The 72,089-nt window shown below is 38.8% G+C and overlaps 2 protein-coding genes across 4 annotated transcripts in view; one reads left to right on the forward strand and one right to left on the reverse strand.

Moving 5' to 3' along the window:
* Positions 1-2,274: 2,274 nt before the first annotated feature.
* On the reverse strand, positions 2,275-47,868 carry MTTP (microsomal triglyceride transfer protein). Its single transcript, XM_054723111.1, has 18 exons — positions 47,808-47,868; positions 40,773-40,960; positions 39,375-39,518; positions 33,555-33,662; positions 31,967-32,083; positions 31,534-31,673; positions 29,704-29,854; positions 27,430-27,587; positions 23,704-23,872; positions 22,795-22,902; positions 19,407-19,624; positions 17,269-17,475; positions 15,053-15,150; positions 14,826-14,947; positions 12,810-13,037; positions 7,737-7,861; positions 3,905-4,075; positions 2,275-2,452 (listed from the first exon to the last, which is right to left on the reverse strand). Exons 1-18 carry the CDS (start codon positions 47,866-47,868, stop codon positions 2,275-2,277), a joined length of 2,691 nt encoding a protein of 896 aa, XP_054579086.1.
* Positions 47,869-61,565: 13,697 nt separating this feature from the next.
* The window catches only part of TRMT10A (tRNA methyltransferase 10A), a 22,025-nt gene continuing 11,501 nt past the window's right edge, over positions 61,566-72,089 (forward strand). For 2 of the 3 annotated variants that reach the window (XM_008156665.3, XM_054727178.1), the window contains exons 1-2: positions 61,566-61,686; positions 68,899-69,095. In XM_008156665.3, the coding sequence (XP_008154887.3) occupies positions 61,612-61,686; positions 68,899-69,095 (272 nt within the window). In that variant the 5' untranslated portion in view covers positions 61,566-61,611. Of the gene's footprint in view, positions 61,687-61,927; positions 62,043-68,898; positions 69,096-72,089 lie in introns of those variants that run through there. The other variant, XM_054727170.1, reaches the window with a different exon arrangement.

The raw sequence follows: 72,089 nt of genomic DNA on the forward strand, positions 1-72,089 counted from the left end.
TGAATAAAAGAATATAAACATTCTTAAAACTTTTGACACATGAGATTTTGAGATATCTCCCTACCTCCCATATTCCAACTCTGCCACCCCCAAAAAACATGCAAACACACTATTTAGAAACTTCATATTTTAGCACTTCACTTGTTTAAAATTACCCTGAAGATGGAGGAATAGGAGGCTCCTATTGGTTTTCTAGAATACATATTTTACTGCAGAAAGTATGAACAACCCACATACACACAAAGAAAGAGAGTGTGCTTGTGTTTACAAACATCACACCAATGATCTTCTTATGATTTTAAGTATCTTCCTTTTTCTCTAGAGCAAAACTCTCAAAGTGTGGTCCCCTTACTGGGCTTCACCTGGGAGACTTCACCTCTTTATCATTGCAAATCCTCAGCCCGACTCAGGCCAGTTGAATCCAGAATGGAGCTTCAGTGATCTGTTTTAAGAAGCACTCAGGTGGTCCTCATGGACACAGTTTGAGAACCACTGCTGTGGACCACAGGGCACTGGCAACCATACGTTTTTGGAGGAAACCAGAGGCCGCTGCTCCTGAGTAGAGAACTGAGTCTTGACCCGTCATGTTAGCGTACCAGTCCACAATGAGATAGTCCCTTTTTGATCCTCATTTTCTTCAATGATTTTTTTAGTGGACACTACAAATGCTTTTTTCAGGGTGTTTGCAAACATTTTTAAAAGATCATGCTTAAGAAATATTGCCTTCCTTCCTTTTCTGACAAAGTTAATCTAGCCTTTATTTATTTATTTTTTTTCCTTTGAAAGGAGTGTAAGAGCACTGGTCCCTGAAGAGAGAGTAAACTGCTTTGCTATGGATGCGTCCTCCAAGGCCAATGTCACCACCAAGGACATATCACATCCCCTTAAGGTTTCGATTTCTTTCTTTCTTCTTTGGAACGTAACAGTAAGGGTGCTGGTCCAGGGCTTTATGAAAACTTGGCTTAAAGCTTGTGTTCAGCTTCACAGGTCCTTACACGGTTCTGGCTGCTATTATTTTCAGTGGCCCATTTTCCCAAAGGGCTCTGACCTCCTTTTGGAATCTCTGGCCTCTTCTATAGGGTTGCAAAGGCTACTTGTGTACATGTCTGGACTCAGAAATTGGCAAGAGCAGAGAGATATGGTGTTTAAAGTAACAGAAGACAAAAAGAATTCAATAGGATTTCCACATATTTATTTCATCACACATCGTTTTAAATGTACAGCCAATAATAGGCTAGATAAACTTCTGTGTGTGCATGTGTGTGCATGCGTGTTTGTGTGTACTTAATAAACAAATGAACATCTGTTATCTGTTTTGGGTTTATTACTATAAACACACTTTTCATGAATAAATATTTAAAAATGTTTAACATGCCTCTTTTAATTTGAACAAATAAAAATCTTTCCTTGATTTCATATTTTAGAAGTCCAAATCCATCAGTACTAAATTCTCTCAGCCAACTCTGGCTTGTGTACAGATTGTAGTCACACAGACTAGAACTTTCACGACCAAACAGCTGAACAAAAGATAAAATGATGACTACATCAAGATGTCCCTTATAAAGGACAGTGCACCACATTATGGTCTCCAAGAGACACAGCACACAAAAAATCAAATGGAGTTTCTGAAATTAACATCTCTAATTCTTATGTGCGAAGTCCAATGTTTTTGGAGGGTGGAATGCAGAGGACTGACTATGCGGTCAGCAGAAAGATGAGATGGTATGTGAATGTTGTATGCCTTCTCCCTCAATGCTCAATAAAACTAACAACAGAAGAGATACTAGTAAATATCAATTCATGAATCTGGCTGAGAAAGTATTTAAAAAGTCTTGTTCCCTACTCCCTCCTCACACCTCCCACGAAAAAGGTCTGGTTTTTTTTTTCCTGCATGAATATGTTTGGTAGAAACAATACATGTTTAAGATTCTATCAAGGGCTACATACACACTTAAAATTATTGAAACAAAATTGGGTTTTGAGTGCGTGTATGTATTTTTAAAATAAACAATAGTTTCTTTATAGGAAAGAACAATTCTCGCTATATCAAATAGAATTTGCTAAAAGTATCACATTATTTTGGCCCCCAAAAATTGACAGTTAGTATTCTGAATAGGCCCAAATTTGGTCATTTGAGGTTTTTCATAACTTTTTACAAAAATCTTAAATACAGGTAAATATGTAAACACTGTGCTCTCAGAGAGCAAGCACTTAGGCATGTCACGTGGTTTCCCTCCTGGGAGATGAATTCAAGTGAAACATTACCCATCAGTTTCAAAACCAACCCCCACCGTTGGAAGCACTCTCCGGCTGAGGGGGAAACACCACCTTGCACATGTTAGCATTCTCTTGGTGGAGAGGGAATTCAGATCCTGCCACCAGCCTTTCTTTTCTTTTCCGTAAGACGTATCCTCTGCCTGTGGACAGCCTTTCATACTTGGTCTCAAATTGCCTGCATAACAACAACAATAGCAAAATCACACACATAGTTAAGTCACCTCATGCCCGTCAGAGCCATGCTCTGAGTGTACACTTGAAGCTTCTGTGTCAAAGCGATTTGACAAAGGATCTGAGTGCCAAGGACGACCAGCTTCCATTCCCATGAATGGGGTGATGTTTTTCTTCCCCTTTCTTTTTATACAAACAAATACACTTCAAATGCTTGGACTATAGGAGTCTGCCAGACATTGTTCTGGAATGGAGGACTACATTCCTCTCAGCTCTTTGTTAAGCTTTGCAAGCCTTGCTATGCCCCCCTCTCCTCATTCCAGGAGCCCCACTTTGGGCTCAGTCCCCTTGTGAGGAAGGAGCAAGTTTCACTGGATTTAAGATGAGAATGCTGCCAGGGAAACATTCCCAAAGCTGTAGCCAAACGGAAATGTGGAACCAAACCAGTTAGCCCGGTGCCTGGATCGGTGGTTATTGCATTTTGACCATTGGAAGGGTGATTTTTAAAAATGCATTAAATGGTGGTTTATTCTGTACATATGTTAGTATTAACTAGCAACAGTTTAATATTCTGACTATAATCCACTATATTCTGTAAAAATATAACCAACTCATAATTATACTTATATCATTTATGCATATTTATATGGATTATGAAATGTCAAGAATATAAAGAAGGTGCTCAACTCTGGCTTACTTGTCAAAGAAGATGAGGAAGATATGGCTTGCTGTTTTAAGCAGACAAATTGCTTTCATGGTTAACAGTGTGTCAAGGAAACCTCTACAACTCACAGTATCACCTAGACCAAAGGCATTTTACTTGCACATGATAGTATTGTTATAAATATGGTCACATGATTCAAAGGACACAGTGTAAAAGCTCTAGAGTGGGAGAGGTGTTGGGAAATTTACATGGACAATTATATATTCAGTTTTTGAGACACTAAGAATTCTACTGAAAAATTTACAAACTCAAGCTTTAGCCAAAACTTAAACAAGGTCGAGTTGCTGTTGTATGGATTACCTAAAAACTGTGAATTCATTTGGGCTCTTTAACCATGGTAAATGATTTCATGTTTTGTTTTGAGCTCTCTTGTCCAGGAGACAACTGTGAAGATATAGCTGATAGTAAATATGCATCTGGTATTTTTGCTGAAACTACATGGCAATTCTTGTGGTAAATCAGATCCCTTTGTTTCCTTGATAAATTGTTTCTGGATAAAATATGATACCTCCTGAATCAAAAGAACTGGTCATTACAGTTCCTTGGTATCCTAGAGATGGACTCAATTTTTAGCCTTATCAAGAATTCTGTTACTAATTTAAAGATAATTTGTTTCATGAATTTCTTTTTACCATTTTCTTTTAATTTCTGAAAGTGAATGTTAAAAACTGGGTGTGAGTTCCTGGTGAAGTGGGGCTGGCCCTGGAACATTCCCCAAGCACTGCTTCTTACCTGTATGGAGCCTCAGCCCTGTCCATCTGCAGGCAGACTAGGAACGGGTACTGAGAAAACTGCACCGTGGAGATAAACTCCATGCTGGCCTCCGTTTCTGCACTGATTTCCAGGCCAGCTTTCACAAAAGAGGAGTCCACAGTGATGTCACCAGCTATTACCACAGCCAACCTAAAGATTTGGGGCAGAAAAAACTATTAACATTACATTTAACTGAGCTGGACTAACAGCTATAATTTCCCAGGATCTAAACTCATGATGCCAATGACCATAAGGAAAGGGGCTAATATGTGACCTAAATGTGCTCAGAATTCTATTGGTAACCGGGGCCTGATTAGTCCCGGGGATTGCGCAGTGAAGATTTGCTCTTCCCCTAAACCAGTGATGGCGAACCTATGACACATGTGTCAGCACTGACACGCGTAGCCATTTCTGATGACACGCGGTCGCTGAGGTGGCCGCATGCCGAGGATAAAACATTTGCTGCTCCTGAGGATGAAACATTTGCAAAATAATGTTTTTTCCTCAAAGTGACACACTACCCGAGTTATGCTCAGTTTTTTGGCGAAGTTTGACACACCAAGCTCAAAAGGTTGCCCACCACTGCCCTAAACCCTCCCTCAGCCTTCAATTCTAGATGTGGGAATGAAATGTCTATCAGGTACTACTGTTTGGTATGGGCCTACCAAGGGCCAAGATGAAAATATTCCTGGAACCTGGTCTTCTCAGAAAGTCAGAAATACCTGAGTTATCTAAATTCAGCAAGAAGACAGCTAATCCTACCTAATAAAATAGTAATATGCAAATTGATCGCACCTTCGCTACACCCAAGCCATGCCCACCAGCCAAAGCCACACCCACCAGCCAATCAGGGTGAGTAGGCAAATTACCCAACAAAGATGGCGGTTAATTTGCATACGCTGAGAGAGGGAGGAGTGAAGACTGAAGACAACTTAGAAGGAAGAGGGAGGAAAAGCGGAAAGCAAGGTGGCTGCCAGAGGGAAAGCCCGGGCGGGGCGGAGCGGGGCAGAGTGGGGCGGGCGGCAGTGGCAAGCGGGTGCAGGCATGCGGCCGCAACAGCCGCTTGCAGGATTTTCCTGCAAATGGGCTACTAGTGTTTATAATAATTTTCTTGCTCCCTTGGTTTCTCTGTTGGCGTCTAGGTAGCTATTTCAATTCCATTTTATTACTTTCCCCAAAGGGTCTCTAGAGAGCTAAGTCTATTTGAAAAAATATTGTGTCACAAAAAACCACTCCTATAGTGGGGCACAGTGGGTGGCCCAGGAATGACAGATATTGTGGGTTCTCCAACAATTGCTCAGAGGACTAGATAGACAGATTGAATTGTCTAGGGAGAGTGGCTTGGATGAAAATGAAGAAGATAAACAACTCAGTAGAAGTCTTACCTCTAGGAACACTCTAATTTAATTGTAGACTTTCAGTAATATTGTGGGAAGTTACTCCTACAATTAAATCAGGGTTGTATGTCCAAGCTTTTTTGATAGAGGTACTCATTTTTGCTGTGCAACTTAAAGCTTATCACCTATTGTTGTCAGCGTAAAAGTAGGTCAGAGATGTACCGTTAAATCCCTGAATACCTCACTGTACCTTCTAATATCTTAACACTCAACAAAGGCTTAAGAGGTATTTTTAAGTGAACAAATTAAAAATTGAGGATAGATTGGCTACAATGTGGATAGTGATAGATTCTTAGGGATACAGTGTCCTTAAAAAATCCATATTTTTTGTTGTTGTTCCTATTGTTGATTTCTTTCTACAAAAAAAAAATTAAATTCAGTGTAATTTGGGGAAACTTCTACCTGGAAATACTTCAGAAAGAGGAAACAGATGACTGATTCAATGGGAAGCCCTGAATTATATTGCTGATCACTGTGATGATCACTCCATTTCTCATTCATTGGTTCGTTTTAGTAACACCGGGGGCCACAAATGTGCCAGTTTTTAATAGCTCTCAATTCCTTCATCCATAGTTCAAAATAAACCAAAATATTTAATTTTATCACTCTATCTCACTTATCCCACACCATAGTTTAAATATCCAAAAAGATAAAAATCGATTGCATTTCAATTTCCTTTTCTTTGATTTATAATAAACAGAATAATAATTTTTTTATTACAATGGTTCAGAAACATTGTTTTGTGTTCAAAATGAAACATTTCACTTAATCTGACAGGTAGATTAGGAAAACTAAAGGAACCGAGAACATTTTGTTTAGAAAAATGAATGCTAACAAAAAACTTAAGGACTGAATATTTAATATTTAGATTCTGCATAAAAGTGACCATTTTAAAATTTTTATCCACTGAAGACAGTAAAAGAGTAAAAACTTGAGATCCCAAATAGAGGGATAAGCTGAAAAAAAAAAAGTTTGCTTCAGAGAAAAGTTTCCTAACAGCACTGTCAACTAGTGAGGTGGAATACCAAGAGAAGATGAACCTCTCATCCACTGGGCATGCTGTCTATGGATGTCTTTAAAAGTCAAAAGTCAAGATTCTTGGCTGAGTTGTATTAGGTGCTGACCTGCTCATAAGAAGCTATGGAAAGAATGACTTCCCATGGTTATTTCCTACTCTATGATTTAATTATTACAAATAGAAAGTATAGATTCTAATAAACAAATGGGACTACATCAAACTAAAAAGTTTTTGCACAGCAAAGGAAACCATCAACAAAATGAAAAGACAACCCATTGAATGAAAAAACACATCAATGACACATCTGATAAGGGGTTAATATCCAAAATTTATAAAGAACTTCTACAACTCAACACCAGAAAAACAAACAACCCAGTTAAAAAATGGGCAAAGGACCTGAATAGATATTCCTCCAAAGAAGACATACAGGTGGCCAACAGGCATATGAAAAGATGGACTTGTATATGCATATAAGCATAACCAATGGACGCAAGACACTGGGGGGTGAGGGCATGTATGGGAATGGGGTGGGGGGGGACAATGGGAAGATATGGACACATGTAATACCTTAATCAATAAAAAAATTTGAAAAAAATAACATTAAAAAAAAAGAAAAGATGTTCAACATCACTAATCATCAGAGAGATGCAAATTAAAACCACAATGAGATATCACCTCACACCTGCCAGAATGGCTACCATCAATAAATCAACAAACAACAAGTGCTGGTGAGGATGTGGAGGAAAGGAAACCTTAGTGCCAAGATTTGGAAGCAGCCCAAATGTCCATCAGTAGATGAAAAGCTGTGGTACATTTACAAAAGTGGAATATACGTGGCCATAAAAAAAGATCTTACAACATGGATGGACCTGGAGAGCATTATGCTAAGTGAAATAAGCCAGTCAGAGAAGGACCAGTACCATACAACTTCACTCATATGTGGAAACTAACAAACAAAATAGAAACAGACTCAGCTAGAGAACAGACTGACAGCTGTCAGAGGGGTTGCGGGGCTGGGTGAAAACGGTGAAGGGATTAAGCAAAAACGACAACAACAACAACAACAACTCATAGACACATATTATAGTGTGGTTATTATTAGAGGGAAAGGGGTGAGGGGGAAGGTAGAAGAGGTTATAGGGGGACAAGTGGAGATGGAAGGAGACTTGAATTGAGATGGTGAACATACAATACAATATACAGATGATGTATTATAGAACTGTACTCCTGAAACCTACATAATTTTATTAACCAATGTTACCCCAATAAATTCAATAATTAATGAATAAATAAATAAATAAATAAATAGGCAGAAAAAAGAGTATAGATTTTGAAAAATCAGAAGGTTAAACATTCCAAAACCTAATTTCTGAAGTTCTTTGCATAGAGTACTTACAGATTTTTCACTCGGGTTTTTGACTCACGATACCACAGACTAAACTCCATTGCACCTGAAATATCAATGGCTAGAGCACCCTGGATGTCTATATTGGCCTTCAGTCCAGATTGCAACTGAATCTCCTAGAAGCAAAAATATATAATAATAGTAGTAATAATCACCATTTAGCCAACCCCTTTGAAAAAGCACATTCAACCTCCTCTTGTAGATAATACCATTTGAGCTGCGTTAATGTTGGAATCTTTCTCTAGGCTTGGAAACACATTTTAGTTCTGCGTTGGGAGGGGAAATGGTTTTCAAAGTGTGGTCCCCTGACAAATAATATTAGCATCCTGGAAACTTGTTAGAAACACAAATCCCATACCTACTGAATTAGAAACTCTGAGGGTGGGGTCCAGCAATCTATATTGTAACAAGTCCTCAGGTGATTCTGATGCATTCAAATTTGAGAACCACCAGATTAGGGAAAATGAAGGCATCTCTATCAGGAATCCAGCTGTGGCTTTGGAGTGGGGATGAGGGACTGGCTAGATGACCGCTAATGGTCCTTTACCACTTTTCTAGTTATATGCTGCGTCAAATATAGACAACTGCATCCTGCTGGCAAATGAAAATTATGATGAAAACTGCCAGTACAATGTAGATGTTCCAGGAATTGCCTAGTCCAGCTGGGAAAAGAAGGCGAGGCAATTGAACTAAGCCTTAATACCCTGCTCTTTGACATTTGAAATGACATCAAATTAATAGGTTGTGTCCAACATGAACTCAACAGCATATTCCAGAGGGACAATACTCGCTGACAAACATAGTCCCTTCTAAGCAATTTTATAGCTGTCTGAAATTCATTGTTTGTGCTGTTTGTGCCAGCATTTAGCTTTTAAGTCTTGCAGTTTCAATGTATATTAGCCCTGGTGATGTTGGCTGAAAACGTCTTCAGTTGGATTGGAATCAAATTGCCTGGGGACAGTGTTGGAAGTGATAATGGTTTGGGGGAAAGGGGTCAGTATCCTTAATTTTGATATTCCTTCAAAAATCTTAGGTTTATGGTAACTGGCAGCATGACCAACTTTATGTAATTGCCCTACTCAGATCAAACTGTGTTTTCACCAACTATAAATGACACAACGTTGCTTTCTAGATAGGATTCTGTTGATCTCCTGGAATTATCTTCACTTTCCAAAAAATGTGGCAGGGAATGTCAGTCAAAGGACTTGGCTTACAACAAGGTATACTAAAAAAGTCTGATTGTGGCGTGAAGCTACCTTTAACTGAAAGACACTTGGACAAAAGAATGAGATTCTCAACATAGAGCTAAAGACACTAGTATAAAGGAACACAAATTACCCTGATAAAACCACAATAATTATGTCCAAAGTTGAACCTATGCCTATGAACTGCAGAACCATAATATCAGAATTCTGCATTTGCACTGTAATTGTGATTGTTCTTAAATGAGCCCTACTGTGTGCCCTGCCCCAGAAGTATTTCTTTCTTTGTATTTTCTTCTTTGTTCTCAATTTGAAAAATTACAGTCTGTGATGTGGACTTTGGCTTTCCTACTGACCATACATTAGGTGGATGTCAAAACAAACCAAGTGTTTTGACACTCTTTACTTCACGAGAGGGATTAAGCCACATAGTGCAGTGGTTATACTTTTCCAGGGGTATAAAATGAATGGAACGAACAGTTTTTAAGCACCATCTGTGTCCTAAGAGCTCTACATTTGACATCTCATGCAATTCCCATACTAATCTTCCACGGTGACATTACATCTAAAGATTGAAAAGAAAAATCAGGCTTGGAGGCTACATGTGGAGCCAGAATGAGCACCCAGACTGCCTCTAGTTGGGGAGACTATTCCACTCCCACCCATGGCTATAACAAAATCATAACTGTCTTTTGTCTCCTGGTGTTCAGGGAAGCGTGTTCTGAGAAACACTGCAAAAGTGTGAGAGCATAGGCTTATGCCCGTGTTTGACCCAGAGTGCATATTTATTTAAATTTTTGCCTATGAACTAGAGCCATGGTCGGCAAACGGCGGCTCGTGAGCCACATGCGACTCTTTGGCCCCTTGAGTGTGGCTCTTCCACAAAATACCACGGCCTGGGCGAGTCTATTTTGAAGAAGTGGCGTTAGAAGAAGTTTAAGTTTACAAAATTTGGCTCTCAAAAGAAATTTCAATCGTTGTACTGTTGATATTTGGCTCTGTTGACTAATGAGTTTGCCGACCACTGAGCTAGAGGAACAAGATGCTGAAGCTTTGCGTTTGTAGCTAACATGACCCCTTGGGTCTTTTACTTTTGGTCCCAAAGGTGTTTCTTACAGCTCATACGCTGATACTTTCACAACTCATTCCACTGCTTCCATTCAGGAAAACACATTCTTTGCTGACTAAAGAGGGCCCCCCCCCCTATTATGCTGACTTTATCAGACATCCTTCTCTGAAGAGTAATCCAATGATCTGAAAACAGGGAGTGAGCACAGAGTAATTCCATCTGCCCTGGTGGCTATGACAGGCCACCCACTGCCAAAATTTCCTTCAGTGTCAGCACTTGACCTAATGTGGTATGTGCCTCTGAAGCTGGGATGACATTACTGGGTGCCTTGCAGAGCAGGGCGCCTCAAACAGCTTATTTGTATAATAACCCCAGATCCTCCAAATACTCCAATCTGAAATATACTAACATTGGGTTATGTTTAATAGCCTGGGGATGATCTTTCTCTTCTAATATGCCTTGGGTAGCCTCGCTTAATGAATAAAAAAAACCTAATAAAATAATCTAGATCAGGAGTCAGTGAACTATGGACTGTAGGCAAATCTGGCCCACTGGCTGTTTTTATAAATAAAAGATTTTGAAACACTGCCACACTTATTTGTTATTATGTCACTATTGGCTAGCTTCACTCTACAATGGCAGAGCTGAGGAGTTGCAATAGAGACCACGTGTCCACAAAGCCAAAAATATATACTTTCTGCCCTTTCCATAAAAGTTTGACAACCTTGATCTAGATTACTACTGATGTTTACATCCAGTTTTATACCTGGATTCATACCATTAGGCACTGTTGATGAGTAACTGAGCACATACAGATGGTGCTGAACTATTATTATTCCTGTGTCTTAAAATATAAATTACATCCTCAGCACTCTTATGCCTTCTTCAGAGGATGAATCTCCCCAGAGGTAATACTGCAAAGGAAATATACAGTGTACAGATCTGACATAATAAGAGACTTGTTTTCACATGTGTGACCTTGAGGATTAAGGGATATGAGAGGCACTGCTGGTTGTCTTTCTTTTCACTCATATGAACAGAAACACAGTCTTGTACACAGTGCTATTCATCCATTTAAGAACTATATTTATCAGCTTCTCTTGCAGCTAGAAACATCCACATGACATACTTTTGGTCAGTAACCAAAGGTCTTTCTTTCATAGATACTTAGTTTTTATAAGAATGGATAGGGCTTCCAGGAAAGTTTCTGAAAAAGAGTCAGACTTTACTGCCCCTTCCTCCTTCTTGGATTGAGGTAATAGTGCTGGCAAGGCAGCAGCCATCTGATGATCATGGAGTGACAAGCATGAGGTTAAAAGTCACAAGAAAAATGGCTGAGTGAGGGGAAAAGAGCCTGGATATTGTAAAAATTTAGGATTTCTATAGCAACACATTACTTACTGGATGACTACTTCCAAATATTTGTTACATGATAAAAATCAAACTATTTGATTATACTACCCTAATTTTTTTGTATATACAGCTATCCTAAGTGCTATGAGGAATAATAAAGATTGGACATTAATATTTAGTTTTAACCTATGATGTTTTGAAGGGGTTTTAGTAAAATCTGATATTTAAGGTCTCTCCCACATCTTAAAATCTATGATTTCATAACCAGAACCCAACAAATCAGAATCCTCAAATTATCTGGCAAACAACAAAGGTGGTAAAAACTCTGGACTATCTTTTTCAAATGCCTTACTTCACTAGTAGGAAATCTTGGCTTAAAGCTATTAAGAACCTGCCCAAGAGCATACAGAAAGTAATGAGTAGGGGCAAAATTCAAATCTACTCATGAATTTACTAAACCACAAAAGCAAACTTTCCAACAAATCTTATAGTCTGTAGATTTTAATCCAATCTCCTCATATATCACTAATATCATAATTATGTATTAGAGTACAAAGTGATCACTTTAGGGATTTTCTCTAGGATCCTTATTTAACAAATATTCCTTTTTTTATATTGGTATGCTAAATAAGACAGGAAATAAGTCAAGCCATTAAAAAAATTTTTTTAAGCATGAAACATTTGAACTCAAAGGTTATTCAGATTAACCCTCTTCTGTTTCCCAGAAAATCCATTGAGGCAGACCACTCCCATCCATAGCATCTTGGTCACCTAAATCTTACTGCACAGAAGATAGCATCATCATAACTTATCACAGTAAAACTTGGGGGTGGGGAAAATTGAAAATCATTCTGAAGAATACAGTTCAAGTGAATGAAAGTTCTCTTATTTCTACTAATAAATGGTTAAATCTTATATGATTCTGTGAACATGAGAGTTTGGGGCAAAAAGTCTACATGTGGTTGGTGTCAGTGATTGGTTGTTCCTCTACTAATTTGTCAGGGTCAAAATGATGCACTACATGGCTCTTTATAATCGCTGTCATGATAAATGTTATTAGTAACTTGTGAAGCCATGTGGTTTAGCTCCTGCTTTAGAATAACTATCTAAGCCTTCATGTCCAGGAAAGCCAAGTGAACAGAGATAATGCCTGTCTGCTCTGTTTTATCTTAGACCATTTCCTCCATCATTTCTTGTTTATGTTAGAATTAGTATTTTATTTTTTTCATTTGTACTGAGATATAATTGACATTATACTATACTCATATTATATTGAGTATTTTTTTCTTTTGTGGCAACAATACCAAGAGACTGAATGCTTAGAATGTGAGTTCCAAGATGCATGGAACTTTGTCTTGTATCCTCAAAGCATAGAACACATTTAAAATATACCTGGTACATTTTAGGAATTCAATAAAATTTGCGGAATGAATTAATTACCTGGGAATGATCTATCAACAGAACAAGTGCTTTCACCACACTGACAGGGTCGCTAGATGCTGACAGCATTTTGGACATCAAATCACTGTATCCGTTGAAAAAAGTGACAGGTCTGAGTTGCACATCAAAGAGAATGACTGACAGGCCAGCATAGGAGTCAAGGTTCTCCTCCCCCTCATCGGGAGTGGCAGCAATTAAGGTCTCCAGTCCTTGGGCTTCAATGACCACCTATGGAAAAATAGACATCACATTACACAACATGACATAACATAAGCTCCATGCCTGTTCTGTAAGTGATGGTGAGCTACAGCTAGAACTTTCCCAGGGGTTAATAAATCAAAAATCTGCAGCAGCTAGGCAAAAACAACTTAATGCCTAAATATAAGGTGAGTTAGTTTTCTTTTTCGTTGTTGTTGTTAATCCTCACCTGAAGATATTTTTCCATTGATTTTTAAAGAGTGGAAGAGAGGGGGAGAGACAGAAATATCGATGTGAGAGACATACATCGATAGGTTGCCCTCCACATGCCTGACCAGGGCTGGGGATCAAGCCTGCAATCATGGTATGTGCTCTTGACCGGAATTGAACCCAGGACCCTTCATTCCACAGGCCATCACTCTATCCACTGAGCTAAACTGGCTAGGGCTAGTTAGTTTTCTTCATTTAATCCTCACAACCAACCTTTGGGATACATGTTATTTTATCCATTTTGTAGATGAGACCAAAAAAAGCTCAAATGCCGAGGCAGGATTCAAACCCCTCTGCCTAACTACATAGGCCACAAACTTTCCATTTTATGGTGTCATCCCATAAACCCTTAGTCTCTCCAGAACTGTCATACAGATTGGGTCATCTATTGTGTAGAGCCCCTAAAAGGAGGTAGAGAGGTGTTGGGACAGTCACCCTAAGGCTGCTTCTAAGATGGGAGGGTGTGGAGCTCTCTAAACCATGACTCACACCTTTCAGGTCTAACCTTTTCTCTCTAGCTCAAAGGAAGCACGATGAACACCACGAGGGGCTCACATCCTGATCTCTATTAGACATAGGAACCCTACATGTGCTCTGTCCTCCCTACCCAGTCCCTTGCTACTGGGTACTTGGCATTTCAGAGTGCATATCAGAAAACAGATGGTGATCCCTCAGGACAGAAGAGCATACTGTTCTGTCTAGAGTTCTACCAAAGGGTATAGTGAGTTTATATAACACTGGATCATTTTTAAGCTTAAATGAATTTATTTAGGTTACAACTTGATATGAATGAAAACTAAAAAGAAAGCATATTTCAAAATTAGAAAGCCTTTACCAAATTTTAGATAAAACGAAAGGATGGAAGTCAGCCAGCTGTCAAACACCTACACTTTATTCCTTTCTCTCCTAGCAGTATTGAAAAAAACATAGATTCACTCTTTAGAGAGCCATATTGTGTTATGAAAGTTTTTAAAAATATATTTTATTGATTTCAGAGAGGAAGGAAGAGGGAAAGATAGAAACATCAATAATTAGAACCATTGATTGGCTGCATCCTGCACTCCCCACACTGGGGATCAAGCCCACAACGTGGGTGTGTGCTCTGACTGGGAATCGAACCATGACCTCCTGGTTCATAGGTCCACGCTCAACCACTGAGCAACACCAGCCAGGCTGTTATGAAAGTTTTTATTATGGGTAATGAATCTCTTCATAGAAAAATACCAAGAGAAAGAAAATATATTCTAGAATGAAATATCTGGAGCTCCAAGAAATATATCTGTGAATAGAAATGTTTTTTAAAACACATGTGAGAAACACTGGCATGAAATCTATACATATTTAGATTTCAAGTTCATATTTAAAACTCTCTCTGGGACTATAACCCATACAGCCTATTACAGATGATGAAATCATGGGTGACATATGGCAGCAGCCACCATTAACTTACACATTCTATAATGTTACCATCAGTATATAACTTATTTTACTCCACACTAATTTTTTTTTACATACTTTACCCAGCAAAATTAATGGAAAATGAGTTACCTGGCTACCATGAAGATGAGACTTCCCAATGTACTGAAAGATGTTCAGGTTACTTCTCCTTAGGATGCCAGAACCAGAGTAAAGAATGTCAAGACTGTAAGTGGATGCCGAATGGGGACTACCTAATGGCCAAAAAAGAAAAGAAAGCCAACCCTGTAATTTAATAATAGTTCCAGCAAACCCATGCTGGGGAGGGGAATGGAGGGAGAACCCTTTAGGTTACATACGTCCTATGTAGCCAGTATAGGCAGAAGAAGATCCACTCTTGGCGAAACGGTCATAATTATGAGCAACCATCTCCTTCAGAACTCGACGGATCATTTTGCTGCAACACATAAAAGGAAAAGCTGCACATTCATTGTAATGACTGATTCCCGAATCAGATTTGGAAAAACCCCAAGTCCTTGGTGGAAAAAACAAGGGCTGAAATTTCCTCACGTTTCTCCAGGACCGGGCGGTGCCAGCTGGAGTGCCAGCACCCGGGTCAGGGCTTTCCCCTTCATTCCTCAGCAAGATGAGGACACAGCTGTGAGCCAGTTGGAGCTGGCTGATGGACACACCTCAGCAGTGGACAACACATATTCTTTGAGTCACTTTGGTTCCACTGTTAAATAGCATACTTAAAAAGAAAGCTGTCCCAAACTGGAGAGGTTACCAATTTTTCCTTAAACATTTTCCTACACCCTCTAATGTTATCACTGGCTAATTATATGTACATAATAGTAAACTTCCAGGAATTTCTTTCATGTTCATGTACTTTTCAATGAAAAAAAAAATCTCAGCCACATCCACATATAAACCATTGTCTCCTCTAACGTAAGTCTCGAACCTTACCCCATGTCTCTAACTTGTCTACTTATCTAATTAGTGTGGAGATCTTTCCATTCCTGACTGCTTAACACTAATCATATCAGTAATTATAAAATTATAACAATGCAGAATGGAATCAACTAAAGAGATCTGGACCTAGATCTGAGGTAGAACATTACTGAGAGGAGAGAATGGTTACCTTATCATCTTTGCCCCCAATATCACTAGGTTCTAAGATTTCAGCCTGGAGAAGAAAAGGTGAGGACGATCATGACAGCTTTCCTCAAATATTCAAAGGGCCTGCGTGTGGATAAATTATTAGGACTGTTCCTTATGGTTCCGGGGGGTAAAACCAGGGCCAATACTAAGATTGCAGTTACATAAAAAAGCAATGGTGAGTCTCTGAACAATGACACCAGTTCCCTCCATGGAGATGACCCTCCTGCCGCTGGAGAGGTGCAGGCAATGTCTGGACACCCCCTGCCAGGAGCCTAGGCCCCCACACTGGAAACACCAAGCAAGATAGCCTTTAATGTTCCTTCCAACTCCAGTGGTTTTTGGTTCTGAGAATCTCACCAGCAGTGTTTGCCATGGCCTCCTCACCGGTCCCCACTGCTTCCTCTTTATTGCCCCTGAACCACTAGGTTCAGCAAGTCCACCAGGATCTTCTCCACGATTCTCACAGAGGAAACCCAGCAATAGGAGATGCCAGGTCCTTGACTAGTAATTCATGGCTACAAATGGGCTCCGTTTCTTTCCTCCATCCTCACGCCCCTTTTTCCTTATGTTTCCTGCTCTTTTCTCTCTTCTACTCACTCCCCGTTTCTTTTCCTTCATCCTTCTTAGTTCTTGTTTTTCCTTCAATCTTTTGCTGCCTTTTAATTTGTTTCCATTTCTCCTTATTTTCCTCCCTCCCATTGTCTGTTTTCCTTTTCAACTGGTAATGCTCAGATTTGATTGTTCCTTGGGGGAGTGCTCTGCATATAACTCAGGGGAAGTGGGAATTCCTTTTCTGGCCTCTGTTTCGGGAAGAGGTGTAGAGAGTTTCAGGGAAGCCGCTTTGAAGAGGGTTATCGGTGAATTAAGGAGAGATTTGGGTACCAGCAGGAAGATGAATCCAGTAAGAATAACCGGGAGCAACAAAGTCTGTTGGTCCCATTCTTCATCCCTTGAGTGGTCCTTAAACTGCTGACCATGTCTAAGGTTTTAAATTTAAATGGTAAATTCTTTTGACCTGTGATATGAGGCTTCAAAGATTTCTAACATGTGGAAAGTTAAGATGACAGACCATTTTGTGAGAACTTCACATCCTTTTGTAGTACTATTTGTAAAAAAGAATCCTATTAAAAATATAGCTGGATTCTAGAACATGACTCACATTTGGTCACATATGTTCATCAGACTGAGCAGGAGACCTAGAGTAAAAACCATACCTGGAGTTCTAAATCATAGTGCTAAAGTGAAGTTGCTTTATTTGGTCCACTAAATGGTTCTCTTATGGGAATTTTGGCAAACTCTTTCACTGTGTAACACAACCCAACATAGTGACCACACCAATATTATTATCCGCGTGTGTACCACACAAATATACAGCTAAGCCTGAAAAAGCAGAGACAGGTGCACCATGTCATACCTTGCAGGCATTTCAAAACGTAGGATGTCTTGAACAGTGGAAAGCATGTATTTATTCATTTCTTTGGGAAGCTCCCCAATAGAGAGCAGGATGTTTTTTACTTCCATGTAGGATGGATTGCTATTTAAAATGATAGCAGCTGCGGTGGTGCGCACGGTCTTTTCATGAACTTTGCGATTCTGATGGTAAATCCTGTTCAAAGTCTTCCTCACCTGTTCATAAGATGTTTAGATTTATTAGTGCACATCTAGGCTTTCAAAATTGACATTGTAGCAGACATAGTTAGTGCTCTCTAAATACACATTCCTACATTTCCCAGGTTCCTTTGCTATTAGGTAGGGGCCATAGTCCTGCTAACGGATCGTAAACAGAATCACTTTGGATAGCTTCTAGGCTGAGGCACTTAAGAGCTGGTACGCCATCTCCATCTCCTTGTTTCACTAATGTAGTGAACTTCGGGCCACAATTTCCTTTACCTACATTAGACATAGCATGAATGAGAAATACATTTTTGATAAGCTGAGATTTATTTTGAGAGAGAGAGAGAGAGAGAAAGAGAGAGAGAGATGGATTGGCTGCCTACTGCACAAGCTCCGATCAGGAATTGAACCTGCAACCTGGGTATATTCCCTGATTGAACCCGCCACCTTCTGGTGTATAGGACAACACTCCAATCAACTGAGCCACTGGCCAGGGAAAGCTGAGATTTCGAGGCTCATTTGTAATTATAGCATATCATGTTACCTAACTAATATAGAAATTTTTTAAAAAAATACTACCACCGTGTGGCAATGGGGCTCTGGGGAGAGATGGCTACATGAACCGATATTTCCTTACAATGAAGTACCTCAGAATCTTCCTTTCTCCTTTTTAAAAACTACACTGTAATAATCTTTCTTTTTAGAGCAATTTTAGGTGCATAGCAAACTTAAGCTGCAAGTCCAGATAGTTCCTATATACCCTTGCTCCTCATCCCTCCCCCATCCCACACAACCTCTCCCTCTACCACAGTGGTCATTTGTTGCATTTGATGAACCTATATTGACACATCATTATCACTGAAAGTCCATTGGTTACATTAGGGGAATTAAAAAACAAAAACATTAACACCAAAGAAAATTTGCCAATATATTTGCATTCTGTAGCAACAAATAATTCTTCTGGTTACAAGCACTGCCTAATCTTACTCTGTGTGTGGTGCTCTGTACTAGGCATTTATAAATATTTCTTTCAATGTCTTTTACTATCTCTCCCACATGTTGGCCTTGTTCTTGGGTATATGGGAGTTAAGTGACTCACTTAAGCATAAACAACTAGGAATGGACAAAGCCAGATTTTAGATGTGGGTCTGTATGTCTCAAAAGGCCCTGACCTCAACCATCACGTTTTTGAAGAAAAAAAAAGTGACACAAAACCAATGGAAAGATGTTTACCTGAAAATTGGAAACATTGTTCTCCACAGGCAGTTTAGCTTGGGGTTTACAAACATTCTCTGCCTTAATAAAAGTTTAATTTAGATAGCTGCCTGAAAACGTAGCTGTAGACACCAATACTTAAGGTAAGATATTTCAGTGTCAAAAAAATTTAACAGCATCTTAAAATTTATAGAAATAAAGATATTTCTGAAAATACTTTCTTTTTCTTTTCATAATACTCACTTGAGGACATGCTTTTTTTTTTTTTTTATCAATTTCCAGAGAGAAAGGGAGAGAGGGAGAGAGACAGAAAGAAACATCGACGTGAGAGAGAAACATAGATCAGTTGCCTCCCATATGTGCCCCAATCAGGGATTCAACCCACAACCTAGGTACGTGCCCTGACTGGGAATTGAACCCACACTTTTTGGAGCAAGGAGATGACACTCCCACCAACTGATATGCGGTCAGGGCAATACTTCGTTTCTTAAAGTAAAAGAATATGCTTTAATGTTTATGCTTCAGGATAGAGGACATTTTTTTCTTCAAAAGGTGAGGCTGCTTCAGCATAGCCTTAAATCCAATGTAAGAGGTATTTCTAAACAGGAAAGAGAAATTGGTAGTTTGGGGGAAAAAACAGGATGACTTCAAAGGCATCTGCCTTTGACTCATATTTAGACATGCCCTTTTCCTTTTGTGACTTTTGCCAATATTCTTGGAGACTTTACCTCATCCGTTATGAAAGGGACATCGTATCTCTGGAGACTGGTGGTAGCCAGGTGGCTGATGGGCCCTTCTCCTGTCTCTGCATACTTGAGGAGGAGCGGGATGCCTTCTGGGAGCAGGGCATTCTTCAGAGCCAGCAGGTACATCATGATGTCCTCTTTTTTCTCTGCTTTTTCCAGTCCTCCGAGGATTAATTTCTTGGCTTCTACCACTCCCTAAGAAATCACATATTATCTCAGACATATGCGTAGCCATACATTAAACAAGGCTTGGGCATGACTGGCTTCACTCTTAGGCCCAAGAAAACGACTTGAGTTTTAGAAAATTTTGCACTGGTTTCATGACTGAGGCGCACAGTGAAAATGAACAAGTAAAGCTTGACAAAGGAGCTATGGTTTCTTTACATGTATTCATTGACATATTTTTAGGAAGCAATGAGTATAATAGTGGACATATTAACTTTTGAACACATTCTGAATGTACAAAGTCATTTAAGAAATTCCCTTCATTAATTATTTATAAAACTGCCCACTCACTGAATTTCTGAAGCAACAATTAGGTGGTGCCTAAGTAGTAACAGTTTTCTTATGTAAAAACTTTGGTGAAAATATTTACTACTTGACCATAGGTCTTTTTCTAAATGTTTAAAAAGTGCTTGTTTCCACTTTATTTCATATTTTACTAATGCTGCCATACAGTTAAAAATATTTCTTGAGTGCCTCCTATTTGGCATGTACTTTGCTAGGTACTTTTAAAAATATGTTCTTTAAGCAGAAAATTCCTTTTTTCCTGGCCTAGAAATATAGGAATTGAGTACAAGTTAATAATTTAATGGAAAACCCAAGTAGGGACATCTGGGTTTATCTTTGCTACTATGTATGATTTAGGGCTTCGGTTTCACCATTAAAACAAAGATTCCTAAGACCTAACCATCTATAGGATTTGTAAACTCTGAAATTAGGCTGCAGGCACACTCAAAAACAAACACACATGCACAAACCAGGGTGGGGGCAGGAGGTGAGGGGTTAGAGGAGACATAAAAGGTCTCTGACTGAAGGGAAGATACTATACTTTATTTTCCCTAACTATGCTGATTATCTATGCCAACTATCAGACTGATAAAAACACATTCAAAAGTTTGATAACATACTTTGTTATTGGGGTTATGGGGAAATAGGTATTCTCATACATTGCTGCTGGAAGCATAAAATGGTATGACTCTTATAGAGGATAATTTGGCAAAAGCTAACAAGTCTGCATTTTGATACTGAAGCTACAGTTCCAACAATAAGAAAAAGAAATGCACCTAAGATTACTCATTTTAGCATTATTTGTAATAACAAAAGAGTGGAAACCACCTAATGACGACACATAAGAGACGCTGCGTAAACTGTGCTACATCAACACAATGGAGTGCTAGGCAATTGTAAAAAGAAAAGAGGAAGATCTCTCTAAACCAGCACAGGGTGATTTTCAGGGCATACTTTCCACTGAAAAAAAAAAAAAGGTACGAGAAAGTATATACAGAGCGCTATATTTGTGCAAGAAAAAGGAAATAAGGATGTGCGTGTACAGCGGCTTACTGTTGCACAGAGAAACACAGGAAGAAGAAACCAAAAACTAATGATGCTACTTATGTAGAGAAGCCGGTGAGAATGGGTGGAAGAGAATGAGACATATATATTTTGTGCTCCAGCTCCACCGAATTTCTCACTGTTCCCAAGTATACCAGGCACATTTTGACTTTGGGCCATTTCATACACAGCTGTATTTCTCCTGGAATGTCCGTTATTCTACACCACCCTCTCTTCACCTACAGAGCTCTTCCTGACTAAGCTCAACTATGACTTCTTTGGTGAAACCTTCCCCAGCAGCCCAAACAGAATAGTTAGTTACACCTTCTGTATTCTTAGAGCACGCTTTTTATATTTCAATATTATTGTATTTATCTGTTTGTGTTTGATAAACAAACTAGTTATTTGAAGATAGTAGAACATGTTGTGTCTTTATATTAAGGGACCAGCATCATACCTAGCACAGAGTAAATGCTCATCAAATACTGCTGGATGGATGTTTTTATATGTGAGTTTTGTCTTTAGACAAGGTATTTGATATATTATTGCTGAAGTATACAATCTACTCAAACAATTGTGGATATATTATAAGAAGTCACAGTTCTTTAATATCATAAAAATTATATAAACTTGATTTCTGTCAGATCTTAATAAGATACTCAAACATTTTCAATACCATTTTTCTGTGATCTTTTTTATACTTACTTACATTCTAGTTATGAGTTGTCTCTTTTGGAACTATTTTGTTTTAAGAACGTTCTCTTTCTATTGTTTTTATAGCAAGTACTCAGTAAGCAAAATAGTATGGTGATATCTTTTGAAGATAGAGGAAAAATGCTGACTGGAAGCTAACTAATCTAATAAATGTAGACAGAAAAAAAGACTATGTTTTTATGTATTCAGCATCTTTAATTTATTTACACTATAGAAAGAGGGGCTATGTTGGAAGTTTATGGAACCCCCTAGAAGTTTATGGAAATTATGTTCCTAGATTGCAAACTCCCCTTTGAAGATATTCTTAACATTGGTCTATGAACCCCCCTAGAAGTTTATGGATTGGATTCCTGGTTCAGTATTATTAGTTTTTGGTTTCTTCTTCCTGTGTTTCTCTGTGCAACAGTAAGCCGCTGTACACACACATCCTTATTTCCTTCTTCTTGTACAAATATAGCGCTTTGTATATTCTTTCTCGTACCTTATTTTTTCCATACTTAGCTATGCTTACAAAGTGAGTGTTTTATTTTAATGAGAAAGACATTAAAATTGATAGTCCACTCAGGCAAGTGGAGAAGCTTTGAGAAAATGAAATTAAAAATAAAATATAAAATCCGCAGTAAGTACAGGTAAATAATTTCCACCATCAAAACTCAAAGGCACAAACCACAATTACTATAGGTGAAGTCTGCTCTAGCAAGGAGCCCTAGAGTCTAATATTTTTCTAATAACTAGAACTAAACCCTACATATTGTTCAAAACTGAGTACATAGCGGGCACTTAATAAAAACATATTGATGGGGGATTAATAAATGACTCACTTTTTAGCAAGTATTTATTGAACATTATCTGAGTACTAAATACCATTTTAAGCAACTGGTGTTGAAAAAAAGAAAGACCCAGTTCTGCATGGAACTTACATTTCAGTGGGAGACAATAAACATAATAAATAACTGAATTGTAAAGTGTGTCAGAGGGCAATAATTGCTATGCAGATAGAGAAAGTAGAGTAGGGTAGAGGGGATTAGGAGTAGCGGTGGCGGGCAGCACGTGAGTGTTAAATAGGATGGTCTGGAGCTACCTAGGTTCACACTTACTTTGAGTTTGCAGCCATCGCTCTGACACAGCTTCCTGACGAGGGCCCCGATGACGATCATAACAGTTTCTCTGATGTCATTGCTCGCAAAGGAACCTTTGAACTTACTCTATTAGCCAAAAAGGGATAAAATAAGTTATCAAACTGTTGAAACATTTCCAAGGGATATTTTTTAGTTAAGAAGTAAAGTAACCAGTGCTTGAGGAAATTACATTCCTAGATTGCAAACTCCCCTTTCCAGATAGTCTTAACGTTGGTCTATGAACCCCCTAGAAGTTTATGGATTGGATTCCTGGTTCAGTGAACAAACCAACAAAAAAAGGCCTGTAAAATTTCATGCATGGGTGTGAAGGAGCTTCATTACTTTTATCAGATTCTTAAATGGGCCCATTTTCCCAACAGATTATGAACTGTTCGATTAGATCATAAGTGGGTAAATGTACTTAAGAAAAAAAAAATCTTGGACCCAAGAGAAGTCTAGCTTTTATTTCCAATGTAAATTGTTTAATATCAGAAGACTGGTATCTCTTCAACATACTATGTATTAAATACCTTGGAGATCTTTGAAGTCAAAACAAATATTTTAAAATAAATTTTTGAATTAACCAAGACTTCTCCCCTCTTAAATTTTGTCCTATATCATATTATACGATAGGTAAACACAGTCCTTAAATTTCTATAAAGTATACTTTGTTATTTAGAGGAATTGCAAAGAAGATACTATGAAATAATTTACTATAGAGTTAATAATTAATAAATACAAAATAGTTCAATAGAATTTGAATATGAATAATCAGAAGGCTCTTGTTCTGCCTTCATTCTGATGCACACAACTTTTAATTACTGCTTCGATTGCTGAGAGCTTTCTAGTGGTGAGAGCCTTCACTTTCCCAGTGTCCGTCTGACTTACAATGAGGGCTCTCAGGAGTTCTTCGTCAGGATGGGAGGCAAATGCGCAGGCATAGAGAAACCTCTCCTGAAGGATAACGTTGCTGTCACTTTTGAAATCCAAAAAGTCCAAAATCGCATCTAATGAGTCTGGGGTCTGAGCCGAGGTGACAGCATCCACCAGCTGTGGTCTATAAAAAAAAAAGGTCTCATTACGGATGTCAATGTTTAGGGGGCTCACTGACCTGTTTAAAATCGCTACCATTTACAGACTCTCCATTGGTTTGAATTTCCTAAAGAAGTGAACATTTTTTTATTTGTTTTTTGGTGGGGTTTTTTTGCAATTCTTTTTTTTTCTTTTTGCATTTTTAAAATTTTTTATTTTAAAGAAAATCGATTTTAAATATAATAATGCTACATGCAATAAATATTAATATTTCAAGAAAAATGATTTTAAGTATAATAATGTTACATGTAATAAACATTAATATTTAAAGAAAAACTGTTTTAAATATAATAATACATGCAATAAACATTAACATTTCAAGAAAAAAATTAAAAATAATACTACATGCAATAAAAATTAATATTTCAAGAAAAGGTATTTTAAATATAATATTACCAAAACTGTACTAACATAGTATAATATCATAAAATATTAAAAATCTGCAAATAACAGGATTACTTCTATTATATTCTAAAATATTTTTTTCTCTGGCTCTATTTTGGTTCATCACTTTATTTTGTTCAGTATATTCCACAAATGAGTGAGATCATGTGATATCTATCTTTCTCTGACTGGCTTATTTTGCTTAGCATAATGCTGTACAAAAGAATAACTATCTCAAAAAGACCACCCACATTTTATTTTAAACCTCTCTTTTAACTGCCCTCTCTCTCTCATTCAATGTACGCTCAGAAAATACAAACAAACAATTTTAGTATTTTAATCTAAGCCAACTATAATTTGGAGATTTGTAAATAAAAAGTATGTAAATAAAATTATAAATTTATTTCAAATTCTTTTCTATACGAGTAATACATAAAATCCCCCCAAATTGATTATTTTTCTAATTAGCTTTGTAAATATACTTACTCCCCAATTGCCTAATTTAACTAGGGTAGTATTATTTAACAGAAAGCTGGGAGAGTCTTTTAACTTTAATTTATATCCAAGGGAGAAAGCTTTCCTCACTTTTAAAAAAATAAAAAGCCCCATGGTATAGTTCAGCCATATGACTACGTGTGAGCGAACAAAAGTCCTATGGGAAGTTCTAGTACGTTTTCCACCATCAAAAATCTTTGGTTTGCTGAGTCTGGAATGATAAAATTTCAGAAGCTTGCCATACTAATAAACATAGTATGTGTGTAAATATTTTATTCCACATCCATATAAACACACCATACATGGTTCACTGTTTTATATTTTTTTAAAAGACTTACTTGTACTATGTAATTTTGAACCCAACAAAAATCCAGTGAATGAAATAGAGACTGAGAGATACTTCTTAAGTGTCTATTATACAAGCACTGCACTAGAAATTTTAGGTATGTAACTTCTCTTTGTTTTAATTTCTTCATCTTTAACACAGGGCTAAAAACAGGAGTCACTTTAGGATTGTTGGAGGATTAAATTACATCATCTATGTAAAACACTTAGAATAATGCACATTATAAATGCTATATAAATACATGCTTTTACTAATATGATCGCCTCACTGAACATCTTTGTCAATTCAATACTAATATTCCCTCTCGTAGATAAGGAAACAGACTCAGAGATATCAAGTCATTTGTTCAAGGTCCCACAGCTGATAAAAGTATAGTTCGTTCTGGAACTCAGGTTTTCCTGACTGGAGTTCTAGGGGAAAAAATGAAATTCTCTTCTTCTTGGGTAATTGAGTCCTTCGAACTTAGTGTCTACTACTGCTCTCTCTCTGTGTGTGTAACTTGGCCAATTTCCACTTTTGATTATGTTAATGGCTAGTTTTAATTATACCACTGTTTCCCAAAGTGATTTTCATGCAACACCAGTCCTATAAAATGCTTTAAGAAAAGGTATTTTCAAGGTAATTTGAGCTTAGGAAATGTTTAAGGAAACTTACACCTAAACTTATCAGATTAAAGATGTTAGAAATGTCTGCAGCAAAGAGAACTATTAGACTTCGTTTCACCCAGTATTATTCAACTCAGTTGCTCACAGAATCCTTTCCTCTGGGCAAACTTGCTAACATTCTGTAAATTACAAGATCCATACAATAGACACTTTGGGAAATGGTACATTCCACCACCCTGCCTTTCACCATCTTACAAGAAATAAAATAAATTATTCTCTGTATTTTACAGATGTTGAAAATGAGGCTCAGAGAGCCTAAATGTAAATGACTTGAGGATTATACACTGTTGGAAGTCGAATTTAAAACCAGGTTTTCTGATTGCAGTACAACCTCATGCCTTTCTACTATCTATCCTATGCTACATGAGTGTTACATATGGTATGGTATGATATTGTGTAAATAAGCTGATTCAGAAAATACATTATGAAGTCATCCAAATTATTGTTGCCTTAAGATTTTTATGATACAAATAAGGTTAAAGTTTAGTTTAATCCCTATTATAAATTAGAGCTAATTTTGTACTTTCCTTGTTAGCATTTTTATCTTTGATCTAAAGAAAAATCATCCTGCCAATATATTTTAAAGTTCTATAATGAAAACAGAGTCTGAAAAATCTATGATTTTGTACCTCTTTTAACTTCTGCTTTAAAAATTTATTTTTGAAGAGAGCCACCAACTTGTGTGGTTAGTTATTTGAAATTCCTATAAATTTTTTTAATGTCCTCAAGGCAAGTAAATAACATAGACATTCAAGAATAAACAGATTTCTCAGGAAAAAAAACTAAATGCTCTTCTTCTTGGGTAATTAAGTCCTTTGAACTCAGTGTCTACTACTGCTCTGTGTGTGTGTAACATGGCCAATTTCCACTTTTGATTATGTTAATGGCTAGTTTTCAATGTTTGTCAAATTAGTTGAGCCATATTCTATATCATCAATTAGGACAATTAGTATCATATGGCTGAATTTGTATTTACAGAAAAATTTACTTATCTGCCAAAAATGCTCATATTTATAGACCAAGTAAATTTGAGAATTAAGTCAACTCTATCAATTATGCATGTGAAATTAATCACTCTTGCATCAAATATCCAATTTATGTACATATTTCTTTTGTTTAGATTCTTTTAGCTATTTACCTCAGTTCTCACTATTCCATATAAAACATGGCTCTGATTGGGCTGATCACTGGATTTTAAATAAAAGCACATTTTTCCGTGGAAAAATTCATACATTTTTTGTTTTTAGAACGAACTCTGAAATCTTTTCAAGTGTCAATGAATAGCTCCCAGAACAAAATTTCAGAAACAGTGAGGCGGCATGGGTTGCATGGTGTTATGATGAAGTCCTTCCCTATATCTTTGTACCTGATTTACTCATACACACTAAAAAAAAAAAAAAAAAAAAAGTCCATTCTGAGTCACTGCTGAAAACTTGTTATTGCATTTCTGGTTAAGTCAGCATTAGGTGACTGCATTGTGTCATAACTGTTCGAAGAAAATGCAAAACAACAAAATAATTGATTTGGAGGTGGGGCCGTTGGTTAAAAAGAAGTGTTTCCTGCTTAATAAAAAGAAAACAACCCAGAATTGCTTTCCTACAGACAACCCCACACAGTGTTCCAGGAACTTACAGAATGTCCTTGTTTTCAGTCTTTAGGATCTGGAGGATCTCTTCTTTCTTCGCAGTCCTGAGGTGCTGAATGAAGACCAGGAAGTTTCTGACGGATTCTGCCTTGGAGAGGCTGTCAGGCTGTAGGTGTTTTCTGATGGACTGCCAGTGCTCCGAGAGCTGCAAGACAGGGTTGCAGGCTCATCCCCCATTCATAATTTAGAACATCCACATTTACAAGAGATGTCCTCCCCAGAAATAAGTTTTTCCTTGTATCTGACAAGCAAAAGAGCATTTGGTATCTTGCCTCAATATACCTGATTACCCACTGCCCACTCCTGTAACCCTCAGAGGCAAGTAGAGGGGCCTGCTAACCTTGTGTATGATACTTCTGTAGGAGGACTGTTTTTGTCTATTTGCAGTTAGCTCAAAGGACCTTGGGCTTCCAGGCATATAGGTCATTCCATTGTTATAACCAGGGAATTCTATCTAAGGCCAGGCTTTGACTTCCATAGTGCAACTGTGCAGAATTTTCATTAACAACAGAATATGTTGGAGGGCAAAACATTTAGAACTGTGAAGGTTTCTTATATACTGGGACCTCACTGAAAATCCATTGTTTTATAATAATTTGATCTCTCTATTCTCTCTTTATTTTATTGTTTGCATGAAATGCTATGTTTTAATATTGCTAAGGTCTGGGCTGTGTTCATTACTCATATCTATGGTAAGTACAACAATATTTACATAAAGGTAATTCTCACATACACTATTATTGTGCTACTGTGGTTTTAAGAATAGTATATAGTTCTGTTTAATGATATCATGTGACTTTGAAATAGGCTAAAGAACTTATTTTTCATAGTATACCCCTTTCCCCTTAGTTTACTTAGTTGTAAAGAGTGTATTAAATCCCATTAGTGACATTTAACTCTAACTCTGGGATAATCAGCATGCTACCAGTTCCTAAATTATTCATTCTTTCTAATGAGCAACAGACATAATTTTCTCTTTTTTAAATCCCTTTGGTTATCTAATCCTAAGAGGATATTGCAAAGAAAAATTCCAGCTATACTTAGCTAATGATTTACTGGGTCATTCCTGAGAGCAGAGAGCATATCAATATGAAGTCAGATTTGTTTTTCTTTAAAGGGTTATAATGGTGACATTATACTGAAGTTGAAAAAGCACATTCCTTAAAGACATAAATCCTTCCTATAATAATGAAGAAATAGTTATAAAAAAATCATAGATGGTTCATAATATTTGATAACTATGGGGGAGAAACTAATAGTTCCATAAGAAAAGCTGATTGGTTTCATTAGTCACTTTCCTAAGTAATTTTCATCTCATATGACATTAGAATATTACACTGGAACATTACATGATATGTGGAAGAAAAACAAATAAAAGAAAAAAGTTTGAGATTGTGATTTTCTGTTTTATTTTGTTTTCTCCTAATTCAACTTTGGTATATTTGAGAAACTAGTAAGGAATTACCGTAGTGCCTTGTACTTAAAGCAAATTATAGTATTAGTTCTTAATGATTCTACTTTACTGAACACTAATAATATCCCAGGGAAGCATATCTTCTCATACCTATGAACAGAGCATAAAGCCAAGGGTTTGCTCTCCTGACAACAGATTAACTGTTAGGAAGTGCAGGACCCTAAAGGCATTTCTGTGGCCATACATCACAACAAATTCGTGCAATAAATGAAATTTCTCTTTGTTGGATTAAAAATGTTACAAGATGATCTACCTTTTGCCTTGGGGATGTGCTATCTCATCTCTGGCTATAATTGTAGGGGAGGTTGGAGTGTGGTAAAGAAGTATTCCTTCATTTAAGCAGAGAGCTAGGTATCCCTTTTTTTGTCCTCACAGCAATACTCAGAACACTGAGCTAGCTCAGTAATACATTTCACCTGTGGACATACTGTTGTTACTAAGTGGAAGAACTTTCAGGATTCAGACGCCTGTCCATGCTCTTGATACCAGATACTTCCCCCTAACTTCAGTAGGCCATTATTTCCCCTGAATTCTAGGTGTTACTTTTAAGAAACTGTCATTAAGTCATAACATTTCTTTTATTTAAGATGGGTGGATAATTATTTGTTAATTATTATTGTTATGCATCAACTTAGATACATACTATTAGGCTACTGTCATTATAACTCTGTAGTGGCTGGCAGGTCTTCATAAACTTACTTCACAAAATTGGAGAGAAAAGTAAAATAGAATTTTAAGCCATTATTATTCCCATCTTTGGCTGCACAGCACAACTGTTCACACTTACCGAAGGACATCCTTTACACTCGCTCTGGAACACCTGCCCCTCAATGGGAAGGGCCTTGTAGTTTGAATCAACTGCTTTAATTATGGCTGCTATGTGCTTTCCAGACATTAGTCTTGGGCCTGCTTCAGTCGTCTTCAGCTCTAATTTCTGCCTGAATAACCAAGGAAGATAAATATCACATCAGCAGAATTCTTTTGAGTGAACAAGCTACTAATTTCCATTTTGGGGGCACACAAGATACTAATTTATTCACGTCGCGTTAAGGCCATGTCTTTTAAACTGCGATGTCTCCAACGGTAACACAAACCTCAAGATAATTATGAAATCTTTCTAGAGCAATAATTTTATTCAAAGATTGAAAATTTAAAGGTAGATTTTCAATATATAATGACAAGAGAATACAGAGAAGAAAATTTGCATGGATACTTAATAAGATATGCAGTGTCACCTCTTTTGAATTTAGCCCAGCTTTCTGAAAATGGTATCCTTAATACAACCACATGTCACTTAATAACTAAGACAATTTGGAAATCTTTATTTTCCAAAAATGGCCTTGATAATATTCTTGTCTAATATGATCTTTTAGACCCTCTCTCCTAGCAAGAGGTAGAGTATACATCCCTCTCCTTGAGTCTGGGCAGGGTCTCTGACTGTCCCAATAATAGATAGTAGAAGTGACACTACATGACTACTCAAGCTAAGTCATAAAAGGGAATTCAGCTTTCGTCTGGCACGCTAGCAGTATGTGTACCTTTGTAGACTTAATTGTCATGTGAGAAGTCTGGCTCCCTGAAGCTGCCATGTTGAGAAGCCACATGGAGATAAAGAGAGATGCATGAGGAGCCTCAGTACTTTGTGTCTTCCCAGCCCAGATACCAGGGAGCTGAGGGAGCAACCTCTGAAAAGTTCTGGTCAGTGACTACCTGCAACTGCGTAACAGACACAAGCAAGGCATTCCTAGTGGGTACGGCAAGCCCCAGACTTAGAGAGAATAATAACATGAATGCTGCTTCTTACACCACTAAATTTGGAGTGGTTTGTTATAGAGCAATGAAAACCTGAAAGACCTGATTAGTAATTAAAATATTAATTTCTATGAAAATAATAGTAGAATATAAAATTCTATTCCAGATGAGACTTCAATAACATTTCAAGAATTTTAGGCACCTCTCCCAAGATTTGGCATCCATTCATCTCTGACATGACAGCTACTTTAGAGGAGATAGTTGTGAAAAATTGTCATAAAATATAATACATTGAATGCTAAAACAATGTTCTTCTAAATTAAAATCTGAAAATAACACATACTATTAGATTTGAAATTCTAATTCTTAAGCCTGTGAGACCTATTTTGACCAAAGAACTTTTCTCAAATTGGAATAATAAGCTTGAATATGTAAGTACTATAAATCATATAAAAGTTCTGTCACATCACTTTACTATGAAACTTTCTATGTGTTTCTTAACAACAGTAACAACAAAAAAAAATCTCAAGGAGAGAACATGCAAATGCTACCACCTTTTTAATACTAACATTGAAAACATTTGACAGAGAAATTAGAAAATAAACTAGAATAAATCAGATTGCCTTTTTAAAATTTAAATTCTATTTAATAAACAATTTTTAATGAAACTGTATTTCAAAATAGTATTTATTACATGTGATACTTATTGTAGATAATGTGAAAAATAAAATATGTGAAAGATATAAATTACTGTTTTCAAGGAGCTCACAGTCAAAATGAGGAAGCACTGTATATACTTAAAAACCAAATATAATAATCTATAAAAGAAGAATAAAGAAAATTTAAAATTTCAGCATTGTCTTACTTTGATACTATTTTGCCAGTAATGGTTCGTAGAAAATTCAGCCCAAAAGCATGTGTCTCTTCTGCAAGCACAGCTATAACAAAGCTGTCTTCTATCTTGTAGGTAGTGACAGATGTGGCTTTCGAAGTGACACCCAAGACCTAAAAAGGTAAATATTTGTAGTTGTAACATTTAATCAGCTTTTAATCTTTGAATTAAGTTAAATACCAACTATCTTTTAATCATCAAAGGAGCTTCCCCTTTACCCCTCCCCTACCATTCAAACCTATAACATATGAAAATAAACCTGTTCATTTTATAATATGTGAAATTATACCCTACTAAAAATTAGAAATGTTCCCAAATTACATCATTACCTTATCTTCTATTATTTTAAATTCAATTCTACAAAATGTAATTATTTAGATGCTTCAAAAAAGTGTATCAATCATACCTGATTTATAGCTGTAAATCCAGACCTTTCTATTTTGCATGAATCCAAGGCCTTAATTTTGATCACTTTGTCTTGATGACCCTGGTAGGTCACTTTACAATCCCCAGAAATATCTACCTAAAAATAAAGTATAAATATAGTGTTTAGGATTTTCACATGGATCATTTGAATGCCAGAGGGAATTGGCTTGAAAATTGGGGTCCCTACTATGTTATGGGAGGGTTGCCTTTTTGTCCAGGCTGACAAGTTAGAAAGACGGGAAGAACTCAATGTTTCCTGTAGCAAGTGGATTCTTTTTCATCCTCTTTGGTTGAATCCTACTAGTGCCTTCTTAATGCCCAAGGAATAATAAAGAATTTCTGACTTCTCTCTAATGTCTACTAAGAATTGGACAAATGGCATGGTCAAATCCAAAACCTCCGGTAAATGGGTAATTATGTGGTAAGGGAAGTTGCTTTTAATGTTATATCTAGGCTGTGTGTTTGTGAGTGTGTGTGTGTGTGTTGTGTGTGTGTGTGTTTGTGAGTGTGTGTGTGTGTGTGTGTGCCCTTTGACCAGCTAGGTATGATTAGAAATCTTTAAAAACCTGTTTGGATTAATTCAACTCATTATAAGTCACATCAACAAATTGAGTGTAGGCAAATGTCTCCCATACAAATTCTGTTTAGCTTCTTTTGGCCTTTCAGCAGCACCACACCCAACCTCCATTCTAGCAAGCTAACATTCGCTTGGCCCAGCCCTGCCATCAGATTTTCTCACTCACTCCAGGGCTGTCTGAATTCAGGCTAGGAAGCTTGGACTCAGCTCCACCTTTACTCCAAGTGTGGTGTTGGGGGAGCCATGTGACTTCTCTAGTTTAACCTCAGTTCCTTCATCTGTAAAATGAAGGGGGCCGGTATAGACCAATGGCTTCTCAAACTGACAATGCATTCAACTTATCTGAGAAAACTGCTAAAATATAGATGCTTAGGTCCTCCCTCATATAGTGAATCAGAATCTATAGTGAATCCTGGGAATCTATATTTTTAATAAGCTTCCCTTGGAAAAGGGATACAAAGTGATGCCAATGGATGGGTCCCCAAGTTTTTCTGCATCTCTGTCTTTCAGTCACTCTATAAGTCTCCTTAGTGTAACTGAGTGGAGTTCCCTTTCCCCTGTTTTTGAGTACCCATTGGTGTAAATGGCAATTTGTTTCATGTGTAAATGAGACATGACCATCCAGCTTACCTTTACTGAGTATTACCATAGTAGTAACTTTTTAAAAATATATATCTTTTATTGATTTTTTTACAGAGAGGAAGGGGAAGAGATAAAGAGTTAGAAACATTGATGAGAAAGAAACATTGATCACCTGCCTCCTGCACACCCCTACTGGGGATGTGCCCGCAGCCAAGGTACACGCCCTTGACCGAAATCGAACCTGGGACCCTTCAGTCCACAGGCCAACGCTCTAGCCACTGAGCCAAACTGGTTAGGACAACTTTTTTTTTTCTTTTACTAACTTTCTATAAATAGAAAGTGATACAAATAATCTAGGGAACTCTATTGATAAACAAGATTCTGAATTTTTAATAATATTAGTAAGTACCTCATTGGTGGTTCCAGAGCTTAACTGCATCTGAAATAAGCTAGCCAGGCCTCTCTTGAGATTTTCGATGGCCACAGGCTCATTTTCATATGAGTAGAAGTTTTTGACCTAAGGAAAGAAAAAGACAAATATAAATAAAGCAAAAAAATCATTGTTTTTCATATTTGGTTAAATAAGTGGCAGGAAAGGTTCAGATTCTTATCCCTCTCAATTCCTGGAGAAAGAGATCTGTTACTGGGGTTTCTTTTGTTGTGAAAAGAAGCTATTTAAATTTCTAAGAAACTAGACCATCAGAATATGAAATTGCAGGAGACTGCTAGTGAAGGCTCTGAACAAGATGGACATAGCATAGGGGAAAGAGGGTGCAGACATAGGCTGGGATTTCTGTGAAAACAAGGATTGCCCAAGGAAGAGAAATTAGAAACATTCTCTTTGAACAAGTCGACATATTCTCTACATGTAACTCTGCTTGAAACAAAAACTGACCAAGGTTTAAAACAACAAAGAAATAGGTTTTTAGAAGAGAATGGCAATCACCACTCTTGAGAATGCAGAGAAAGCACAGCCACCAAGGGCTTTGATAAGGGCCCAGACGTGGCCATAATGCCCGTGGACACAATTCCACAGGGGTGATTATCTCTGCCTGGCCCTCCACAGCACTTATACTGGCTTTCAGTCTAAGCAGATACGGAAGGTGGGAAGATCTCAGGCTGATTGGGTTCCTGCATGGCCTGCTCCTGGCACTGCTTTGAGTTTCCCTTTAGAAGGCAGGAAACAGAGGGTAGAATGAGGAGAGTGACTGTGAGTAGGCTGCAGTAGTAAATGGCTTACTTAGCTTTGCTTCATCCTTGATATTATTATAGGCACAGGGGTGATAACAATGTCTCATATCATTTTGATTATTTAGGTCATGTTTAAGAAATAAGGATAAAAATACAAAGAACATTTTTCAGGCTGTCATTTTTCACCCTGTATTAACTCCAAACACTTCACACGATTTAAAACTAGAGGATGGATATAGCTTCCCTGTAAAAATTCCCAAGGTCTATGGTAATTACAGCTGGGAACTTCTACTAGAAATATCCTGAATACCTTCCTATTTTTCTTTAAAGCCAACCATGACTTCTCAAGTAAAACAGATCCTTAATTGTTCAATTAATTCAATTAATACCAATCTGAACAATTCAGCCAACATGAAAATTCTCCATAACTTAGAAGAGAATATTTTGCCTGAATTATGCACAATTGCCTCAAATCTCTATTTTTATTTTCTACATGTATTCTGCCTAGTGACAGATTTACTAGGTACTTTGTCCAACTCGTAATCAGTTTTAGTCATTACATTGGACAAACCTTAAGTGTTGGAATTGTGTTTGTCCAGGTAGAAAAGGAATTGGAATACTGACCTCAGCATCTGAAAATCTATGATGTCATATTCTCAAACAAATCACTGACAATTTCTCAGATACCAGGCTGAGTTTCTGATGTTTTATTTTGTGAACTGGGTCTTTATTTCTTTTTAGGAATTACACTGTAACTTCTTTTTCAAATATTTCAGAGTATGATATCTCCAGATATCATGACTATTATAGGTTCATAACTGGATCACTTGAGCCTGGATACAGTCAGAAGGCCCACTGGTGGCACATGCTTATGGCCTGTGACTTTTTAGGCCTGAGTCTTAAATACTTTAGAAAGCAAGAGAAGTGGGAAAAATACTTTTACTTATCATCCATATCCTCACTGTCCTTCCAGGCTAAAAAAAAAAAAAAATGATGTGCCTGAACTATTTATAAAGTTTGACCTAAAATTTCAGGAAACCCAGTTCTCAGATTTAATCTCTGGACTCTGCATAAAGTGAAGTGCTCTTCGATTATTGACCCACTTCTATGGATCAAGATTTGCTCTTGACTGCTAATCACTAGTAAAATGCTGTTTGAGACTTTTTTTTTTATTTTTCCTGGAAGGCTAAACAATGTAAACTATGAGACATAAAGAGACTTTTTTTTTTTTCATTCCTTCTATTTTTATTACTTTCCTAGAACTACAAAAGTGGGCAAGTCTTTTTTTCTTTGTATGACTGCTACTTTGGGGGCCTAAATTCTGTTCTCTTAGTGCAGACCATTGAGGTGCAAACAGACAGCACTAGAATTTATATTAGCTAAATGTCAAAACTGTTAGAATTAACAAGCTTTTGATAATTAAAAAAAATAGTAATTAAGTCAGAACTTTGCAGTTCAATTCATGTGGCTATCACTGCAATAATCTTACATTTATTATTTCACAGCAGGAATTAAGTTTTATTACACTCAGGCCATAAAACTGATTTCTTCACTCGGTTTTGAAATGAGCTCTGAATATCTGAGAGCACAGGACTCTTATCTAAATTCAGAGTCCCCAGAGCTTCCGGAGAGCCACAGTGGCACAACCTAGTGACAAACTAAGCCTTGAACCTGAGGAAACCAAACATAGAGGGAGGGGGAGGGGTTGCGGGGAAGGAGATGAGGTGCCTCTTGCTGCCAAATTTTGAGGGTCAATTTCCCCTTGAAATCAGTAGGGATTATTCATGTTTTTTCCTTAGGGGCAAAAATGCTTCTGTATATTCCCTTAATTTATACATTCTTTAAAAACAAGAGAAAGCAAAATTACATTAGCAGCAAAAATTTACAAAAAGGATCCCAGCAAAGAGAGATTAGTCATTTTTTTCTACTTAGCTGGAGTTATAGCTCTAAACAGATCTTTGATACATATGACACATAGGAACCAGCACATTGGAAAATGGACAAGTGAAGAAGTCTATGAAGAATGAGAGCTGCAAGGAGTCACATTTAGTTGGGAGGCTCAGTGTGTGTACAGAAACCACACTGCAGATTCAGAGAGCAAACCAATTTCTAGAAACAACACAAAATAAAGGGCTGACTCAGCAGCCACATAGTTAATCAATACTGACAGCAAAAGCCAGAAATGGAAATTCAGTAATTATCCAGCTCACTGGATTCGAACTTTAGGTCAAGAAGAATCCATGCTGCAACTTGAGGTATCTTTTGCTTGTCAGTGTTAATCAACTTAACCAGAAAACTTTCATGTTTCCAACTTCACTTATGATTTATAGACAAAACTAGTCATGCCCCGACACTTGGGGAGAGATAATTGGGCATGAAAAAAAAAGATGTTCAATAAATATGTATCTAAGTGTTTTAATCGGCTTTTAAAAAATCAGCTTTTATCATGTAAATATGGGAGCTTAAAACAGTGGGCTCAGGAAAGACAAGAAATACATGCTAATGAGTATCCTTGAAATCACAGAAGTTTCAAGGCATGAAATTTAATTTGAGCCTGGGGTAGAAAATACTCTTTAAAAAAACTGTCAATCAACAGTTCAACCTTCCCTTTCCCATCTTCTCTCATAGTAAGCTGAAGAAGCAAGGGTTTAAATAATGATCTTTCTGACAGTGATGTGGCTGAAAATTCCACATAGCTTCTTAGTCTCCAGGGTCATGGGTCTTTTTCCGGTAAATTCTTTATCATATAATTGAAAGATACCACAATGTACTTTAACCTGTAAATCATCACAAGTCATGGCTCCTATAGAATTGGCACAGTGGAGTCACTGAAATAATGATGTGGCAGCTTCATCCCAGCCTTTGAACAGTCAGGGCACCGAGTTCTTTCGTGTGTGTAACAAAAGACTTTGTACTCAACTGCTATCCAAGGGGCTATAAAATGATTGGTGGTCATTAAGACTATAAATGCAATTAATATTTTATGGGATCAAGTGTTTTGCCACATTGGAAGGCCAGAGAAGAAAATGACAGTATTTCATGTTTTTAACAAAGTTGTGGAGTGTGAAAATCAAGTGAGTTAATAGATATAATGAAGAATGAAATAGGGATGCTCAAGTCAACGAAAGAGGTGCTATTTTCCCCAAATGCTTTCCAGCTGGAAGATAGTATAACATAGTGGTTTCCAGCATAGATTCTAAAATTAGACCCTGTGTTTTAAGTTCCAGTTCCACCACTTGTCAGTGCTGTGACCCTAGGCAAATTTCTTCTCTTGACTTTGGTTTCCTGCTTCCTAGGGCTGTCCTGAGGATAAAGGAGATAATTCATATAATGCCTTCAGTCAGTGCAGGCTTTGAGTGTGAAGAACTTTTAGCTATTATTAAGCAAACAATAAGCAAAGCCTTTCTCAAAATCGGACTCATTTTAGCCCCATATATCCTTATTAGCTCATTCCTTTAGTTTACAAGCATCTATTGCATGCCCACTATGAACAAAGCACTGGATATATAGACATAAACATAATTGCTGCCCACAAGAAGCCGACTGCTAATGTGGGTGGCAAAGAGAGGATTACAATACCCTGTGATAAATGCTTTCATGACAATGAACCCAGGGAAGGAGAGGGTTTGAGAGAATGTTGGGAAGGGCTTCCTGACTGATGCACCACGTCAGTCAGTGCAAGGCATGGTTCTGGGTGCTAGGGGGAAGTGGGAGTCGAAAGGCATGAAGGTCAGGGGAGGGCTGGAATATAAAGAACAGGAATTTTCTCCACTGAGACCCGTGAACAGAAATGACCAAAAGAAAGTGATAAAGGCCATGAGTGAGCTACAAAGGGCTAAAGGGGTTGTTCTAAAGAGGACTATTTATTTCCAACGGCTGGAAGCACATGAGCTTTATAAAAGAAAGGCCCCTGAGCCAAACCTGGAACATGGTATTTTAACAAGTGGAGAAGAAGAGAAGCATTCTTTTTTGTCTTTTTCTTTTATCTTTCTTGTTGAAAGTATTACAGATGTCCCCCCTCTTTTTGCTGAGATGTTGATTCATATTTGATTGTAGGAGAGGCAACCACATAATAATTCTTCTTTTGTGAGTTCCTTTTTAGTACATTATATAAAAACATGCACCATGATTAGAAATGTATGGCATGTCTAAATTTTATATTTTTAAATATTTGTTTTCATCTTTATTTTGAATCTAGGACTTTTGAATCTAGAGAAATTTTAGAGATGTGTAGAGTTTTAAATTTAAGGGCCTTTTCTATTTTTCTACTTTAGTTACTAAAATTGAGCTTTCCTCTTTATTAATGTATTTTTTATACATGTAAATGTAATATCTATACTTTTCATAAAACCACATATGTAATGCCTAATAATTCACTGATCACAATTCTTTCTCCCAAACATATTTAGACAAAATCACAAGTAATGCACACTTACAGAATTTTCTGAGCAAATTTTCAAATAGATATAGTGTTCATTCATTATGCATAAAATGTTTTTCAAAGTCATAGTTTTGAAAGAATCTCTATATGTTTCTTAAAAAAATCAATACTAACTTAGAAATGCCATATCCTTTCAAAAGCTTCAATTTTGTACTTTAATCAGATATTGATATTCTCATAACTAGTTAATATCACATACCTGTTAGATCATTTCATTCATAATTTGTCTACTTTCCTGAATTTATTCAATCACCTGTGATAAATTTTAGCATTACAGTATCTTTTTAATCCTTCTTAATTTAATAACAAATGTACCTTTCAACAATCTCTGTTATAAACAAGTACTTGATTTTACTATAAAGATTTTTATAAAATTTTTAACTGGCTAGAAAATATAAATGAATTGAATGCCTTGATTTACTTCTGAAACATTTAATTTGCAACCTGTTTATTAGGTCTTGAAAAAATTTCATTTACCATAAAAGTAGTGATGCCATGATCACCTAAGAATAATACCTACTAAAGGGAAGAAAAATGTGAAGTTGGAGAGAAAAGATGTGTGACCCCGCCTCCCCCTGCCTCCCAAATCACTTTTACCTTTCCATGGACAAGATGAAGGAGCACAGGTCTTTGTAAAGCTTCCAAGTTTTCTTTTCTTACGATTTTGGCTGGATTTTTTCCTTTGAAAATGCTCTTCTCTCCCCTCTTCTGATTCACATTTTCAACATTTACATCTTTGATCTGGAATCATGGAAAGAAACCTATTAGAAAGCTTTCTTTTTCTGTTTTCATCAGATTCTCTGAGAAAAGAAAATGATAAAGCAATAAGCAGAGTTGGTCATAATTTCTTCTGTTGTTTTTTTCAATTTATGACTCAGAGGACCTAGCCATTAACTTTAAAAGAATGGAGAAGATATTCAACAATCAGGTTTTTAAATTAGGTAAAAATACCGATACTTAAAGAAATCTGTGACTTCAGGTTTATAATAATTATGACTAGAAGATGGCTCTTTTATGTTACTGTCATTCATTTGTTTTGAACTGTTGCAATCTGATCTCTTTACATTCTGTACCATTTGTTTGGGAGGAGTCCTGTCCCATTGCACTTCATCTTCATATACAAAATTAAAGATGAAAAGTGTAATTTCTGAATAAGAGATACATAATATTTGCTGCAGAATACTTGCATTGAGAAATGACTCAGAGAGATGGATGATGAAATTTTGATCCAATATGGAAGACACAATAGCTACTGGAGACAACCAAAAAAGCAAAGATAGCTTGATAAATATATTGCAATGACACCTCATTATAAAGTATAACAGCAACTACTTATTGGTTACAATAAAGCAAATTTTGGTTTGTGTACCTATTTCACATCAACATGTAAAAGATTAACAGACTTTACTAAAGAAATAATTTGCCTTTAGATGCTTAAAAAGCAAATATGGAATCTCCATATATTAAAACTGGGAGAAATCCCAGAGGCTATCTAACTTGACCTCCTTTCTCAACCCATATATCTAAAACATTATAACTGACCAAACACTGCCATGCAGAGGACTACCCGGTTTTTCCTTAGAAAGAATACAGTATAGTCTTATTCCCTCATTGGTAATTCCACCTGTTATGTCAAGGAACTCAGGAAAACTGGGAGGTCCAATTTATCTCCTCTTTCAGTTATAATAGTCTCAATTGTTTTTCACGTGACATTAATTATAGATTCCTGACTCCCAGAACATTTCAAATGGATTCTAGTTTAATGTGTCTGTTAATATGACACATAGAACTGGACATCACCAGCATATGCCTTCTTTGGCCTACTTCAACAATTTGGAAAGATTCAAATCACTTTAGATATATGTGTTTTAGTGACAGAAAACAAACTAAATGGTTGTACAACCAAGAACATAAAACAAGTGCTATTGAATGGTACACGTCTCAAAGACTTTGCTGACATATAACGTTTGCATCTTTCTGATAGAAAATACCCACCGTGATTTGGATCAGTTGGTCATCATCACCATCAGGATTCCTCCACAGTAAGACGACGTCCACATTGGAGGAAATTCGGTAACCCACACTGTCTTGGAGCTTTCCTTTGCCCTGATTAACAAAAACTTCAGTGGAGTATGTGAGTTTGTACAGCCGGTCATTATTTAAAGAGAGACCAGTGGTGTGACCTGCATAAAGATAGTGAAACAAGTCAAGTCTTGGTAATAAGGCATCTATCAGCCCAGAAATGTGCCATCTTGAAATTGAAGCATTCTCATCTAGTAGAGTTGTGCCCAGTGGGAGCTCAGTGACTATTTGTTAAATGAAAGGTGGTTCTATTTCTCATCTGCTAAAATTATTGGCTTCAACAGCAACAACAAAAACAAGAAACAATAAGCTTCCATTCATAAACCTTTATTTACATCCCTAATCAATAATCAGAGTATCTAAATATTTCCCTAATTGAACTATAGAATATTGTTTAAGAAATGTCACTGTATTGCTTTAAGTTATATGAATATGACTTCTCCCCTGTCATCTATCTCTGCTTCATCAAGGTATAATAAACTAGAGGCCCAGTGCACAAAATTTGTGCACGGATTGGGTCCCTAGGCCTGACTGGCAATCAGGGCCCATCTGTGGGGCCACTGACGGGGCCTGGCACCACCTGCTCATCTGCACCACCATCCCACCACAGTCCCACTCTCCTCAGGGCCCATTAGGGCCAGCAGCACCTCCACTGCTGCCTGCTGCCAGCGCTGAGTAGCCGATGCCCACCATGTTCCGTGCAGCCCCTTGGAGGTCAATGCACGTCTAACTCCCAGTGGGTTGAACTCCCGCCCGTGGGGACAATTTGCATATTAGCCTTTTATTATATAAGATATGATTTTAAGTAGAGGTTCAGCCCTGGGATTGCTTTATAAAAGTAATACAAACCATTTGCAAATAAATGCAATGGCTCATTGCCAAAGTTATTTCAGGGGTCAGAAGGCAGTTCCTTTAATTGGGTATTTTGAATATTTAAAGAATATCCCTCCAATGTAATTTACTCTGTCAATTGCATTAATAAACTTTTAGTACAAAGGTACATTTCTAGGTTACACATATGTAAGTTTAAATTAGCTGTTTCTGAATAAAATTATGTTTCACTACATAAAACCTTAACACAGCCTTTAATTTGACAGAGGCAATTTAATGTCAAATAGTATACAAGTCAGTACTGGGAGCCAAAAAAGTTGATACATGGAGATCACACACTCTTCAATTCAGTTTAATTCAAAAAATGTATGGGAGTAGGATCAAGTTTTTCTTAGAGATGACTTGAAGTTTACAGTCTTACAAATTTTTTTCTTTGCATATTTCCTATCTACAGCTCTCAGGAGGTAGTAAAAAAGATTTCTGTATACATTTTTCCTCAGTGCTAATGAGCTTGCATCACCTAGTTAACTATAATAGGCAACCTTACCCCCGCCCCCCCTCAGGATATATGCACATGAGAGAGGTCAGGAAAGGAGGTTGTGATGAGTAGGCCAGAAATGAGACAGTTGAGAGAAAAAGTAAAAATTACTTTGCAAAGTTGAAAATTTAAGAAAACCTCTGAAAAGTCTTTACCATCTACTGTCTCCATCATCTAATACAGCACCTACTGCCCAGAGGAAAAAAATGGTCAGAATACATTGTCTCTAATAAACTAAGAGTTCTATATGCATTAATATACAGGGTGTCCCCCAAAAATGTATGCACACTTTAGCAGCTGATAGCTCAATTTTGAAAATGAAATGTACTTTAATAAAAACTGCCTTTATAATTATTCAAAGTGTGTGTATATATTTTGGGGAGACACCTATATTTAATTCTCACAAGAACTTAATAGGTATCATTATTAATCACATTTCATACATAAGGAAACTCTTTCAGTTACAATAGTCTCAATTGTTTTTCACGTGACATTAATTATAGATTCCTGACTCCCAGACATTTCAAATGGATTCTAGTTTAATGTGTCTGTTAATATGACACATAGAACTGGACATCACCAGAATATGCCTTCTGGTGATTATACATTTTTTTTGTATAATCACCAGGCACAGAGATTATACATTTTATCCAAGATCACCCAGATAGTTAATGGTGGAGTCAGGATGTGAACTCAGGCTGTCTGGCTTTAGAGATCAAGCTCTTCCCTATACCATATACACCTACACGTTTAGGTTGAACTCTTCTATTTCTAGGAAGTGAGCTAGGAATTCATTCATTCATTCAACAAGGATGTACTGAGCATCAATGGGATGGTGGGCACCTTTCTAGGCTCTGGAGCTATACCAGTTAACATGCAGATAAAATGTCTAATTTTGTGGAGTTTATAAGGAGGAGATGGGCAATAGCTTATATACTTATAAGTAATAAAAGTTTATAAAGAAACATGAAACAGAAAAGGGAATGGAGATGCTGAGAGAAAGACCTTTCTGAGAAGGTAATATTCTGGGCACAGGCTTCAGGCTACCCATGTGGATATCTGTGGGAGGGGCATCTCCACACTCCTACCACCCATCCTCCCCACAGAAGGAACAGCAAGTTCAAAGGCCCTGAGGAAAGTTCATGCAGGTGTAATGGAGGAACAGCTGGGAGGCAAAAGAGGCTGGAACTGAGTAAGTGAAATACAGCAGAAGGAAGTGAGGTCACATAGGTACCTATGGGTGGCAGGGAGATCTGGGGGGAGGACCTTTGCCTAGACTTATAATTTGACTCTGAGTAGATAGATGTGTGGCAAAGTTATGTGATCTGACAAACCTTCAAAGAAATGGGATAAGGAACCAAGAACTAGGGATCAGGAAAAGGCAGTGTGAAAGTGTGTATCCAAGTGTATAAACTCAAAAGCAGACTGTATCCAAGCAACAAGTCAGAACCTCAGGTATGAGATACGGAAGGCAGAAAAGGTCAGGAAAAACTTTGAAGGAGAAGAAATCTATGACTCCCTCTAGCCTTCCTTACCTCCACCTCTTCTACAGTTTAAGTAGGGACACTCCTGCAGGTTCAAATATTAGCTTTCTGGCCAAGAAAGATATTTTGGACAGAGAGGCCTTATTATAATGACACCTATAGAATTCCACACAAGGCATAAAGGAAATACATGTTTTCTTATCTAATCCTCACAGTCATTCTGAAAGATAGGCATTATATGACAGCTAAAAAAAGCTGAGTCTGCATTCAATTCAACATAGCAGATATAATGCAGAATTTGACACTTAAATTTACTGAGACCCAAGTTTTATGAACTACATGAAGGTGATTGTGATTAAAGTTACTATGAAAAGTTTGTAGAAAGGTAGCCTTCCTTAAATTCTGAAGCTTTCCAAACCATTGTGTTGACTATTGTGTGATTTTTCTTACTTTGACTTAACTGGACAATAGAATGTGAAAAGGGGCAACATATAATAGATCACTTTTTGATTGTGACTTAGAAGTGCTAAAACATGGGCAAGAATAAGCCTTGCTTCTCCTAGAACTTTTTCCTACCTCTTTCAACAGGAGATAAACCTAAAATGTTTGAAATAAATGGATTGGGTTGTAGTTTTCTGTTATCCTTTCCTCTTTGTAAATATTTCTCTGTTTATTGTTTAGAGATTGGCAACACTGGGCAAGGGGGACATGTTCTATTTATATTGTTGACATAATTTCTTTCTTAAGGTATTGCTCTTTTGAGCATGCAGAATGGCATTTTTGAAGCTAATCCTATATAATAAAGAGGTGATATGCAAATTGACCATCACACCCTCGCACAAGATGGCCACCCTATGTGGCCACAAGATGGCTGCCACAAGATGGCTGCCACAAGATGGCTGCCACAAGATGGCTGCCACAAGATGGCTGCCACAAGATGGCTGCCACAAGATGGCTGCCACAAGATGGCTGCCACAAGATGGCTGCCACAAGATGGCTGCCACAAGATGGCTGCCACAAGATGGCTGCCACAAGATGGCTGCCACAAGATGGCTGCCACAAGATGGCTGCCACAAGATGGCTGCCACAAGATGGCTGCCACAAGATGGCTGCCACAAGATGGCTGCCACAAGATGGCCAGCAGGTGAGGGCAGTTGGGGAAGACCAGGCCAGCAGGGGAGGGCAGTTGGGGAGAACCAGGCCTGCAGGGGAGGGCAGTTGAGGGGGGACCAGGCTTGCAAGGGAGGGAAGTTGGGGGTAATTGGGCTGGCAGGGGAGCAGTTAGGCATTGATCAGGCTGGCAGGGGAGTGGTTAGGGGTGATCAGGCTGGCAGGCTGAAGCGGTTAGGGGCAATCAGGCAGGCAGGCAGGCAAGCAGTTAGAAGCCAGCAGTCCCATATTGTAAGAGGGATTGGAGAGGGTGCAGGCTGGGCTGAGGGACACCCCTCCCCCCAGTGCATGAATTTTGTGTACCAGGTCTCTAGTGTTAGATAAAACCAGAAGAGAAAGAGTCAATACCTCTTCAAGGTTCCCCTTTAAGTGTATCTAGAATTTTTAAGGGACTTAAAAACAACAAACTTAGTTTCAAACCTTTAGGAAATATGTTAAAATACTCATTTATCAAACCTACATGAACCCAATAGACAGTTAATTGATTTAAGCAAGGAGACAAAGTAGAGATTTAGGATTCCAACAGAAAATTATAAGGCTGGAAGTAAGGGTAGGATGAAGGATAAGGGGGGAGGGGGAGGGGGATGGAATGGAAGATGATTAATGTGAATGAATTGAAAAGTATAGGGAAGGACATGAACTGAGAGAAAGACTGGAAATGAAGAAACAGTTCAGGTTTAGAAGTGGCAAGATTAAATAGAAAGTTTTTGTGTGGGTTAAGGAAAGTAAAAGTACTATAAAGAAAACCCAAAGAAGGCACTGAGAATAGATCCACTATTATAAAATATGATTCAGAAAAACTAGGGAAAACTTGAGTTTTCAGGATGTTCATACTCAGCATATCTCTTCTAAATAGACCTTCTTCCATATTAATCTGAATACCTTCCTCCATTCTCTTCACAGGTCAACATGCATTCAAAACCCACCCAAATCTGAGGATTTGCTGAACAGTTGCATTGACAATTAAATTTGAGATGAGTTTTGAGGTGCTGCATGAGATCCCAAAAATTTATAATGACCTTGAGGTAAATTCTTCTTAAGTAGTTTGCTTGTCAAATGTGAATCATTATAGAGAACAAGGAATTTATTATTAGTCACAGTATATAACACAAAAGGTTATCACATCTACGTAGAGGGAGAGCTGTCAAGTCCTGTACTTTTTATTTATGATATTTTGCATAAGCAGCTTGTACCATGAAGCTAATGGCACTTAAGTTTTGGGGCCCTCACTTGCCCAGGTTCATTTCAAGATCTTAGAAGGTGACACTAGCAATGTATACACATCTTTTTTCAGTAACATTTGTAAAAGTAAGGTATTTTTGCAATCTTTTCTCAAAAATGTCCCCTAAGTTGCATAATCTTCAGGTTCTAAAAATCTGGATTTACCACTGAACTTGTACACCGCAAACTGTAGCCAACTGTCATCTTCTAAAGCTGTGTGCTATTGTTGCCTGTGTGTATTGTTAAGTCTTTATTAGTGCATGTATCTGAAAATATTAAGTTATCCAAACTGCTTATTTATAGGGTGGGGGGAAAAGAAAAACCCACAAGAACTACTATATCTCAATTATTTTTTTCAAAACAATCATGGTATATTAGGTTTGATATTATGTTGTAAAAATCACTCAGATGTCAAATACACAAGAGTTTATTTGACATAATTAAATATGTCAAAGCTCTCTATATAATAATTCTCAGATATAATTTACAAATCATTACATTTTTCTCAAAAATTTTTTTTTCATTCAAGTAAGGACTGTATCTTTAAATACCAAACATTTCAGAAACTGGTGAGAAATACTGTCTTTAATTCAAGAAGAAAAAAAGTGTCATTTGCTTATGTGAAATAATTTAAATTTAGCCGTCCATTTATTGTTACCATAATAAAGACTGGCTTTCCCTCATGTGAAAATTTTCCATGCAAAAAATCTTAAGGAAAACCTTCACTTTGTCATCAAAAACCAATTATTCCAAATAGGTTTTAGAAGTTTACAAATCAACTGTTTTATATTAATTACTTAGAGTACATAGTTATTCAAATTGGACCTGATTATGCTAAATGATGTGTTAGATGAATTACCTTTGATAGTACGCCCTCTTAAGAGACTATAAAAAAGTGATAATTTTACAGGCGCAACATTTAGAAACCCCAGGATTAACTAGAGATTTAAAACAAGAGCCCATATTAATACAATCAGACTTCTCTTTGAAATGACAACTCATGTTTTTTCTTTCTCAAAGGTCTCAATTCATAGGTGTGTGTTTTTTTTTAAATCAAATTTATCTTAAAGTAGAAATGGTAACTACCAACACTATTTTTCAAAAGATAATAATTCTTCTTACTCTATGTCATGTACTTTTATTTTATGTAATTCACCAACTATGATGATTCTATCACTTCTAACAAGTAATGAAATTAAATACGTGCTTTACCGTTTCATTTGTAATTCTTTGGTAAATCACTTGCTTTTACATTGGGTCTAATTCTTCTTGATGTCACATTGCTAAGCAACTAGAAGGAAATTTAAAAGTGTGTGTTTTTTAAGTCCTCATTTACAATTCAAATAAAGGAGCTGCATTCAGGGAGGACCAACAGCAGCAGGTAACAATAGCTGGCATCTTTTTTTCTCCCTTTTCAAAATCCACCATGAATGAGAAATTGAAACAAGAAGCACACTAATCTGAGGCACTGAATCTAAAAAGGAACCTCTGTTTTTTATTGTATGGAGGAATTTGAATTCGGTTTTCATTCTAACCCAGTCATGCCTTCACAAACATCCCATAGTTACATGGTTTTGAAGATGGTTTAGTTAGAAACTCTTGCACTATTCACACACACACACACACACACACACACACACACAAGCACACACTGCCCCTTCAATGATTAAAATTAAAATTTAGCAAGAGGCAACACAAACTTACCTTTAACAGAAGCTGAGTACGAGGAAATGAAGCAGAGAAAAAGCACAGCTAGAAGAATCATATTGACTGTCCACCCTCTAATGCATCCAGCACCCAGCAAGGAGTCACTAAGAAGTGGTCTCTTCTGATGGCAGCAAGGAAATGTCCCTCCTTAGAACCTGCAATGATAATGTTTATCTCTGGGGAAAGGTCAGATTCCAAACTCCAAAATCAGGACTTAAGTTCACCAAAGGGCTCACTGTTAATGATTAAACACAGGTGGGCTGTAGTTTTCAGTCTTCCACTCTTTTTTTTTTTTTTTTTACTCAATAGGGAAAATAATTTTCACTTTTGAGAGCTAAACTAAACCAGTCTACTTGTAAATTCAGAAATACTTAGGGACATTTGAGAAAAACCAGTGGTGATATTTTTCTACTCAATAATAATCATCATGCCTATGATATTGAACACCTGTCTTCATGTTTTACTCTTTCATGTGGGAGGGTAGTGAGGATTCTCACTCAGCTAAACTTAATTGGATCTTGTGTATGTTATATGCTCATCTTTGAATTTGTTTATACCACCTGTGTGCATGCTATTAGAATAAATCACTCTAAATTTTAGGCTTAAACTTAAAAAATTCAAGTTGTACCACCACAAATCACTTTAATGTTAGAGTAGATAGAACGTTCATTTCTGAAACCTAGATAACTCCTTATGTGTGAAACGATAAAGGATTGTAGTAAATCCGCACTGCCTATTATTAATATACTAGCAGGCCTGCTAGTGTATTAATATCATAGTAGGCCTCTGGCTACATCTATAACAAGAAACAGTTGTCTGAGTCCCCCAATGTGCTGGATGGAGTCCCGGGGCTTTCTGAATCCCATTTCTAGGGAGAGATCCAGAGGGGAAATTCCAGCCCTTAACACTTTTGCTACAGAAAATTAATTAGGATACTTCTCTAGAATCAAAGCAAATACTCTAGTACGGCTAAGACCACATTAACTGAACCAACTTTTATCCTTGGAAACTCCTGCAAGGGACCTAATAATGAACAAAACTTACTAAAATAAGTTGGTTTGGGTGGCATGTAGGGTGGTTTTGGCAAAGGGGGACTAAAGTACTGGTGAAAGACTGTATGAATGAACTTGAAAATGCTTAAGGCCATATTTAATTATAAAATGGGTTCTCAAATCTACTCTTTGTCTTTCTCAAAACTCTTTTCTAGAATCTAGTTTAGACAACACAGGTAAAAGATAGCCAACTTGATAGGGCCACAAGATGAAACATAAAATTTAAAATCTACAAAGTTTATATAAAAAATTTAAAGCTGAAAATTGTTCATCTATGTCATCCATTGAGATTAGAACTTCATTCGCTGTCATAACCTTTGTATATAAATTATGGCAAAAGTACCCATACAAAAATAAAATGTTTGGCTGTAACTATCACATTAATGTTATAACTTATAAATAACAAGTTTTCCTGGGGTAAACAAACAAGACCATTCTTAGAAAAATACCTTTGTTGAAGAAATTTAAGTTTTTATGAATAGTAGGCATTATAAATACAAGGTGATGTGAAAGTCCTTTATTGCTTTACATATGAATAGATTTCTGTATGTTTCCACAATCTCAGCATTACATACATAGGGATATGAAGCCATTATAGTCACTCAAACTTTACATTCTTATTTATTTAAATTAAGAACCAGTTTGAATCGTATGTGATTCTGTGAGAATTGTCTTTTGTATTTCCATTTGAGGCTCATTTACACAGACTAAATGGTGCATGATACGTGTCTCTCAGGTAAAAGTACCATTTGTTGTCAGGTGCCAGAGTCCAACCAATAAAAGGCATATCACTATTGCCTAATAAATACTGTTTCACTCGAGCATTAGCTTTCTACTGGAAAGCTCCTATAATTCACTGTATTAGTCATTGCAATATAGATTGCTCAAATAAGGCTGCTTCTGTTGGCAATAAATAACATCATTCTTTTCTATTTTGTTATAATCTTTTCTATTTACAACAACACTTGAAAGACTTAAAATTAATGCCACTTTCCATATTCATTGAATTTTGTTACCAAAAAAGAGGCATTCTCCTCTCTTGCTTTGTTCATCAAGCAGAGCAAACATCTTCTATATATATAAAAGGCTAATATGCTAAGTGGCCTTCCCTCCATCCAGGTAATGACATCACGTAGCAACACCCAGCTTCCTCTCCCTAGTGACAACTAGCCTCCTTACAGTTTCTTCAGCCCAGAAACATGACTTGCTTTATAGCCAGGTTGAAACACTTTACACTGTAACCAAATGTCAGTGAAGCATTTTCCCATGCCTCATCTCATTTGATCCTCACAGAAGTCCTGGAATAGGTAGATAGGAGACTTGGTGGAATCTTATTTTCTTTTCATTAGCCAGAAAATGGCGATTTAGAAAGTTTAGAAACTTGACTGGACTGAAAAGAAAGAAATGGTGGACCTTGAAAATGACGTCAGGTTTTCTCACTGCACAGAATATAGTCAAACACTGCTGCAGTTAAATATTTTACCCTTTGTTCTCCCTGCATGATCTACAATAATAATCTGCTTCGTGTTGATATTTACTGCTGTGTTGCTGACAATTACCTGAAAGAGAAGTTGGGGTGCTTCACGGGGCTGGAAAAAGTTTAGCTAAATCAGAAAGCAGGTCTAATTAAGTAAGTTTGTTCTATATCTATAAAAGGCTAAGTTGACTCATGCATGCAAGATACATATAAAGCTCTCGCTGGCGCCAATTGCATGCATGTGTTTCGATCTGTCATTGTCGATCATGAATTTGTTTGACACTTCTATTATAGAGAAAGGGCGAATAGCGATATTAAAATATTTCTTCTAATTAATTTCCTTTCAATGTGCATGAGTTCATGCACTGGGCCACTAGTTGTACAATATATGTGGGAGAAACTGTATCTCCCAAAGCACATCAGCTATTTTACATGACATGTGAAGCAATACAGAAGCACAGCACAGAATAAAAATAACAAGAGTTGCCATCTATGGAATGATTACTATGTAGAATACACTATGCTAAGCACTTTACATTTTTATATTATATCCTAATAATTATTTTACATTAGAAAAATAAGACTCAGATTTAGTAAAATGATTTAAGGAGTATAAACAAACCTTGAAATCTAGACCCAATATTCTCCTTCACTTAAAAATGTTAGCGCATTATCCAGTTTTGCTCAGTTGTTAGAGCGTTGGCTCGAAGACTGAAGGGTTGCAGGTTTGATTCCCATCAAGGGTATGTACCTTAGTTGTGGCTCCATCCCTGGTTTTGGTCGGGGCACGTGTGGGAGGCAACCAGTCTCTCTCACATTAATGTTTCTCTCTCTGTCTCTCTCCCTTCCTTTCACTCTCTCTGAAAAAAATCAATGAAAAAAAAATCCTTGAATGAGGATTAACAACAACAAAAAAATAGAGATAGAAAATGGAAAAGTTGATTTATTATGGATGATATAGAATTGTTAATCAGGACTATCCTTTAGTAAGTCCACACAATTTGGGGTATGGAAGCTAACAGAACATTTGGCTGTTGTGATTAGAGGTACCTGGCTGAAATTACAGAGGAAAATACTGATCTGAGCCAGGTCAAAATAATATATTTTAAGACAATAACATTCCACTGGTAGTACATGGCACTGCTATACTACTATATTGCAGTGATAAATAAGAGACTATGAAATAAAGATGGATGACTAATTCCAAAGTACAGTTGTATTTCTGTTACATATCAGAGGTTGTTAGGAGTTAACTCGTTTTCCTTGATTAGAAGATAAGTGAATTTCACCCCACTAAACGTGGAAGAAAATGTATTACCCAATTAGATATAGATGTAGTAGGTCAGGAAGTATGATAGCAATATAGGAATAAAGTCTTTATAGCATCAGAACCACTTTACTCTGTCCTTAGAATCAATGACAAAAAAAAAATGTTTAGGGGGCACTTCAAGTTATCCTTAAGTGGTTTCAATAAAATATAATTCAGTTAGGGAATTAGCATTGTTACAACTTTGGCCATTGGGAGCTTTTCCAGTTGGCTCCTGTGTTCCTTTGACATCTCTGTGTGTCTAAGCATTTCCTTACTTTCTGGCACTACTAAATGCTCCAGTTTCATCTTATATATTTTCATCTTGTCATTTATCCAAGGAGCTCTGATTCCTTTTATTAAAGAACTCAAGGTCTGGTTCACAAATTTATGCACGGGTGGGGTCCAGCCAGCCCACCCTGATGGGGGCCAATCGGGGGCAGGGCTGGCTGAATGGAGGGGCCACCGAGGTTGTGGGGGGCGCGATTGGGGCCCCAATCCAGCCAGGTGGCCACCACAATGTGTGCCATAGCGACCAGTCATTCTGGTCATTTGGCTTTTATATATATAGACCAGAGGCCCAATGCACAAAATTCATGCAAGAGTAGGCCTTCCTTCCCCTGGCTGCCAGCACCGGCTTCCCTCTGGCACCTGGGACCCGGGCTTCATTCCAGCTGCCGGCAGGCACTCAGGACCCAGGCTTCCCTCTGGACCCAGCTTCCTCCAGAAGGACATCCAGAATCACATCCAGAATGATGTCTGGTCTAATTTAGTATATTACGCTTTTATTATTATAGATGGTATTAGAAACCAAGATCTGGGTACAAAATGTGCTATTTCTACATCAAGTCTTCCAGGCCATGAACACAGAATATCTTTACATTTAATTAGATCTTTATTTCCTACATTACCGTATTTTCCGGCGTATCAGACAACTTTTTAACCCAGGAAAATCTATATGCCCAGTCGTCTTATATGCCAGAAAATACGGTAGGTTTGTAGTTTTCCTCATATAGATCCTGTATATGTTTTGTTAGGTTTATACCTAAGTATTTCTATTTTGGGGTCTAATTTTTTTTTTTAATTTCTAGTTCCAAATGTTCATTGATAGTAAATAGGAAATCAATTGACTTTTGTATGGTAACCTTGTATTCTGTGATCTTACTATAACCACTAATTAGTTCCATAAGGATTTTGTTGTTGATTTGGAAGAGTTTTTTACAAAGACAATCATGTCATTTGAGAACAGTTTCACTTCTTTTTATTTCCTTTTCTTGTCTTATTGCACTAGCTAGGACTTCCAGTATGATATTGGACATATTTATGTACTTGTTATACTACATATTCTTTTCTGAGTTCTGTCACTTTAAATCTTTTCTCAAAATCACTTTGAATTTTTAGGTTTATGTTATTCTTTTTATATTCTATCATTTAAAAATTTTCTCATTTTAAAATATTGGGTTATACTTTTCATCTATTTTTCTGCTTCATATTCATTTGTATTACAACTTTTAATAGGATTAAACTATGATCCTACTTTGTGGTATACTTTTAGGCTAAATAAGTTATTCTGTACTTTTAAGAGAGAGGGGTGAGTAGAGTATCTTTTCTAGCCTCATGGTTCTAGAGCGTCCTTTCTGATATTTTCTTATTTGAGCTCTGCCTCCTCTTCTCTCCCACATTTATCTGGACCTGTTTTTTTGTTGTTGTTGTTGTTGTTTTTTCTTTGCCTTTATTGTTTATATCCTGATTAATTTGATTTCTCCTCCTAGAAGTTCCTCCTTAGTGCTGGGCTTTGTCCAATAAGGAAGCTCAGGTTTAAGTTTTGAGAGTTCGTAGTTCCCCTACCCCCACATACATACCCTTCGGCACTTTCAGAGCTTCCTGCTCATCCCTTTGTACTCACCCTGAAATTACAATCTGCAAGTTTTGCTGATTTCACTTTGGTTTCCCTGGCTTTTCAGTGAATACCTGTTGGCAGTTTGTGGTCCTCCCATTCTTATAGCCTTCAGATGCTATGTTGTCTCTCCACTGTTTCCTCCTGCACAGATGTTGACACTGAATTGATTTGTTCCCAGCCACTCATATTCTGAGCTTTATAAGAAATCTTTTTCACTTAGTTTTGTAGCTATGATCTGAGCATGCTGATATTAGTGTCCTTTGTCTATCATACATGCTCTACCTGTCTCTATGAGGAGATTCAGACTACACTGCCTCTGTAGTCACCTTCCTAGAGTCTTCAATATTACCTGGGAGGGGAGTGAATAAGGAATTGGGGGAAAAAAACCCCACCATTTCAAACCTTTCTTATAGCTTTGAAAGCAATTAAAATTCAAGTTGGAATGATAGGTTGTTCCTGCTTTGATATAACTTTCAAGGCTTTTTAAAAAATTAGTTTATATTTGGTTTTCCTAACTAGAAATTAATGTACAGTTGTCCCTTAGGGGGTTAGTTCCAGGATGCCATCCCGGATAGTGAAATCCAAGGGCACTTGAGTCCCTTATATAAAACTAGAGGCCTGATGCACAAAATTCATGCATGGCTTAGAATCCCTAGGTCTGGCCGGCAATCAGGGCTGATCTGTGGGGCGATTGGCGGGATGATCGAGGGCCCCCTCTGGCACCCACCTTGTCCAGCTTGGTGCCGCCTGCTCACAGCCCCGTCCCCCTCTGCAGGAGGCAACAGGACGATTGGGAAGCAGTGCTGGCCCGCTCGCCGGCTGGCCCCGTCCCCTCCGGGGCGACTGGCAGGGTGATTAGGGGCAGCTCCTGCATTGAGTGTCTGCCCCTTGGTGGTCAGTGTGTGTCATAGCAACCGGTTGTTCCACCAGTTGTTCTTCTGTTCTGGCAATTTGCATATTAGGCTTTTATCTACATACTAGGGGCCCAGTGCACGAATTCATGCACCTTGAAAGGAACTATGGGCCGTGAGGCTGCGGTGGGCACAGGGGCGGCTCTCGGGCCATCCTCTGCACCCCCCACTTGGCCCCTCCCATCGCAACCCCCATCCCCTATCTGCCAGCAGCCCTGCTCCCACCGCTGCTGCTCCCACGTGCTGACAGTGCCAGCCCCACTTGCACCCACTGACGGCATGGAGTGATTGGGGCTGGCGCTGGGCGCCAGCAGCAAGTGCGAGCGGCGGCTCCGGCACCAGCAGAGGGTGCAAGTGGGGCCAGTGCCAGCAGCCAGTGCAAACAGGGCCAGGGCCGGCAGCAGGTGCGAGTGCCCGGTGGGACCGCAGGCGCAGAAGCAAAGAATTTCCAGTAACCACCAGAGGCTCACCCTGATAACAGCGACCGGCACCCCACCTTGGTCTGGCACCCCTGCTCACCTGCTCCACCATCCTGCCGCAGCCAATACCCACCATGTTCCATGCTCTGCCACCTGCTGCCAACACCCACCATGTTCCACACAAGCCCCCTGATGGTCAGTGCCCATCATAATGACTGGCTGTTCAGTTGTTCCGCCGTTCAGTCTGTTTGCATATTAGGGTTTTATATATGTATATATATAGACTAGAGGCCCGGTGCATGGGATTTATGCACTGGTGAGAGGCGTGGCCTGAGGGAATCAGCCTGCTGTGGGAGTACCACTCATCCCAGTTATCTGAATGCTTAAACCCATCTGAGAATTCTAATCTTCTTATGGACCCACCCTCTGAGTGGCTGCTCTCTGGTCCGGCATCTTCTGTGGAGCTGGACCACTCACCGCTCCAGGGGACCTGGTCAGGGCCGGGCTCAGGGACAATAGCACTGAGAGGCGGTGGAGTAGGCCTCAGTCCCATGGCGGCCATGAACCTGCCTCCCAGCCTCCAGGGTCAGCTCTGCGATCCTGGTGGTGGCACTGTGGGGCTTATGGGGCATCCAGAGGAGGAGGTAGGGAGCGAGGAGGAGGAGCCTGAGGCAAGGAGGTGACGATAGCAGCCCGGGTTCCTGCCCATCGGCCCAGGGTTCACAGTGGGAGCAGCCACTCATTCCGGTCAGCTGAGCGGCACTCCCACTGTGGTAGCACACTGATCACTGGGGAGCAACTCCTGTGTTGAGCATCTTCCCCCTGGTGGTCAGTGCGCATTATAGTGACTGGTCAACTGGTCATTCCGCTATTCAGTTGCTGGCCTTTTATTACATAGGATATAAAAGGCTAATATGCAAAGTGTTCTTCCCACTGTCTGACTGGTCGCTATGACATGCACTGACCACCAGGGGGCAGATGCTCAATGCAGAAGCTGCCATGACGCACACAGAGAAATGGCACTGCGGAACTGGTGCTGACAAAGCAACACTTGGCTTCCCCCAAGTGGGACACAGGCCCCACCACCACCCCAGAGCAACAGTCCACCAAATCGCAGCCAATGCTGCCATGGCACAAAATGCAGTCCACAGCCCAGCCCAGCTTGCAAACGGTGGCTGTGGGAGCCCGGTAATGACATCACATTTTATTGACATTCTGAAGCCGAAATTGTCAACAGAATATGTCTGAAGACCAACTACTGCCACAATGTACCTCTGAAGCCCAAAGAAACCAGTGTCCTTGACAGAATGTATCTGAAGACCAACTGCTGGCACAACATACCTCTGAGGCCGAAAGAAAGCGATGTCGTCGACATAATATATCTGAAGAACAGTCATTGACAAGTACTACCAATACTGGTAGGAACTGCCTTCATAGTGAAAATGAGGTAAATGAGGATGCAATTATTGAACACAGTGTGGTGGAATGACTGTTGCATGTCAATTTTGCTTATCCCTAAATTTCTCCAATGAAAAATCATTTGATGGAAAATTTACTCAATGTTTTAGCAAAGGCAAAGTTTGTCCAAATGATATAAATTTTCCAGAATACCTGGCATATTTAAAAATATTAATGATAAACAAAGATTCTGACAGTAAAAATTTCATGGAAAATATTCGTTGTTATATCATGTTGTTTTGTTTTTATTAATCAATTTCTATGTTATTTTCATTAACATTTTATTTTATTTTTTTTAAATCTCTGACACTTGTATTATAGAGAAAGGGCAATTAGCAATATTAAAATATTTCTTTTAATTAATTTCCTTTCAATGTGCATGAATTCATGCACAGAGCCACTAGTTATATATAGGATGAGGTACTATTTGCATATAATCAATGCACTTCCTCCTGTATACTTTATACTATATAATCATCTCTAGATTACTTGTGATATCTAATACAATGTAAACACTGTGTAAATAGTTGTTACGCTGTATTTTTAGGGAATAATCACAAAAAAATAATCTGTATATGTTCAACAGAGCACAAACATTGTAGGCTTACCTACATATAGGATGGAGCAAAAGCAGGTTTACAGTTGTTCTATGAAAAAGATAATCTACACTAATAAAAGAAAAACATGCAAATTACCGTCACTCTGCTACGCTACCAGCCAATCAGAGTGAGTATGCAAATTAACCTGAAAACATGGCAGCAGCCCTGCCCCCCCGCCGCTTCGGGCCTGTGGGGATCGGAGAAGTTGGGCGCCAGCATCTGAAGCTGGCTGCAGCCCGGGAGACGAAGAAGCCGCCTGCCCCGTGATCGCAGGCCACAGACAGGAGCAGAAGCCTCACGTCAGCCTGCCCCATGTCCTGGGGGAGATGGAGAAACTGGGCCCCAGTGCCTGAGGCTGGGTGCAGCCCAGGAGACGAAGAAGCCACCTGCCCCATGATCCCAGGCCGCAGCCAGCTGGAGAAGTTGCCCACACTGCATCCCAGGGAAGACGGAGAAGCTGCCTGCCTGTGGTCCAGGTGCCAGCAACTACGGCTGGCTACAGCCTGGTAGATGGAGAAGCCACCCATCCCGCAGTCCTGGGCACCAGTACCTGCAGCTGGCTGTGGCCCAGGAGACGGAGAAGCCGCCCACCCTGCGGTCCCAGGAGCCAGCACTTGCGGCTGCAGCCCAGGTGAAGCCACCTGCCCACCGTCCCCTGTGGCTGCAGCCGGCCTGGATGCCTATGGCTGACCAGAGGGAGGGAAGCCCGGATCGCAGGTGCCTGTAGTCGGCTGGAGGAGGGAATCCTGGGTCCCAGATGCGGGGCTGAGGCAGAGGTGGTTAGGGGCAATCAAGCCAGCAGGGGAGCAGTTAGAGACCATCAGGCTGGCAGGCAGAAGAAGTTAGGGGCAATCAGGCAGGCAGGCGAGCGGTTAGGAGCCAGCAGTTATGGATTGTGAGAGGGATGTCTGACTGCCAGTTATCCCCTGAGGAGTCCCAGATTGGAGAGGATGCAGGCTGGGCTGAGGGACACCCTTTCCCCAACCCCCATGCACAAATTTCATGCACCGGGCCACTAGTAATTAATAAATAATGAGAATAAACTGTTTCCTGAAGTCACAACTGTAAACCTACTTTTGTCCCACCCTATAGTACACATCAGCAACAATGTAACTTTTAAATATATATATATTTTTTATGCTTGGTTGGTTGAACATGACAATGTGATACCTGCAGATCTGGAGGGCTGACTGTACCACAAATGTGCTCTATTTCCATACCTCCCCACTCTCAACTTGCTGCAGAGTACTCTCAAACTTAATGAGATATCAGAATTAGGCTTAAAATAATGACATTTGTGATGATTGTCCAATGTTCTCAGGCCAAACATTTGGAGGAGCTCATAAATGTATTTACTAGTATGTTTCTGTGTCCTAAAATTCTGGTTCTTCTATAGCCCCCTTCTCTCTACAATACACAGTCCAAGTTAACAAACTGGCAACCGATTGTCTGAATGTGGTTCCCAGACATGTTTTGTTTAGCCTGCTCAGTATTTTTTTTAAATCGCTGACACCATTTAAAAAACAAGTTTCACATAAAGATTCAGATTTCTGGCTGCTCTTAAAAAATTGAGATCTGATGTCATTTGGCCCACATTTCTACTTGGAACTTGTACCCTGATTAAACAGAGAATGTGCTTTCCTGTTTGTGACACTGTTCTCCCAGATAGTTTTTCTCTTTTCTTACCTTCTAGTCCTCATCTATACTAATAAAAGCCTAGGTGACCCTCGTGCATGACGTCGTCACAAGATGGCCGCCACAAGATGACCACCACAAGATGGCCACATGCACAGCGGAGGCAGGGCCTGGCAGCCGCTCCATGTGGTGAGGTCTGGGGGTCCCACGGCTCCACATGGCATGGAGGAGGCCGGTCCCGGCATCTCTGCCGCCTCACATGGAGGAGGCGGGTCCCAGTGGAGGAGGCAGGTTGCGGCAGGTGAGCGCAGGTGAGGGCAGTTGGGGGCGATCGAGTTGGCAGGGGAGGGCAGTTGGGGGTGATCGGGCCGGCAGGGGAGGGCAGTTGGGGGCGACCAGGCCAGCAGGGAGCAGTTAGGCATCAATCAGGTTGGCAGGGGAGAGATTAGGGGGCGGTCCGGCCGGCAGGCAGAAGCGGTTAGGGGCAATCAGGCAGGTGAGTGGTTAGGAGCCAGTGGTCCCGGATTGTGAGAGGAATGTCCGACTGCCGGTTTAGGCCTGATCCCAAGAGCCTAAATCGGCAGTCGGACATCCCCCAAGGGGTCCCAGATTGGAGAGTGTGTAGGCCGGGCTGAGGGACACCCCCAACCCCCCATGCATGAATTTCGTGCACCGGGCCACTAGTAACCATTATAGGTTTGTAACCATGGACTAACAACTCTTTGATTTGAATCTCTTATGTTGGCTTAAACTACCAACTATGTGATTACTTAGATGTAATCTGTTTCTACTTAGATGTCCTTTAGACTCACAGAACCCATAGTCAAAACCAAACTATTTTTTGCAAAACCTTTTTTTCTTCTACTACTCTCTAAATGATCCAGTTAACACAATTACATTCCTACAGTTGTCCAGATTACAAAAACCCTCAGAACTATTCTCTCTTCCTTCCTCATCCTACTCAAAACTTTTCAGTCATGTGCCAAACTATGCCATGTCTTTGCTTTCACTGTTCCCAATATTTTAAATACCTTTCTCTTTTTATCTCAAAAACCCCTACTTACTTTTCAAGATGGAGCAAACTTATTCAACTTCTGAAACTATGTCTCTTGACTCTAGGTGCATTCAGTTGCTCCTTTCCATGTACAAGCATCTAACACATGTTATATGTTATACAGTATTTATTTGCTGCTGGTTCTCCAAATAGACTAGGGATTCCTTAAGGATACCAATCATGATTTAGTTGTCTTTGTATCAAAACCAAGACAAAAAATATGGAACTCAGAAAATGTGTCAAACACATGAATTTTACAAATCAATAAACATGAAATTATTTCATGATTTTACCTTTTTTTTTTCTGGTACTGTTTTGGTGCTTGCTTTGGATTGATACTACAATCACTTCAAATTTTGCACCATAACTATAAAGTTAAAAGAAAACTTGTTGACTCAACTATGAGGGTTTTTAAAGTAACAAGTTTAAAAAAAATCTAAGGGTGCCTACTAACAAATCAAAAATTTCATATTAATTATGAAAAAATATGTAATTATTCATAACACAGATCCCTGAGGAACAACTGAACAGCTGTTAAAAGATCTGGCACATCACTATGCCAGCCCGAGTTTAAATGACCTACATGTGAAGGGCTACATATCCAATTACTAATCCTCCCTCAGCTACTCTTTGCCCTGATATGGTGGCAGCTGAAAAAAGATGCCCTACTAACAAATCAAAAATGGATCCAATGCTCAATTAAGAGATCTTTTAGATTTGAGAGGAGGACTTAACAGAGTGACCCACAACAATGCTACAGCTGACATGTTTTTAAAGAAATATTTGAGAGTTTAAAGCAAAGGAAATGTCATTTTTTTGTGATTAAATTTAGATACATTTCAATTCTTATAGAAAACTCAAATCCTGAATTTAATTTTTATTCACTGAAACCTTTAAAGATGTTCAGATATGTTTTCAAATATCAAGAATAATTTACTTCAGTCCTGCCGGTGTGGCTCAGTGGTTGAGCATCAACCCAGGAACCAGGAGGTCATGCTTTGATTCCAGGTCAGGGCACATGCAAGGTTGTGGGCTGGTCTCCAGTAGGGTGCGTGCAGGAGGCAGCCGATCAATGATTCTCTCATCATTGATGTTCTCTCTCTTCCTCTCTGAATTCAATAAAAATATATATTTTAAAAAAGAATAATTTACTTCAGAATTGTTTTCATACTGATAGCAGTCTCCTATTCCTTTAAAACTTTATTCGTATCTTCAAATTCTGCAATAATCACTTGTTAAAAGTAGGAGAAAAAAAAATAAATAAATAAACAGAAAACAACAATCCATTGGATTACGTTTTAGTTTTCTCTCAGTTGACTTGGTTTATATTTAGCAAAAAGATTACATAAGGTCAAGTATTATAAACAATGAAATGTCACCTGATGTTTTGCGAAACACCATAGGAAAAATAACTCAAGGAATGAATGGAGAGTAAGGTTTACAACTGTAAGCAAGAAAAACGGCTTCAACATTCTAGTTTCAAATGCATCTTATTGGGAATTTGACTTTTAACATTTTATTTTCCATTTGAATTGTGTAAAATATATGATACTGATAACCGTGTTCTGTATGAATTATAACAAATTTAGGCAAGAGATGCTTTCCTCTCATCTCCAACACAGACGAATTAAGAGCCCTTCTTAATAATTAAGAGTCACTGTTTCGTATTTTTAATTTTTAAGAGCAGGAATGTCTCAAGCACCCCTGCCCCATCATCCCCACAGGAATATATGCATGAATACATGCCCGTAGGTACACACGTGCTTTTAAAGGGAAAAACCGACATCACTGTAACTACCTCCCACTCCCCAAACCCTAACTCCTGACCCCGCCCCACATAAACTCCCCTCTCCACCCCACCCCCGCCCGGGTTCGCCCACTGCGGGTCCGGAGTTGGCGCAGTTACATGACGTCAGACGTAACCGCCGAAGCCGCCTACGCGTGGCTGCCATCGCTGCCTCTGGGAGTTGAAGTTTCAGAAGAAGGACTCATGAGCGGTACCAAGACCATTCCAGAAGGGCTTTCTGCGCCGTGCTCTCAGGCTCCCCGAAAACCCCTCAGCTCGGTAAGTCCCCTGGAACTGAGGCTCGCGCCCGCCTACCCTTTGGTTTCCTCCGGCCACAAAAAGGGCGCTCAGCCAACGCCGCCCTGGCTTAGCAATGAGGGCTTCCGGGAAAGACGGAAGCGGGGTTGTGGAAGTGGCGGCCGGGACCCAGGTCCCGAAGGAAGTGACGTCAGGGAGAGCGCGTCTCCGCGGCCCTCCAAGCAGCTCCCTGACTGGGTGGTTTCAGCTGAGTCCCGCCTCTGGAGTGCGTCCGCCGGCGCGTGGCCTAGCGGGGAGAGGCGCTGCCTTCCGCCGCGGGTCTCCTGCTGTGGATACCTATTTGGGGGTCGGGATCCGGTCCCTAGTTTGCGAAGAGAGTGAGTTTCCAAAGACCGAAGGGAGAGGGAAATCTGCAGCCGGAAGGGCCGGGAAACTAGCCACGGTTTTGCCACGTGGTGCCTAGAGACCGCGGGCAAGTCGCTTTACCTCTTGAACCCTCGCCTCATTTCTCCAACGAGAGGCCGACGTGGCCGAGCGCTCTTGAGTCGTAGGGGCCTCCGTGCAAGTTGCTGCAGGGGCTTTTAGGCCCCATCACGGGGAGCTCAGGACGATTTTAAGAAGAACGAGGTGCTACCTGATTACACGGAAATATTTTAAGTGTTAGAATTGGGGCATTTTTGTAAAGATAAGAGGATAGCAGCAGATGGTTTTCTCTCTTTCTGTTTTTTAAATCCCCCCTCTCTCCCCATCCCAGCCCACCTCCCCGCCCAGGGGGCCTGACAGTTGAACCCAGCGCTGTTGCTTCTGCAGATTTGGCCGGCGCGTTTTAAAAAGGGCATTCCTTCCCTCTCGCCGTCAGATCAGTTGATTCCATTCTGCAGTTATTTCAGCGTTCGTTTGGATCTTTCTGGAAGGGAGTCTGTCACAATTTATGAAGACTTTACTAGTGTTTTAGCCCAATCAATAAAATCCATGAAAGTTTTTTCTTGTTTTCTTTAACTTTTCTTTGGCCACTCACTCCCCGCCCCCCCCCCCCCAAATGTGTTCTTCCTGTCCAAAAATGTATCAAAACGCGGAAATAAAGGAAATAATGAAACACTTTATTATGTATTCATCCCACATCAAATGGCCTTAGTCATATTTATACAGTTCTTAGTTTTATAAGACCACCTGATAACCTATTTCTGTGACTATTTTTTTTTTAAATTCTATGCTAAATAGAATTTCACACCAATATTTCTGTAATTGCTACAAAATACCCTTCTTAAGTATTCGTGGCGCATGGTTGGATGAATGAAAATGCCCTGGGAGAGGGTCACTGCATGCCATGTAAAGGAGGAATGCAAAACTCTGCCACGGAGCTTATGAACTGGACAAAACCAAAATAAGAAAGCAAGCAAACCTAGTAGACATCACACATGTACTTTGCTTAATATGTAATCTGAACAAGCTAGTACATAAGGAACTGCTTATTGTAGGTATAGAGAGTGGGAAACGGTACATGTCCTTGTATGTACAGTGTGCTGTAAACAATAATATGTAGGATCTCAAGCTAACATTTTTGTTGTATCTAACTCATTCAATTTTTTTTTTAATTCACTTACCACAGGGCATTTTCTTAATTGGGAAGAGCTTTAAAAATGATAATGCTGTTGACTAGTGTATGATCTTGTGATGTATTTGACAGGGTGTTTAAAAATGTTACTATGCAATGATAGGCCAAGTTAAATTTAACTCATACTTCTTACATAGGAAAGGCAAAAGCTCCCCCTGGTGTCCCTGAGCTGTAAAATGTTGCTATAAATTGCTTTTTAAAATGTTCATATTATAGAGCCAATCAACACTTGCAGTTTTTTAATATAATAGAGAACTAGAAAAAAACTATGCCAATCGTAATAGAAAAAGTCTCTCTTAAAATATTACTGTTTCATGAAGAGAGTAATTTGTTTCCTGTGAATTTTAATTGTGCTTTTAAGTTTGTATGTTTAGCTTAATGGACAGGTTTAACTTATGCTTTCTCCACCCTACACTGTTTTGGATACATGCATTGCTGACTTTAATGTAGTATCTATGGAAAGGAAGTAAAATAAAAGTGATCCTGGGGATCACAATATTTATTTTAAAATTTTCTCCTAATGTTTTCAGGCTTATTGAGTTTCCTCTGTCTCTGTTCTTAAATTGAATGCTTACTTTATTTTTTCAGCTTTTTAAAAATTATTAATGAATATACTCAAGGTTATACATTTATCTCTACCTTTTTGCTTCTCTTTTTCATTCTATAATTCAGGTCTTTTAACTGCTCTGACATATATATATGTATATACATATATACATGTGTGTATATATATATATATGTGTGTGTGTGTGTATATATATATATATATATATATATATATACACACACACATACACACACACACACACACTGATCTCTGAACGCATAATAATCTGGCCACTCAGTGTGTGTGTGTGTGTGTGTGTGTGTGTGTGTGTGTGTATGTATTAGAGGCCCGGTGCATGAATTCGTTGCATGGGTGGGGTCCGGCCAGCCTGGCCAGGGGGAGGGAACATGGGTGGTTGGTCTGCTTGCCTGCTGGTCGAACTCCTGGTTGAGGGGACAATTTGCATATTAGCCTTTTATTATATAGGATATACACTGAGTGGCCAGATTATTATGCGTTCAGAGATCATAATAATCTGGCCACACACATATATATATACACACACACACACACACACACACTGGTATATTTCATTCTGTATATCTGAACTCTGATTCAGATGATCAGGATGTCTTCTAATTCATCAGTTACCTCTTGGGCTACAGGCAATCTGGAGTTTATTTCATTTGTTGAAATTTTTATATCTTCACTCGCTGGTTTCCACATGGGTTCTTTTTCATGTATTCTTATTTCATGTATTCTTTTGTGCCTGCTTTTGTGTCCCAATTTCCTGTTTTGTTTTTATGGTTCTTACTCCTTATAGTCTCTGAAAGATTCCAACCACTTATTTTAAAGTAATTTTCATAATACCCTATTATTCACAGTTTATATAGAATGAATTTATCTCCTGATTGTTGATTTTGTTGTTTCTATTTTTACCTTTTCTTTTTGTAATTTTGCTTTGCAGACTAATCTTGAATGGAATTAGCATCTCCTCTCTGCACACCCACTGTCTACTACTGATTTTGTGGTTGCTCCCACTCATGGCCCTGTTCAGTGCTTCAGTCCACAGTAGTTTGTGTAGGTGATTCAGAATTCTATTCATGTAGTGTCATAAGTTCATATATCACCTCAGTGGCTTGGCCCAGAGGCTGTTTCTGCTTCCTTCAAGTTTCCCTCAAGTACTCAGCTTCTTTATTGATTTTTTTTTTTTTTTTTTTTACAGAGAGGAAGGGAGAGGGATAGAGAGCTAGAAACATCGATGAGAGAGAAACATTGATCAGCCGCCTCCTGCACACCCCCCACAGGGGATGTGCCCGCAACCAAGGTACATGCCCTTGACCGGAATCGAACCCGGGACCCTTCAGTCCGCAGGCTGACGCTCTTATCCACTGAGCCAAACCGGTTTCGGCCTCAGCTTCTTGTAAGCAAGTCTAATTTTACCCGTTTTCAGCCTTTTTTCATGAAGAAGCCCACAATAGGTTAAGGGTTCATCTTAAACAGTCTCCCATCTCTCCCACCTTCTGTCTTGGGTTATTATTATTCTCCCTACTTTAAATCTAGGGAAACTTACAATTGCCTTTGCACAGCAGACCCACAGCAACTATTCTAGTTCTTGTTTGGTTCTTGTTTTGGCTATACCTTTTTTGTTTTTCCCTTTTTATCTTTTATTTAGTATTGTCGTGTATTTCAAGACTGGGAGGGTGCCTCAAAACATGAACTTTTGGCTATCATCTCTAGCAAGTCCTAATTTTTTTTTATTGGGTAGCATATGAATAAAGCTGTTTTCCCTCCTTTCAGTGACACAAATCTCAGCCCTCCAACAGCAGGGTTGAAGCGGCGTAGCTCTTTTACGTTCTCTGAAAAATCCTTATTTTCTAAATAAGATTTTGGCTTCCTGGAAAATAGAGTTAGAACTGTGTTTGAATCTTAACCCTATTACTTCATTTATCTATTCGTCCAACAAGTATTTTGAGGACCCACTTTGTGCTAAATTTGTTCTAGCTGCCTTGTTTCTTAGGAATTATTTAGTAGTTTTGTAATTTGGGGCAAGTTATTTAACCTCAACTGTGCCTTCTTTCTTTATATAGTAGGCATAACACTGTCTACCTCAGAAGGTTGGTTTTAAGGATTAAATTAGATACTTTTTAAATTAAGCACTGTAAGAATTGTTTGCTATTTTCATTATTTTAAAAAATCCTTTGTAATAATACCATAGTCACTCATTTACTTATTTCACCAATCTACACTAATAAAAGAGAAAGATGCAAATTGACCGTACCTTTGCAATGCCCACTAGCCAATCAGGAATGAGTATGCAAATTAACCCAACAAAGATGGTGGGTTAATTTGCATACACAGATGCCGACTGCCCCAGCCACTCCAGGCCTCTGGGCAGCGTGGGAAGGCAGAAAAGCAGCTTTGGGCTGGAGCGAAGGCAGTGCCGGCAGCCAGGGGAAGGAAGGCCCATTCTTGCACGAATCTTCGTGCATCGGGCCTCTAGTATATAATAAACAGTTTTGTGCCAGGCACCGTGTTAGTACTGGCAATATAATGTTGGGCAAAAGTAGACGTCATCCCTACCCATATGGAGTTTTCCTTGTAGAGTCAAATTTGAGTTGTCATATCTAGCAGGTGTGCCTGTAAACTAAGGTTGCTGTTTGGTTAGTGGTTTAAGGAAAACTTGTGAACTCTTACTTGGATTACTAGATGATTCTTTTACCGTTTTAGTAATTTTGTGACCTAGTAAAATACCAGGGTTTTTGATGTAGCTCCCAAAGCACATCTTAAAATGTCTTATCTCTCAGTCAAAATTTGGTAAACTTTCCAAGTTTGCTTGGTTATCCTTGTATGTCCATTATAACATTGTACTTTTAAAGAAAGCAAGAACCATATAACAAAACTACTGCTTAAATTATGTTCTGCAAAGGTTTTGTCCTTTCATTATCTGAGTTGTGTGGATTTTTCTTTTAGATGTTACCGTCTCTGCACGGACTTCTTAGCTATTTCTATAAGTAGGAGAAATCATATAATTTTCTTTAAGGCTATTAGAACATTTGTAAGCTTAATGCTTAGTCTTTGGTAGGGATAAATAATAAATACATTTTTAAGCTTTGGTGTTAAAAATCTGTTAAAGAGAAATCTCAGTATTTTTAGCTTTTTTCCCTAATGTGAAGGGAAGTTCAGTTCTGGTAAATAGACATAAAGGTTTAGGTGGCTAAATCTAAATAAAGATGTTTGAGATGGCCCTAAGCATTCTACAACTGATTTCAGAATCAACTTAAATATTTTGTTTTTTAACCATGACTAAAGTGGAATATTTATAATTATATTTTGATAATGAAATATATGGAGGTGGGACAACCAGATTTGTTTTCTGCACTATCCAAACTACACATATCTATAGCATATCTTTTGTAAAAAACTAATTATGAGTGTATATCCCCAGTCCTTGTTAGGGTGTGTGCGGGAGGCAGCCAGTCTATGTGTCACATTACTGTTTCTCTCTCTCTTCCTCTACCCCCTCCTTCCCTTTCACTCTTTAAAAATCACTGGAAAAATATCCTTGGATGAGGATTAACAAAAAATATTTTTTAAGTGCTTAGTATTTTTATATTATAAAACAATATATTCTCATTATATAAAATTTAGAAAATGCAGAATATCATGGGTAAGAATCATTTTTGTGTGTATGCTTTTTAAAACAAAATTGGATAAAATGTATGTATTTCTTGTTTTGATTTTCTTATCTAACATAACCATTTTTCTTTATCACTAAATAATTTTGGGAAACATTATTTTCATTGGCTATTTAGTATTCCCAGCTGCTGTCATGGATAAGCTATAATTTATGTAATCCCTTTTGCTGACATTCAAGTAGTTTCTAATTTTTCATTGTTGAAAACAACACTGCAGTATATACAAACCACTATTTTGATTTCCGTGGTTTCCATTAGCTGTAATCAACCAGTCTAAAAATATTAAATGGAAAGCTCCAGAATTAAATAATTCATAAGTTTGAAATTGCACAGTTCTGAGTAGTGAGATGAAATCTAAGGCCATCCCACTCCATTCCACTCGGGATGTGAATCATCCCTTTGTCCAACATATCCATGTTGTATACTCTGCCCAACTGTTAGTCACTTAGCCATCTCAGTTATCAGAGAGAGAAACCATATTTACATAACTTTTATTATGCTACATTGTAATAATTGTTCTATTTTATTGTTAACCTCACTATATAAAATGTTAATATAAGTATAATATAAACATACTTATAAATGTAAATTAATTTTAATATTTTTACAATGATTATAATATTTATAAATTAAACTTTATTATATGTTTGTTTAGGAAAAACCATAGTACTAGTAAATATAGGGTTCAATATTATCCACCTTTTTGGGCATCCACTGGGGATCTTAGAATGTATCCACTGAAGATAAAGGGGGGGGACTACTGCATACTCTTTTGCATTAATTTTGTGTATATTTCTGATTCATTTACAGGAATTTATTCTAAGGAAGTAAATTACTGAGTGAAGGGTATCAGTATTTTAAAGCTCTTGAAACGTAAATCTGTGTTGCCTTCTGGAAAAATTGTGCCATGAAAGCACCCCATTTCATTACATGGTCTTTGTCAGTAAATAACATTTAATTGTATAAATTTTCATTTTTAAAAAAATCCTTGGGTGAGGGAATGTTTATTGATTTTTTAGAGAGCGAGGAAGAGATAGATAGATAGATAGATAGATAGATAGATAGATGAGAGAGAGAGAGAGAGAGAGAGAGAGAGAGAGAGAGAGAGAGACATTGATTGGTTGCCTCTTGTACACTGACTGGGATAGAACCCACAACCTAGGTACATGGGTATGTTCCCTGACCAGAATTGAACCTGCAGCCTTTGAGTGTACGGGATGATGCTTCAACCAACTGAGCCATCCAGCCAGGGCTAAATTTTTATTTTTATTCATTTCTGAAATGGTTTAATTTTAATCACATCTCTTGGTCATTTGGTGTTTACTTTAGTGTGTGTGAATCATCTATGTTAAAGTTGCTTTTCAATTTTTCAGAGGCATCAAATAATGTCATCTGAAATGGTGCCAGCAATTGTTGAGACTTCTAATGTTGAAAGGAAGCAAGACTTAAGTGAAGATCAAAAGGAAAGTCAGAAGCCAAGATTAGATGAAGAGTTTGAACCAATATCTAAACGACAAATGAAAAAGCTAATAAAACAGAAACAATGGGAAGAACAACGAGAACTCCGCAAGTATGGTTCAAAATGCATTCTACCCCTATTCAAAAATATAGAATGTTGGGCCTTTCATGGTCCTTTGACTCATTAAAAGTGATTGTGTTAATTAAAATTGGGACTATGCATATTGTTAGCTAACACTGTGAATTGGCTGTTAAAACTATGTTTTGAATTTTTTTTTAGCAGTGTTTATGAATTTACACTGCACACTTTTTCTCACCCAAAATCTATTGTGAGTAGCAGCACAATTTCTGAAATAACCAACTTAGGAAAGGGATATAATTAGCATCCATGTCCTAGATAGGGAATAAAAATAACCTCCTCAGAAAGATCAAATTTAGGCCTAATATTTATTTTTCTAGAAGAACTATTGCAGGTTTTGAGAACAGTTAGGTTGAAGCTGTTATTAAACGCATAGGCAAAATTAGGTTTACAGTTGTGAGTATACGAAACAGTTTATTCTTGTATTACTATTTGTTGTGTTTTTTTGTATTACAGTTGTAAACCTACTTTTGCTCACCCCTGTATAATGCCAAAAGTTACTGAGAGAAAATAAACTATAGTTGATGCTGATTAGAGAAAAAAAGTATATGAGATTTTTTTCACTATTTTACTTTGCTTTTTATATAAATGTTGCTTGAAAATCATGTAGGGGAAGAATGAAACAAGTGAAACATATCACAACCCTCAAATTAAGTATTTGTAAAGTTTTCTTACTATAATACTAGAGGCCTGGTGCATGAAATTTGTGCATGGGGGGATTCCCTCAGCTCAGCCTGCACCCTCTCCAATCAGGGACATCCCTCTCGCAATCTGGGACTGCTGGCTCCTAACTGCTCACCTGCCTGCCTACCTGATCTCCCCTAACCACTCTTCCTGCCTGCCTGATCACCCTTAACTGCCTCTTCCTGCCTGCCTGATTGTCCCTAACTACCCCTGCTGTCCTTATTGCCCCCAACAGCTCTCCCCTGCCGGCCTGATCACCCCCAACTGGCCATCCTCTGTTGGCCTGATTGCCCCTAACCCCCTGCCGGCCTGATCTCGCCCCCAACTGCCCTCCCTTGCCGGCGTGATCATCCCTAACTGCCTCTGCCTCGGCCCCCACTACCATGGCTTTGTCTGGAAGTAATTCAGACATCCGGAAGATGGCCGGTCAACCCAGTCTAATTAGCATATTACCCTTTTATTAGTATAGACTAGAGGCCCGGTGCACATAGACTAGAAATTCGTGCATGGAGTGGGGTTGTCCCTCAGCCCAGCCTGCACCCTCTCCAATCTGGGACATCCCTCTCACAATCCAGGACTGCTGGCTCCCAACTGCTCGCCTGCCTACCTTCCTGATTGCCCCTAACAGCTTCTGCCTGCCAGCCTCATCACCCCCTAACCACTCCACTGCCAGCCTGATTGATGTCTAACTGCTCCCCTGCCAGCCTGTTTGCCCCCAACTTCCCTCCTCTGCCGGCCAGGTCACCCCTAACTGCCCTCCCCTGCAGGGTTGATTGTCTCGAACTGCCCTTCCTTGCAGGGCTGGTCCCTCTCAACTGCCCTCCCTTGCAGGCCTGGTGCCTTCCAACTTCCCTCCCCTGTTGGCCATCTTGTGATGGCCATCTTGTGTCCACATGGGGGCAGCCATATTGTGGGTTGGAGTGATGGTCAATCTGCATATTAATCTTTTATTAGATAGGATAGAGGCCTGATGCATGGGTGGGGGCCAGCTGGTTTGCCCTGAAGGGTGTCCGGATCAGGGTGGGGGTTCCCTTGGGGTGTGGGGTGGCCTGAGGGAGGGGCCTGTGGTGGTTTTCAGGCCAGCCACGCGCCCTGGCGACCCAAGTGGAGGCCCTGGTATCTCGAATTTATTTACCTTCTAAAATTGAAACTTTGTAGCCTGGAGCAGAGCCAAGCCTCCTGCTCGCTCCGTGGCCGGCAGCCATTTCTGTTGGAGTTTATTATCCTTCTATAATTGAAACTTTGTAGCCTTAAGCGAAGGCCTGGGCTGGCCAGGGTGTGTGGAAAGCTTTGCTTCTTCCATTGCCAGGGCAACCCTAGCCTCCTGCTCTTTCCAGCTCCGTGACTGCTGCCATTTCTGTTTGGATTTGTTTACCTTCTATAATTGAAACTTTGTAGCCTTGAATGGAGGCTTAGGCTGGCAAGGGCAGGCAGAAAGCTTGGCTTCCTCCGTTGCCTGGGAAACCCAAGCCTCCCTCCTGCTCTCTGTGGCTGTAGCCATCTTGGTTGGGTTTATTTGCATACTCGCTCAGATTGGCTGGTGGGCGTGGCTGGTGGGTGTAGTGGAGTGATGGTTAATTTGCATATTACTCTTTTATTAGGTAGGACTAGAGACCCGGTGCATGACATTCATGCACTTGGTGGGGGGGAATTCCCTCAGCCTGGCCTGCGCCCTCTCACAGTCCGGGACCCCTTGGGGGATGTCCAACTGCCGACTTAGGCTCACTCTCCATGGTCGGACATCCCCTGAGGGGTCCTTATGCTGCCGCGGCTTCTGGCTGAGCGGCATTCCCCTGGGGGAGCGCACTGACCACCAGGGGTCAGCTCCTGCATTGAGCACCTGCCCCTGGTGGTCAGTGCATGTCATAGCAACCAGTCATTCCACTGTTCTGTTGATTTGCATATTAGCCTTTTATTATATAGGATAGATTATATAGGATAGGGTTGCTTAAATGGGAGGGGGGGAGCCTTTTTCAGCAGGATGAGATGCTCTTGGCAGACAAAAATACATAACCCCTATATCTGGACTGATAGCCAGCCATATGCACTATACTGCCAAACCGGTTATTAAAAAATTGAACTGCTTTCTTACACCTTACACCAAACAGCTGTTGCCCTTAAAACCCCTCCTCAGCCCCCACCTTAGGTTCTGCCTTTGAAGTTCACCCAGATTAGGTTCTGATTGGTTGGTTTCTATGCCAGTCAGCATCAAAAGCTCTGCCTCCTAGGCAGCCATTGGCTCCTCGCAGTTCACCTAGATTTGGTTCTGATTGGTTGGTTTCT

Source organism: Eptesicus fuscus, chromosome 2, assembly GCF_027574615.1.
Source record: "Eptesicus fuscus isolate TK198812 chromosome 2, DD_ASM_mEF_20220401, whole genome shotgun sequence".
NCBI lineage: Eukaryota > Metazoa > Chordata > Mammalia > Chiroptera > Vespertilionidae > Eptesicus > Eptesicus fuscus.

Excerpts from the sequence above, each read along its gene's own strand:
- MTTP (XM_054723111.1), bottom strand. The coding sequence starts at position 47,868 with ATGATTCTTCTAGCTGTGCTTTTTCTCTGCTTCATTTCCTCGTACTCA. Across the intron at positions 27,588-29,703 it reads AGTGTAAAGGATGTCCTTCG|CTCTCGGAGCACTGGCAGTC; the intron begins GTAAGTGTGAAC and ends CCTGTCTTGCAG. Across the intron at positions 22,903-23,703 it reads AACTCCTGAGAGCCCTCATT|AGTAAGTTCAAAGGTTCCTT; the intron begins GTAAGTCAGACG and ends TTTGGCTAATAG.